Source organism: Bos javanicus, chromosome 15 (assembly GCF_032452875.1).
Source record: "Bos javanicus breed banteng chromosome 15, ARS-OSU_banteng_1.0, whole genome shotgun sequence".
NCBI lineage: Eukaryota > Metazoa > Chordata > Mammalia > Artiodactyla > Bovidae > Bos > Bos javanicus.
Window position 1 is genome coordinate 24,263,655 of NC_083882.1, and position 61,694 is coordinate 24,325,348.

At 49.3% G+C, this 61,694-nt stretch overlaps 1 protein-coding gene and 1 pseudogene across 2 annotated transcripts; one reads left to right on the top strand and one right to left on the bottom strand.

Moving 5' to 3' along the window:
* Positions 1–37,849: 37,849 nt before the first annotated feature.
* TMPRSS5 (transmembrane serine protease 5) lies at positions 37,850–51,308 on the bottom strand. 2 transcript variants are annotated; one of them, XM_061440341.1, is made up of 13 exons: positions 51,161–51,308; positions 48,636–48,747; positions 48,168–48,266; positions 47,563–47,682; positions 46,072–46,210; positions 45,616–45,729; positions 44,314–44,357; positions 43,522–43,684; positions 42,381–42,559; positions 40,483–40,581; positions 39,932–40,074; positions 39,505–39,660; positions 37,850–38,485 (listed from the first exon to the last, which is right to left on the bottom strand). In XM_061440341.1, the coding sequence occupies exons 1-13, from the start codon at positions 51,161–51,163 to the stop codon at positions 38,477–38,479; spliced, it is 1,380 nt and encodes a 459-aa protein (XP_061296325.1). In that variant the 5' UTR covers positions 51,164–51,308; the 3' UTR covers positions 37,850–38,476. The 2 variants fall into 2 exon arrangements, with proteins under 2 accessions (XP_061296325.1, XP_061296326.1); XM_061440342.1 differs by lacking the exon at positions 48,168–48,266.
* A 2,536-nt stretch (positions 51,309–53,844) lies between these two features.
* LOC133261608 (lysosomal-associated transmembrane protein 4A-like) lies at positions 53,845–57,538 on the top strand (annotated as a pseudogene).
* The last annotated feature ends 4,156 nt before the right edge of the window (positions 57,539–61,694 follow it).

Genomic DNA, 61,694 nt, shown 5'->3' on the forward strand with positions numbered 1-61,694 from the left:
AGATGGCTGGATGGCACCTCCGACTCAATGGATGTGAGTCTGAGTGAACTCCGGGAGTTGATGATGGACAGAGAGGCCTGGCGTGCTGCAATTCATGGGGTCGCAAAGAATCGGACATGACTGAGCGACTGAACTGAACTGAACTGAGCAGCTATGTAACATCTGGCTACAGACTAGCAGGGGGGCACTCTTTTTGCCCCCTTTGGATGTCTATGTCAGAAGCTTTCTCTATCTCTTTTATACTTTAATAAAACTTTATTACACAAGGCTCTGAACAATCAAGCCTCGTCCCTGGCCCCAGATTGAATTCTTCTCCTCCGAAGGCCAAGAATCCCGACGTCTATCATGATTCAGCAACAACCCTTCAATAGGGGCATGACAGAGTCTGGACCTTTTCCTAAAGGGATCTGGAGAGTCTGAGGTGGGAAGATGACAAAATTGAGGAACAAATGATACGATCAGACCTGCAGTTTAGATCATTTCTCTTAGGAACATCACCTTGACCTTGGACCCTTTGTTATCTCTGACTTACAGCACTGGTATCATGGCAATTGATAAAATATAAAAATTTAAAAAAGAAAAAACCAAAGGTAAGAGACTGTAGACAGGAGAGTTCTTTCATTTTCTGAGTGTCATTATAGAAGCCAGCTGAAGTTCTTCAAGGCCCAAGGCTCCCTAAAATCCACATGTGAAGGGAATGCCCTCACCTCCTCCAATTCCAGGGTGAGGCCCAGCTTCCAAGCCCTCCCTGGGAAGAAGGGGCGACCTGCACACAGGCCAGGATCCCTCCTGCAGCCACCCCCGGGCTGAGCCTGTGTCAAACTGAACCCCATCAGCTAAGGTTGAGTTTGGGTTTACAAAAGATGACAAGATTCCCTCTCTCCACACTGCTCCACCACCATGGCCCCCATTTCCCAAGAAGCCAGCCCACCTCTCCTGCCCTCAGTTGGCACATGGCCATAGTAAGGGGGCCGGGGTGCTCTAGGCATCCCTGGGGAGCAAATGCATGAATTGCTGTCAATACCTTTCCTGCAGGACTTCTCTCCTGTCCACTCCGCCAACCAGGAAAGGCAAGGCCCTGCCACTGTGCCCAGAGGGGTTTCCACCCTGAGGCTAAGACATCTCAAGGAGCCAGCTCCAGGTCAGGTCCAACTTAGGGACTTCTGGTCAACCTCCAGCACATTTCAGCTCCTGTGGGCTGAGGCTGCCCACTCTCATGGCAAGAATGTGGAACTGAGGGGTTGGGATCATTGAGCCTGAAGGAGAGATGGAAGAGTTTGGAGGTGCCTACAGTGGTGAGACAAGAGGAGATTAAAACCCTACACATGAAGGCAAATGATCCACTTAACTAGAAATGATCCATGCCTCAGGTGCCAGGAGAAATCAAGAAGTAACCAGTGACCTTTGGCTCCCTCAGAGCAAAGGCATTTTCTTGTGCAATTCAGAAATTCTGGAGAATAAAAAGCTGTAAGACGTGCCTCATTTTAGACAAAAACAGATGCTAAATAAGGCTCGTTAGACTCATGTATCGGAGAAGGCAATGGCAGCCCACTCCAGTACTCTTGCCTGGGAAATCCCATGGATGGAGGAGCCTGGTAGGCTACAGTCCACGGGGCCCCTAAGAGTCAGACATGACTGAGCGACTTCACTTTCACTTTTCACTTTCATGCATTGGAGAAGGAAATGGCAACCCACTCCAGTGTTCTTGCCTGGAGAATCCCAGGGATGGGGGAGCCTGGTGGGCTTCCGTCTATGGGGTCTCACAGAGTCAGACACGACTAACGCGACTTAGCAGCAGCAGACTCGTGTAAAAGTATAGTAACTCATACTCACATAGAGCTTCATCTTTTACCAACTTCTGAATGAAGTTGGCTTCCTATCTAGGCCTACCAGAAAAGAGAAAAAAAAATACTGCCAATATAAATATCTGGGCTCAAGTTGTATTTCATATTCATATGTGTTAGTTTATAAGCAGCTGCTATAACAGATAAACCTGGACATTTCAATAATTTTATGCAACAAAAGATTTTCTTGTTCAAACACTACAGAAAAGCAAGAGGAAAATGATATGAGTGTTGTCCTCTAGAGATGCTGGGGTCCAGACCTTCTTCAAAGGGACTTTGAAGGCAATTTGGGGCATCAACACTCAGCCTGGAGATGATGGAAGAGAAGGAAGAGGATTGAGAGAGAAGTTTACTGGGCCAAGCCTGGAAGCGGGGCACCTTACTTCTGCCCACAGTTACATGCCACACGTAATAACTGCAACGAATTCTGGGAAAGACGGGCCCCCAGGGAAGGGAAAATGAGTGTGTAGACAGTGGCAGTCTCTGCTACAGAGGCTTCCTAGCACCATCTGGCTGCCTTCTCTGCTACCACTCAACTCCACCCTCTATCCCATTTGAATTGCCAAAGAGAGAAAAAAGAACAGGAGAGAGAATGGAACTCTGGAGAACAACAAAATTTAATCTGAGAGCCAAGGAGAAAAACAGCAATGAAGAAGACTGAGAAGGGAAATCAGAGAACAAAAGACAAAAGCCAGGAGTGTAGAGACATTGAGATCAAAGGAAGGAGGTCCAAAAAGGAGACAAGAACACCTAATTCATTTTTTTGTTTCATTGGATGGTGCTGGGGGTTGAACGAGCTGGGGAAAGTGGAAGCATTTTCACAATGGTAAGCCATGTAAGAGATGCCTGCCCATAATCTACCTGCAAGCCTAGTTTTGCCAGCAACATTTCACAGTCCCTGGAATTGCCAGGTCCCATCTTACTCCAAAATCACTGCAGATGGTGACTGCAGCCATGAAATTAAAAGACACTTACTCCTTGGAAGGAAAGTTATGACCAACCTAGACAGCATATTCAAAAGCAGAGACATTACTTTGCCAACAAAGGTTTGTCTAGTCAAGGCTACGGTTTTTCCTGTGGTCATGTATGGATGTGAGAGTTGGACTATGAAGAAAGCTGAGCGCTGAAGAATTGATGCTTTTGAACTGTGGTGTTGGAGAAGACTCTTGAGAGTCCCTTGGACTGCAAGGAGATCCAACCAGTCCATTCTGAAGGAGATCAGCCCTGGGATTTCTTTGGAAGGAATGATGCTAAAGCTGAAACTCCAGTACTTTGGCCACCTCATGTGAAGAGTTGACTCATTGGAAAAGACTCTGATGCTGGGAGGGATTGGGGGCAGAAGGAGAAGGGGATGACAGATGGCTGGATGGCATCACTGACTCGATGGATGTGAGTCTCAGTGAACTCCGGGAGTTGATGATGGACAGGGAGGCCTGGCATGCTGCGATTCATGGGGTTGCAAAGAGTCGGACACAACTGAGTGACTGAACTGAACTGAACTGATCTTACTCCCTCCTTTCCTGCACTTCCCACAGACGGAATAGAAAGGAGGGGCCTGAAAAAAAAATGCCCCCACCCACAACCTCAGGTAAACTTTCAACGTCAGGTACTATTCCTAAACCCCCATAAGGTCATGAAGGTTTGCACCCCCAGGATACCATGTCCCTGCACCCTCCTGGGGAATATCTATCCCTGTTTTATACCAGACTGGACTGGGCTGCACTTGTTCTTGAAGAAGAGAAATAAGAGAGAGAAAAAAGAATACAAGAAATCTTTGTACAGGAGGGTGGGGTGGGAGGGTAGGAGGAGGGTTTCAAAAGCTTTTCTAAATTTAATTGTATGTCATTTTCTAATTGTACTTCATAATTGTGTAATTATCCCCAAGTATTTTTCTTTAAGTAATAGAACTCATAATTACATACTAATTGAAATGTGTAATCTCATCATTAGGATATGTAAATATATAATAGTGTGAAGATAAGGTAATTAAAATTCCAGGGATAACTCTCATAAAAACTGGTGACATGTTCCTGCTTCTGTCCCAGGATTCTCTGCTCCAGGGGGCTTTGAAATTCCACCTGGACAGAGAAGATAAGCCCTGCCTTTACCAACAAACAGGCTACCTAAGAGTGGGATTGTCTGCCCCACCTCATCTACCCAAAATACCTCCTTGGGATTTCCCACTTTCACATTCTTCCCCGTCTGAAAGGAATTTCAAGTTGCTGGATGGCTGAATAAAGGCTGTATTGTAACTCTCTCCCTACCACCCTTGCTCAATGCAGGGCTCAAAGTGGATTGGACTGCCCTTGGCATCAGACCCAAAACATACACAAAAATATCTATCTTCTGCTTTAGTCAGAGTTCTCCAGAGGAACAGAACTAGTGGGAGATGATCAATACATAGATTGATAGATAGATAATAGATGACAGATAGATGTTGTTGTTATTCATTTGCTAAGTCGTGTCTGACTCTTTGCGACCTCAGGGACTGTAGCATGTTAGGTAGATATTGAGAAAGATTGAGATTTATTGAGCCATACTGAGGTTGGCTCACTCAATTATGGAGGCCAAGAAGTCCTACAATCTGCCATCTGTAAGCAGGAGAGCTAGGGAAGTTAGGGGTGCAATTCAGGCCACATCTGAAGGCCTGAGAACTGGGGGCATTGATACTGTAATCCTGCTCTGAGTCTGAAAGCCTGAGGAGCAGGAGCAGTGACGAAGGGAGGAGAAGACAGATGATCCAGTTCAAGCAGAGAGTGAATTTGCACTTTCACTGTCTTTTTGTTCCGTTCAGGCCCTCAACAGATTGGATGATGCTTACCTGCGTAGACGAGTGCAATCTTCTTTAGTCAATCTAAATTCAAAATCCAATCTCTTGGCATTCTCACAGACAGACCCAGAAAAAATGTTCTACCAGCTCTCTGGGTTTGTGCGTGCTTAGCCACTCAATTGTGTCCAACTCTTGGCCACCCCATGGACTGTAGCCCTTCAGGCTCCTCTGTCCATGGAATTTTCCAGGGAAGAATTCTGGAGAGGGTTGCCATTTCCTCCTCCAGGGGATCTTCCCAATCTAGGAATCGAATCTGCATCTCTTGCATCTCCTGCCATGGCAGGTGGATTCTTTATCACTGCACCATCTGACTCTCTGGGCTCCCTGGCCCAATCAAGTTGATACATAAAATTAATCATCACCCCTCCCCTTGCCCCTAATTCCCTAGCCCCTGTGATACCCAGGACCAACCTCAGATTAAAATCTGAGGGTCTCTTCATGACTAGAAGCTGCTTTTCTAGGGAGACCCCCCGATGAGGACCACTCTGTGAGGTTTAGTCACCTGGACGACCCCAAGGTGGAGGCCGAGAACCAGCCTCGGCCACATCTACCAGCTTCCTGCCGTTGGGCTAAAACCCAGAGACACAGACCATCAACAGATCTGTCCACCCTGAGATGACACGCATGACCTCCCCTAGAGGTGACAGGTGTCCTCATGGGGAAGCACAGATGAGGAGGGATATTTACGCAGATGTGAGCAATAGGGCAGATGGGAAGGAAGATTTCCTGGAAGAAGAGACATATGAACTTAAGTCTGAAGGGTAGAAAATGAGGTGGAGGGGACAAAATGTGCCATAGATGGGAGGTGAGATTGTGACCAGTTCAGTAGGGTGTAGAGACTGTGAGCAGAGAGTCAGGAGGGACAAGGTTGGAGGGTAGACAGGGGCCAGGCTGAAGAGCCCTGTAAACTTCATCAAAGTTTGGAATCTCCTGAAAAAGATGTTTTTGACTAACTTGGCAATAAGGCTGGAAAGATGGACACACTGATGGATTGATGGAGTGGTGATGGGTGGGTAGGTCTTGGACATCACAGCCAGATCTCCAGCAAAACTGCAATGCAGGCTCCACCAGAGTGATAAGGTTTTGTTCTACTTCTGATTCTCAAGTCCCGGAAAAGCAGGGCTGGCAAAGCAGAGACTTAATCCAAGACCCAGTGCTCTCCCCACTCCGTGTACCAATCCTGGGGACACAGAGAGGCTCTCCTTGTCCACGCCACACTTCTCACCTGGGCTAGTCACTTCGCACAGATACACACACCCCCAAAGTCCCCATGTCACACAACGGCACTAAAAACCATTGACCCCAAAACCCCAAGAGGAAGGACTTCTCCAAGCTACCATCCTCAAACAGAGAGTTTCTCAACATTGAATAGCACAGATTACTTTGCTCTCAGCATCATATTAAATGATGAGTATTCCAAACAAGCTGCTTTGAAATTCAGTTTGTGGCCCTCAGAAATCTCAGAAGCACACGGGGCTACAGCCTGGGTGTGACGAGGCACACATTTCCCCAGGAAGTGGGTCACAGGCCCTTGAAACTTACCTCCGGAGCAGGAGTGTTGAAGTGTGTCTTGAGTGACAGAGAGGATGACAGGGTGGCTTCCTGCAGGGAGCCCAGCGGAACCCCATGGTGGCGGCTTTGGTGTGGGAGGAAAGGGGAGGGGTGATTCATGTCAGAAACCAGAAGGGAGGTAAGCGGAGTCCCTATCTCAGTATATTTCAAGCATTTTCTTTGTATACCAGTCAGATGAGTGTTGAATTGTGACTTGACTCAATGTCCCCAGATGCTAGCAACCTGACTACGTCTGATCACTTAACCTGAAGAACATGTATTACAAATCCTTTTCCCTTTCTTCTGAGATGCCTTTTTATTCACGGGAAGCCTTCAGCTCACGTGGACACAAAAATCCTCATGCAGGTATTGGCAGCCTTGTTCCATCGTGATGGGCTGGGCATGGGTGGGTGGCATGGGGACAGCGGGACCCTCAGTCCGGGTCTCTGTGCCACTCTGCAGGGGATCAAGCCTGGGATTTCAAATACAGTTACTGAGGCCACAAATGTCAGTGCTTGGCCAGCTGGCTGAAACTCTGTCCCATTTGTTCAGAAAAGTAACAGTTGCCTCAGCTTATACATTCTCTTCTGTAAGTTTCTATAATTGGCTGCCTCAGAGACACACACACAATGGGGCTTACAGTGGTAAAATACAGTGGTGCATTAAGTTCAAATTACATTTTGAAAGCCATTATCTCCCTCAGAAGTCTCTCCTACTAGGTCTGGAAGTTGGGGCTGGACAGCTCCCAGCTGAGTCAAGGCCAGGGTCTCTGGCAAGAAATCAGCAATGGGGCAGGAGCAGAGTGCGCCCCTGGCAACCTGGAAAGGGGAGCTGAGATCCTCGGGCACAGCTTGGGGCCTGAGACCCGCCTGTCCTGCAGCGGTCCCTCTGCCTTGGACTCCCATCTCAGCACGCCTATGTCAGAGGTCACAGGCATGGCAGATGGAGCCTGGACTCCTGAGTCACCCAGATATGAATTCCAGTCCTGGCTTTGCAACCATGAGCTGAGGGACCTAGAGAAATTTACCTCTCTGAACTTCAGTTTATTTGAGCAAAATGGAAATAGAGACAAATTCATAGGATTTTGTCCTGAGGAAATTCAATCACTAAGTAGCTGTTATGTACTAGGCATGAAATATGGTCCTTCCTGGCCTCATCCTGACATAAGATATAATAAACTCTACCCTCAGGCTCTTTCTTCCCCTGAATAATTATCTCTACTTGACTGGCTTGTCTTCTTCCTCCTCACCCTAATAAGAAAATGGCAAAATTGGGCAATTACTAACAGGGAATCCATAAATGGTGAGTGATAAGCCTGGAGGGATTGGGTAGGGGGGTGTGTGGTCAGAGAATGAAGCCCTGGTGCTTCATAAATGGAACCACTCATCATCTAGCTGACGATGAGATGCAAAAGTTGAGTGACGGGGTGAGTGAGATTATTGAATCCAAGAGATCAAAGACTCCAGAAGCCACGCACTAACCACTATTCAATACTGCCCCTTAAAGTTTAGGGAAAACTGAAGAGAAGATACGTGTATATATACCAACTAGGTTTAGCCGCAAGATTATGAGGTTATGATTATCTAGGGACCATATAAGGCCATATGGAGGAGATGATGGTGAAGACGGGCATGAAAGAATATATGAGCAATATTTGGCAATGCAGAGATTAGAGGAAACAGGTTCAAGAAAATGATATGATGACTCAATCTTTGCAAAGTTCTTCTAACTTGGTACTGGTTCTCCCACAAATGAAAATGGAGTCAGAAATGTGGATTGTAATCCCATCTATTCTGCTTAAAAGCTGGTGACACTGGACACATCACAACCCTTTTGAGCCTCGATTTTCTCACCTGTAAAATATAGATGAGAATCTTGTTTTCAGTTGCAAGATTAAGTGAGAAAGTGACCTGTACACAGTATAGATCAATGATTCCCAGACCCAGTAGAACATTCGAGTTACCCGGGATGAATGCTAAAAATACAGATTTCTAGAGGGACACAGCTGGACCAGCAGGACAGAGCAGAGATGTTTTCTGACCTCTCTCTCTTCCCACACTTGGATCTATTGCCAGGGCCCCACTGACTAAGCCTAACAGAAGCTGGCCAGCAAGGGAGCTGGGTGATATAGCTTATGGGAATCCTTCTCCTGGTACATACAGATTAGGGAAGAAACAGAATAATTAGCAGTCTCCCCTCTCAAAACTTCCAGTGGCTCCCCACTGCCTGCTAAATAAAGCCTAATCTCCCCAAATGGCCATTCAAGTCCTCTACAATCTACAGCATATTTCCAGACTCTTCTTCATTCATGCTCACATGCGGAAGCCTGAAATGGCACCACTGGTTTCCCAGCCCATTGCATCTTCTCATGCCATTCCACTTCTTAACAGCCTCATCTCTGGCTTAGGAGATTCCACTTAGCCTCAATTCATGGTCTGTCTTAAACTCTGTCTCCTCCATACTCTCATTTCTGATTATCTCCAACTGGTGGGATGTCTTCCTTCCCTCTGCTTCCCTAACAACTTAATTTGGACCACCTGTCTGATTCATCACATACCATCTCACACTTGTCGTCCAATCCCACCAGTTGTGTGCTGATATTGTATCTGTGTACCACTTCTCCTATTACACTGAAGGTACCACAACAGAAACTGTCTTCGTGTGTTTGCATTCTCCAGTTCCCAACACTGTCCTATTCAGGATATCTCTCCCTTTCCCAGGCTCATGGACTCCTTTGAGATACAGGTCAGGGAATTCCCTGGCAGTCCAGTGGTTAGGACTCTGCACTCTCATTGCTGAGGTCCCAGGTTCAATCCCTATCGGGAAACTAAGATTTCAGAAGCCACCTGGCTGGGCCAAAATATCCAGATCAAATGCCAATGCCTCTGTTTCCTCCAGGCAGAGCCAATTCATCTTCTCTTTCTCCTGCATAAGATGTACAATATATATCTCACTCCACATGTATACCCCACCCAGGAGCCTGGGTTCAAACTCTGAAACTCCATCACTCAAAAGTTGTGTAACATTGAGAAATTGATTTAAATTCTCTATGCCTTTTTCTTCATGGTACCTAACACAGCAAATAAGATAGTATATGTAAATCATTCAGCACAGTGCTGGGCATATATAGTAAATGCTGAAAAAAATGTCAGCTATTAATATTCTTACTTGACTCTAAGCTCCCTGAAGGCAGGACCGTGTGTCTGGATCTTTGTTCCCCTAGTGTCTGCACAATGTCCAGTATATGGTGCATGTTCATTGTATGAACGAATAGGCATTCAATAAATATTGGTTTGGTGGTTGGCCGGTTTGTTGGTTGATGCGTAGGTAGATAGACGGCTGGTCAAACAGTAGGTCTAGTGTAGCCAACTGGTTACATAAAGAAGTGAATCAGTGGGTATTCAATATGTGTGGGCTGGTTAGTTCTTTGCTTAAAACAAATGAGTGAATGAGGAATGAATAATAGTATTTAATAAGAAGGTTGCCTATTTGCATGGTTGAATGAGCAAACAGATTTTCCACAAATAGCAGATGTTCCATAAATGCTGCCTGGGTAAGTGAGCGAACAAACATCCTAAAATATAACATTAGCTTAGAGTCAAAGCCAGAGAGGACACAGCTAGAGCAGTGGTTGGGGGTAGATGGGTGATGAAGCCAGCCACGCAGTGACTATCGCAGAAACTCTGCTTGTCTCTGCCATTTCTAGAGGCTTCCCCACTGCAGCTGCTCCTGCAGACTTCCTGGGCTGCAACATGGGTGACAGGGGAAGCTGGGGCTGGGTAGGGGCTGGAGATGGGCAAGCCGCCCCTCCTTCTCCCCACTCAGCTGAGGAGCAGCCTGCCCAGGCCCCCACCTAGAGCTGGCTTTCCTGTTCCACCCCCGAAAAGGAGCGACCTCCGCCTCCGAGCACATTAGGAACAAATTCTGTATTTCCTCCGTCCCAGGGGCAGAGATGTTAGCTCATCAGATCCTCAGCCCTATTCCTTGGCTTTTCCCCCAAGAAAGCCCCAGCAACTCACATCTCCCAGTTTATGAATTATTTTGCAACATGTCTGCAGATGTGTGAACTAGAAATCTTGTGCATGTTGGAGGATTTTGCCATTTCTATTAAATATGCCATTCATTTGGTAGGTAATTAAATGTGCAATAATGGGCTCTAATTTCCATCTTAAATGACTTCCTAGGAGCAGCAGAAAGAGAGATGCAGGGTGTAATTTTCTAGAAGAGGCTTTTTCCCCCTAAAGCTTTTTAGCACCTAGAAGAAGGGGGGAATTAAGTAAAATAAAGTTGGTTTTGACACTGCTCCACATGAGCGTCGTCAGCAATTACCCCCAACTTAGGGAAAGAGACTAGAGCCTGCCACGCAACACCAAAGCCCTGTGGCAGCCTGGGGACGGCGGTCCTGGCAGTCTGAGCTTGAGGAGGAGAAGAGCCGGTGGGCAGCAACAGGAGCTGGGTGGGGGGCAGGAAGGCATCTCTGCAGACCCCCATGGACACTACATTTGGGCAGAATCTGCAAATCTGAGAAGGATAAGCCTTCATCCTCTTCTCTGTACTTTCCACACCATCCACGTCCATATGTGAAGACACATGTGCACACACACACACACACACACACACACACACATTCACAGAAGCATGGAGTTCGCCTCCAACCCTAGAAGTGCCCATATGAGCCAACTGCAGGGAGGCAGCCAGGAAGCCTCAGATCCACCAATGGCTGTGAAAATATGGTTGAGTTACTTAGCCTCTCTGGGCCTCAGTTTCTTCATCTGTAAGATGGGAATTGTCAAACCCAACCCAGAAGATCATCGTAAGCGTCAAAGGCAAGACCATGCGGAAAGATACTAGCAAAGTCTGGGCTCCCGGGAGCAAGCTCTCAATGGATGTATTCCCTCTCGCCTTTCTCTCCCTCAGACGGCATTGAGGGCCAGCTTGTGATTCCAGGGCCCAAGAAGCCTGCTCACCCTCCGGGAGTTGCCTCAATTCTCCCCACTCTCCAGCATCATCCCTCGGGGCAGCCAGCCCTCTCCTTCCCTCCCCTGCCATCTCCGGGCAGCCCCTGCATTCCAGCGTGAGCGAGATCGTCAGCCTTTCCTGAGCCAGGGCTGACACTGCAGGGAGGCTGAGGGGCCCAAGGGACCAGGCTTCTGATAGGAACACAAAGGAAGCACAAGGGCTGAGCGAGGGCAGAGAACACCCCAGCCGGGCCCCAGGGCTCGTGGTGAGGTCAGACTTCTTGGCCAGCCCTCGGGGGCATTCCCCGCTCCCTGAATCTCCAGGGACTGACACCACAAATGTGGAGGCCAAGTGGCAGGGCTGTCACCAGCCGGTGACTCCCAGCCTCTGGGCATCTCTCAGCTCCGCAGTCTCTGAAAGTGGACGAGGGCGCTGAGGGCAATAAATCAGGCTGTCTCCTGGCTCCTCTGGCTGGTCTCCATCCTGGGCATCCAGGAAGGAGATAAGGGAAGAACCCTGAGAGCACATCCCAGGATATCTCGGGATCTCAGGCCAGGACTACATCACATAACAGCCCAGCTGAAAGTAGGCCTGGGCAGAAGTGGGAGTGAAGACAGCGTGGAAAGGAGTCATCTGAGGAACTCAGAGCACAGGCTACCCTCAAATGAAAACATAAATATAGGTGAGTGTGCGTTGGGAGTCAGGGTGGGTCCTTCACGAGGCAAGAGCGGATGAGAACTAAAAGGGACTCAGAGCCCATTCATTGGTGGCAGGGCCTGGGCCCCATTCACTGAAGTGGAGGGGGCGGCATGGAACACCCCAAGCTGCTCGGGCTGCACTGCAAAGCTTTCCACTTATTTGTTCTTCCAAGGTCCCATTCGTCTCTGATTAATCATCCAAGCAATATTTGTAGATTGTCAACTTCACACCAAGCAGACTGTTCATACAATAAATACCATGGGTTTTAGAGGCAGGCCACCTGATTGGAGCCCCTATGCTGTCATTACTGGTTCTACGACTTTGACTAGTTACTTGAAATCTCTGGGCCTCAGTTTCCACATCACTAGAATGGGAAAATAACTACATAGTGCTTAGCATGGTGGCTAGCGAATATTTTTGCAACCAAAAAAAAGTTAGTCACTGCTGTTATTATGAGGTCAGCATGCTGAGACTTTAAGATGTTCAAAACGTACAATTATCCTCTTAGATAATCAATGAATAGCATATACTACATGTCCCCCAAAAAGAGACTGTTCTGTGCTTTTCGTTGCCTACAGCATCAATGATTTTGCACATGATAGGAGGTCAGTAGCTTTTTGAAAAATGGAGGTAAGTTCCTTAATGACCAAGGATAAACTATTTCAGCAATAACTGATATTGGAGACTATTACCTTATACTATGGTTTTGGGGCTTGGAGAGGTGATAATTTAAGCTTGGAAATGACAAAGACACAAATTTAGACTAGTCATAAAATTTACAATCAGACAGTCTCCAGAGCTCACCTCTATGGTGTTCCCTTTTCATTCTTTTTAAGGGAGGACATACCACATTACATGTGGGCTGCTGGGTAGGGTATTCATATTGCAACACTCATCTCTGATCTGTGTATAATACTGAGTCCCTTCTGGTGGGATGCTGATGTGCACTGAAATACCATAAGCTTGTGAAGAGGAGAAAGGTACTGCAGAGAGGCAGATAGAAGTTATAAAATCAGAGGGCATGAAACAAGCTTGGAGGTTCCTCCTAAAATCCCAGACTATGAAAGCAGCAAGGGCCTTTAGGGGTCACCCCCATCCTTCCCACCCATCCGACAGAAGAGAACTCAAGGCACAAGGAGGCTCTGTGACTAGACCAAGGCCACCGGCTAGTTAGTGACAGGGCTGGGACCAAGAGCATTCTCCTGACTCCACTTTAATGATCTTCCCACTACACCTGGCTGTCACCTTCTCTGAACATGAATTCATCAGAGGCAAGCAGATGACTGCCTTTCATCCCAAGCAGGCCAGAGGGGCCCCAAGAGCGTCACATTAGTGAGAGAGGCCCAGATATGGCTCCTTATTAGAAGCCAACCTTGGGGGCACGTTTTTTATCCCACACCCACCCCTGCGGTGAGGATAAGCATGTTTATGTCTGCAGTTGAGTCAGTTGTACAGAGGAATCAGTCCTCAAGGCAATTAGAACTGACACCTGCTTTTGATATTGAAAACAATCTGAGAAATAATTACATGAGTTACAGTTCAGCTGTCATATTTAAAAAAAGGTAGGGGTCTGATGGATAGCCCTGAGGGAGGGATCATGGCCTGTGAGGCAAGGCTCTCCAAAGGGGCCTCTTGCAGATGAAGCCCAACTCAGAGGAATCCACAGAGACCCACCTCCTCTCCACTCCTTGGCCCAGCCCACTGGGAAGACACAGGGCGGCCACATCCTATAGCAAAACTGAGGACTGCACTGGGACCCTTAGGGGCAGAAAGAAAGGAAGGTGAAGGTCTTAGGGAGCTGCCTGTGAACTGGTACCATTTCAACTGGTCCCTGCCAGCCTGTCAGGGTCCTAGTCCTCCTATTCCTCCCTCCTGCCCTCACACACAGTGTCTGCCCACTTGTTCGAAGAGCTATCCTGCAATCCCACTCCTGGGCATATGTCAGGAGAAAACGGTAATTCGAAAAGATACCTGCACCTCAGTGTTCACGGCAGCACTATTCACAAGAGTGGGCATATATCAGGAGAAAACAGTAATTCGAAAAGATACCTGCACCTCAGTGTTCACGGCAGCACTATTCACAACAGCCAAGACACGGAAGCAGCCTAAGTGTTCACTTCAGATGCGTGGACAAAGAAGATATGGTGTGTATACACAGAGGAACATTGCTCAGCCATAAAATGGAATGAAATAATGCCATTTGCAGCAACATGGATGAACCTAGAGATTATCATGCAAAGTGAAGTAAGTCACGGGCTTCCCCAGTGGCTCAGCGGTAAAGAATCTGCCTCCAATACAGGAGAAGCAGGAGACTTGGCTTTGATCCCTGGATCAGGAGGGTCCCCTGGAGGAGGGTATGGCAGCCCACTCCAGTATTCTCACCTGGCAAATCCCATGGACACAGGGGCCTGGTGGTCACAGTCCATAATAGTTGGACTACTGGTTGGGTTGCAGAGTCAAACATGACTGAAGTACCTGAGGACATACACACACGCACGAAGTACAGACAGAGAAAGGAAAGTATTATATCCTATCACTTATATGTGGAATTAAAAAAAAAATACAAATGAACTTATTTACAAAACAGAAATAGACCTACAGACCTAGAAAATAAACTTCTGGTTACCAAAGGGGAAGAGGGGGGACAGGGAAGAATAGGAGATTGGGATTAACATATATACACTGCTATATATAAAGTAGATAAACAGCAAGGATCTTCTGTATAGCACAGGGAACTATACTCAATATTTTGTAATACCTATAAAGGAAAAAACTCAGAAAAGTATGTATTTTATATAAATATATGTAGGTATCTGAATCACTGTGCTGTACGCCTGAACACAACATTGTAAGTCAAATGAAAGAGAAAGTCACTCAGTCATGTCTGACTCTTTGCAACCCCATGAACTATACAGTCGATGGGATTCTCTAGGCCAGAATGCAGGAGTGGGTAGCCTTTTTCTTCTCCAGGGGATCTTCCTAACCCAGGGATCGAACCCAGGTCTCCCGCATTGCAGGGGGTTTCTTAACCAGCTGAGCCACCAGGGAAGACTATAAGTCAACTGTACTTCAATTTTTAAAATAGCTAAATTCTAATTACACTGCAAATAATTAATTTATAAGAGCTATCTAGCTGTTCCTTGTTCTCCCTGATAATCGTTTCAAAGTCTCAAGTGATAATTAAGGGAGATCTTTCACCATGCTACATCCAGGACCTGACGCAGGTCCTAACGGGTAGTAAACATTTTATACGTAGTTAATAAACAACTGATAACTCTTTCCAGTATTAGCACTCATTTCTTTGGTAGTTTTATAGTTTCATTCTTCCATATCCATTCTTTCCTTAGGTATTTATGACCCTTTGGATGTGGGTGGCTGTGGGCATCATGTCAAAGATGAGAAAACTGAAGCCAGAATGAATGAGGAGGGCTTGCCCAGGATTATGCAGCTGGAAGAGCCAGGAATCCAGCAGGTCTTTAGCCCTGGGCTCTTTCAGCCACAGGAGGTGTCTGCCTCGGGATGTGAATGTGCCACATTCACATGAAATGTAAAAGTGAAAGTTGCTCAGTCATGTCTAACTCTTTGCCACCCCATGGACTATACAGTCCATGGAATTCTCCAGGCTAGAATACTGGAATGGGTAGCCATTCCCTTCTCCAGGGGATCTTCCCGACCCAGGGATCGAACCCAGGTCTCCCACATTGCAGGTGGATTCTTTACCAGCTGAGCCACCAGGGAAGTTCAAGAAATACTGAAGTGGGTAGCCTATCCCTTCTCCCGTGGGTCTTCTGGACCCAGGAATCAAACCGGGGTCTCCTGCATTGCAGGCAGATTCTTTACCGGCCTAGCTATGAGGGAACTCCCTCCAACAGTCCAGGTTCTACCTTGGGGGCTTGCATGTAGTAGGAGCACATTAACAAAGACAAACCAATTTAGAGGTATTTGACTTTGGAGGCTCTTCTCTCCCAGGAGCCCTGGGTGGGAGGGGCAGTGATTTAAGTCTGTTGGTGGAGGCAAGGGCTGAGGCCTAGGTGGTGATGACAGGAAGCAGCAAGAAAGCAGAATAATAAAGCAATTTCAGACAGTGATTAGGGCTGCACAGATGGTCACAAATGGAGAATCTTAGGAGAAAAATACAGGACAAAATGCATCAGCGGAATCAAGGTTTATACTGTATGAGTCAGACTCTAAGTGCTCAGAGATTCAGGGAAGGGAGAAACTAGGGAAACTAGAGATGTCTGAAATGCTCCGTGAAAATGGAACCCAGCATCAGGCTTTGAAAAAAAGGTTAGAATTTGATTGGATGAAAGGCACAGGAGATGGATCCTCCAAATGTGTGACAAGTAAAAAAGGTGCACAACAAGAGAGCTGTGAGTAAAGTTTTATTTGGGGCAAAATCAGGACTGCAGCCCAGGAGACAGCGCCTAGGATCACTCTGAGACTGCTCCCAAGCAGCAGTGGGGGAAGGTCAGTACATAAGATTCTGGTGAAGGGGGAGCTCAATGCAATCAAGCACTCGTTTTACAAAAGTCTCGTGCTAATCACAAGGAGGTGACATCACTATGAAGGAAGTTAGTGCTTTTCTAGAAGGAATTTAGTGCTTTTCTAGATATGAGGAGATGCAAGGATTGGAATCATGAAATCAGTTCCTGAAAATACCTAATTGTCTAAAGACTGGTTCCACTTGGAACCAGTTTCCACCTGGAACTGTTTCCCTGGAACACAGAGTGCCTCACTCTCCACCCTGAATCCCCCTCAGGGGGTATTGAAGGTCAGGAGCTGTAGCAGCACCGGGTTCAATCTCTGTAGAGGCAGATGGCAAAAGCCCTTGGCAAGTGCCAATTTTAGCTGACGTGTGAAATCCAGAACAAAGGAATGGAAGCAAGGTCACATTTATAAAACGACTACTATGTGTCAGACACCATGCCAGAGGACGTCACACCATGTGGAAGAGGGAATAAGCACCATGTGGGGCCCAGGGACAAGAAAGAGGGCAGATGACAGTGAAGAGGAAAAGTTAAAATTTTACATAACCTCCTCCTTCTGCCTCTGTAACTCACCTTGCCCCTTGCAAAGTCTAGATCACGTAGCCACATAGTCTCAGAAAGTGGGGACTTGCAATACTAGGAACTGAAGTTTATCTCACTCACCCTTGTCCTGCTCTTTGCAGTCACCCAGCCCCTGCAAACCTGCTTAATCATTCCTATCCAGGCCAGGCATCCCCCTCCCCATCTTGACTGCAGTTCCTGCAAGCGTGAAACCCCTTAGTTTAAACCAGCCTATTAACAGCTAGTGTTGCCCACTACAGTCTGTTCAGGGCTCAGAGCTTGGAGTGTTAACGCCTCTGAGCCTGCCGGCGTAATAAACCTGGTTCTCCAACTCTGAGTGTGGTGCTTGGTTTCTTGAGTATCGGTTTCTACAACAATAGCAGAGGGCCCAAGCAGGAAGGGAAAGATAAGGAGCAAGAGGGAGGGCCAGAGGAGCTCAGGCTAAGGCAGACCTTAAATGCAGGGCCCGGAAACCTCCCCAGACCTCTCTCTGTGCTTGCTATGGGACTGTTTCATGATTGCCTAATAATTTAAGCTGGGCGATGAGCAACTTGAGAATGGAGACTGTTTCATCCACCATCACAACATTTCCTGGATTTTACTGTGCTTTAGAATCATTGGGAGTGCTTATTAAAACATCATTTGGGGACTTCTCTGGTGATCCAGTGGTTAAGATTTCACCTTCCAATGCAGGGGAAGGTTCAGTCTCTGGTCGGGGAGCTAGGATCCCACATGCCTCAAGGCAAAAAACAAAACAAAACATAAAAACAGAAGCAATGTTGTAACAAATTCAATAAAGACTTTAAAGAAAATAGTCCACATCAAAAAAATCTTAAAAAAAAAACAACCCACCAGTTATAGGTCCCTCTTCCAGGGGTGTCTGATTCCATAGGTCTTAGGTTAGGCCTGATAATTTGCACTCTTTTTTATTTAATATTTATTTCTTATTTATTTGGCTGCACCAGGTCTTAGTAGCACCATCCAAACTGCTACAGCGTGTGGGGCGTGTGGGATCTAGTTCCCCAATCAAGGATCAAACTCGGGCCCACTGCATTGGGACCTCAGAGGCTTAGCCACTGGACCACAGGGAAGCCTGAGAATTTGCATTTCTAACAAGTTTCCAGTCTCACAACTGACACTTGAGATTCTTGCTTCCTGAGAAACCTGCATGGCGTTTCCTCCCACATTGAATAGAGTTGACTTGTGTGATGCAAGAGCATCTTGTGGAAGCAATGGTGTGTGACTTCTAAGATGAGGTTACAATCATCCCACTCTCTCTTAATGTCTGTGTCTCCTTGGCTGCCCTGCATATAGGATCATGGGTACTATCTTCCTAGATTCTGTACGTATGCATTAATATATGATATTCGCTTTTCTCTTTCTGACTTACTTCACTTTGTATAATACACTCTAGGTTCATCCACCTCATTAGAACTGACTCAATTGTGTTCCTTTTTATAGCTGAGTAATATTCCATTGTGTATATGTACCACAACTTTCTTATCCAAAGATATACATTACTATATGTAATATAGATATCTAGTGGGAGTTTGATGTATGATGCAGGGAACCCAAAACCGGTGCTCTGTAATAACCTGGAAGGATAGGGTGGGGAGGGTGGTGGGAGGGGTCTTCAGGACTGGGGGACACATGTATGCCTATGGCCAATTCATGTTGATGTATGGCAGAGGCCATCACAATATTGTCAAGTAACTATCCTCCAATTAAAATAAATTCAGTTCAGTTCAGTCTTTCAGTCGTGTCTGACTTTTGCGACCCCATGGACTACAGCACACCAGGCTTCGCTGTCCATCACCAACTCCCGGAGCTTGCTCAAACTCATGTCCTTCAAGTTGGTGATGCCATCCAACCATCTCATCAAATTAACTAACTTAAAAAAAAATGAGGTTACAGAAAACATTGCAACTTGCTGCTCACTGTCTTGTATTGTCCAGGGGATGCCAGCCACCATGCTCTGAGGACACTCAGGTAGCCTTGTGGAAAGGGTCACAGGGTTTGGAACTGAAGCCTCCAACCAAAAATCAACACCAACTTACCAGTCATGTGAATGAGTCACCGTGGGAGCCGATCCTCCAGTCCTGGTCAAGCCTTCAGATGACTGCAGCCTCAGCCAATATTTTGACTGCTACTTCACAATAAATCCTAAGTCAGAACCTACAGAAGATATGAGGGACAGCAAATTGTTATTGTTGTTTTAGGCCACTAAGTCTTGAGGGACTCGTCAGGCAGCCACAGATAACTAGTACACCAGACGATGCTGATGAGGCTGGTCCAGGATCTACACTTCGGGAATGATTGCACTATTTTAACCCTTGTGCCCAGTGTGTACCTGGCATAAAGGAGGCACTCAATAAGTATTTTTGAATTAATTAATGAATAAATGGATAGGAGATGAGGCATAAAGGTGAGACTTAAAGCTGCAAGCATTGGGGAGCCACTGAGTTGATAAATGACATGACAATGATATTTGGGGATATTTTCTGAGAAAGGGCACTAGAACCACGGTTTGCTCAGTGGTCTTGCTGGCAAAGTGGCCCACTTAGCATACAGTCTCTGCTCTAGTTTCCAAGGCCTCCATCCAAGGACTTGGATGGAGCCTAGGCAAAGGAGCTCCTAGGCCTGGGAACTGCTATGTCTCCTTCCTCTGGCCTGTAGAAATCCTGCCAAGACCTCCATCTGTCCCTGCATTTTGATCTCCATCAGCAATCTTTCATCTCTTCCTTTACTCTCCTTTGTCAGCCCTTATCCCCTCATTCTGTCTGTCCTCCTCTCTCCCCTTAATTCCTCTAATAGCCTCATCTTGCACAACAAGTCCTCCGGGGAGATTCTGGCCTCCTCCACTGCTGGCTCCGTGGAGACTCTTCCTCCTCCCAGGCTGGAGTGTTTCATCCCCTCCACTTTATTCCCATAAAGCAGTTCACAGCATAATGCCTCAAATATTTACCAAGTACTAGCTGCCTGCACCAGCCAGCATTAAGCTGAGTATATGGAGACAAACAAGACCCATTTACACACCAAAGATTTCCATTAAGGACATCTAAGTGCCCATAGACCAGCATATCTGCTTCAGCTATGATCCCTCCACTGTTGCTTAGTCACTAAGTCATGACTAATTCTTTGAGACCCCATTGACTATAGCCTGCCAGGTTCCCCTGTCCATGGGAATTTCCAGGCAAGAATACTGGCAGGGATTGCCATTTCCTTTTCCAGGGAATCTTCCCAACCCAGGGATCAAACCCACGTCTCCTGAGTCTCCTGCATTGGCAGGCAGATTCTTTACTGCTGAGCCACCTCAGAAGCCACACTCCAAGCTCACTCCCATCCCCGACTCCACCCCTACATCACTGCCCTCTCTTTGGGGCTGGTTTGGGCTTGGGGAGTTTGACCACTGGCCTAAGCTAGACACCACCTCACCGAGCATCAGAAACATTGGAAAAGGGTTAAATAAGAGCACATGTATCAGTGGGAAACTCCCATCACAACCTCAGCCCAGGACAAATTCTCTGCTTCTCCAGATACTTGATTACTGCCTTTGGAACAATCTTTGAGTTGCAGAAGAAAACTGGCTTTACTTTGATGTTTTGCCAGCTCTGTCTCTCCTGCTCTAATGGTCTCAGCTGTTCTGCCAAAGCTTTAGACTTATTTGTCTTTCCTTGAATTTTGGCTCAGGGTGTTTGAGCAGTAATACTCAAGCTTTGGTTGGGATTTCTGAAAAACACTGTATCTGATATGAAAAACAGGAGATTTGGGAGGTGGGGTGGGATCTATCTCACTTCTAAGCAGAGTCTAGGGTGCTGAGTCATTTGTTTTTAGCATTGTGATGGTTAGATGAAATGGGTCTATCCAAGCTCCCTTCTCCCCTCTGAGTCCTTCCAGGATGCCCAGAACCTCCGAAGGGGTATAGTCAGCCTGGGGGGAGGGAGTTGAGCTCACTCCCTACTGCCAAACCCTCCCCAGCCTTCCCCATAGAATCTCTGGAGTCACTGGATGATACAAACAAACTTTTGGAGAAACTCTTAATACACACAAGGAAGCAGCCCCCATAGTCCTGCAAAGAGTACAGACCACTAAGGTCTACTCAGGGAGTGCAACCCCACACCAGAAACATTTCAGCCTTACCTACTTGGGCTCCCAGAGTCTGATTTCCAGCTACTCCACCAAGGCTGTTTCCTATAAATGAAAACACCTCACCCCTAGCAAGTCCAAATCAGAATGTGCCAATTTCCCTTCCAAACTCCTCTTCTCGTGGTCTTCCCAACTTAAGAATGATGTTCCCATTCTCCAAGTGCTCAAGTTAGAAACTCAGCATATCTCAGAGTTTGTATACATTGCCACCCATCCTTCTACATCCTTCCCCCTCATCAATTCTTTCACCAAGCCTAGAATATTCTATCTCCAAAATATATTTCTCTGAAAAAAACAAAAACACTAATTTGAAAAGATACGTGCACCCTAATGTTCATAGCACCGTTATTATTTACAACAGCCGACACACAGAAGCAACTCAAGCGTCCATCAACAGATGAATGGATAAAGAAGATGTGGTGTGCATGTCTGTGTTAAGTCACTTCAGTTGTGTCCAACTCTCTGAAGCCCTATGGACTATAGCCTGCCAGACTCCTCTGTCCATGGGATTGTCCAGGCAAGAATACTGGAGTGTGTTGCCATGCCCTTCTACTGGGGATCTTCCCGACTCAGGAGTGGAACTTGAGTCTCTTACATCTCCTGCATTGGCAGGTGAGTTCTTTACCTTTAGTGCCACCTGGGAAGGCCAAAGAATATGTGATACGTATATTCCATGGAATACCATTCAGCCATGAAAAGAATGAAATTTTTCCCATTTGCACCAATCTGGATGGACTTGGAGGGCATCATGCTACTTGAAGTCAGACAACGACAAACGCTATACAATATCACTTGTATGTGGAATCTAAAAAATACAACAAACTAGTGTATATAACCAAAAAGCAGCACACACACAGAGAACAAACTAGTGGTTACCAATGGGGCAAGCGAAGGGGGAGGGGCAATACAGGGATAGCGGAGTCAGAGGCACAAACTGTAGGTCTAAGGTATGACTATAAGGTTATAAACTAAGGTATAATGATAAGATACAGCTACAAGCTCCAAGGACATATTGTACAGAACGAGTAATATACTTTATGTGTGCTCAGTTGCTTCAGTCATTTCCAACTGTTTGAGACTACATGGACTGTAGCCTGCCAGGTTCCTCTGTCCATGGGATTCTCCAGGCAAGAATATTGGAGTGAGCTGCCATGCTCTTCTCCAGGGAATCTTCCTGACTCAGGGATCAAACCCAAGTCTCCTGCATCTCCTGCATTGCAGGCGGATTCTTTACTTCTGAGCCACTGGGGAAGCCCAATATATTTTACTGGGCTTTCTATTTAACTCTAAATAGATTATAGCCTTTTAAAAATGTGAATCACTATATTATGCACCTGTAACTTATATTCTACAGCAACTATACTTTTATACTTATACATGTGTCTATATATATATCTCATCTATAGTGTCCCAGGTAGGCTGGTAGGCTGCAGTCCATGGGGTCGCACAGAGTCGGACACGACTGAGGCAATTTAGCAGCAGCAGCATAGTGTTCCAAGTGACCCCTCCAGAGTCAGCGAGGCCCAGAGGTTAAAACACCAGAAAATGAAAAGGTATGATTAATACAAGTGCCAATTTATTTATCCACATCCTGGGTGCCTGGCACAGAGCAGTAGTTCAGTGGATGCTCACAGAAAATAAAGAAGAACAGCACAATAAAAGCCCTTATGTCTCTGGAGGATCAATACTGGGAGTGGGAGGTGTTGATCAGATTGTGTCTGTTCTGGACAGTCTGCAAAGCATAAGCTGAGGGACAGGTGGCAAGAAAGGGAGTGGTCTGGGAAGGGCTGAAGTCTCTTTAGGGACAGTGTTTTAAGAGAGGGGCAATTTCAGTGGACAACTTCAATTTCAGGTGGGACAGTGGTAAAGACTGTGCTTGCCGATGCAGGAGACACGAGAGAAGCAGGTTCAATCCCTGGGGCGGGACGATCCCCTGGAGAAGGAATGGCAACCCACTCCAGTAAACTTGTCTGGGAAATTCCATGGACAGAGGAGCCTGGCAGACAGCAGTCCATGGGGTTGCAAAGAGGCAGATGCAACCGGGCACACACGCTCGCAGCTTAGGGACCTTAAGTTCCTTAGGGACCTCACCACTAGGAAATAAATGGGAAAGCCAGGGACCCAGGAGGGCTCCTTCACAACAGCAGGGAGCCAAACCCACTGAGCAGAGCCACAGGGCATCCCAAGGTCCCCATGGACCCTTCATCTCCTCCTGCATTTACCAACACCACCTCCCTCCTCCTCCTGAGATTCTGGCTGGAGCTGCTCCCCTCACCCCAGAGAACTGACCCATGGCCTCCCCTCCTCTTGAGCCAGAGCACCTTCCATTGTTACCTGGAGCTTGGCGGGCTTCCCAGGCCTTCAGTCGAAAAATTACTTCTTTTCTTGTGCTGGCACAGAAGTTTTGCCTCTTAGATGGATTTTTCCCCACTCTTTCCCACAACGACCAGAGCAGACTTTGAAAAGAACTGTCAATGACTTTCTTCTTGGTTGAATAGTGAGATCTTCATCGTTCAAGCCTAGGATGTCTACACATCACCAACATTCTCCCCAAGATCCCCAGGGGTGCAAGTTCCAGAAGAGAGGAAGGACCGCACTGGGCAGTTTAATGCTGATAATTCTGTCATCCTAAAGATCCATGTGCAAACCTGTCCCTGACAGTGACAAAGGGCTTCCGTACATCTGTTCTCATTTTATATGCACGGTCCTGCAAGGGAACGGGGAGTGCCATGCGGGAAACTGAGGCCCAGACAGTCAAAAGACTTGTCCAAGGTCAGAGCAAGGACTGAGAGCATCTGAGCCCTGAGGGGACCACTCTGGCTCAGGCCCTGCTGGGAGGCACTGTGCCACCTGCTCCCAAGCTTCGGGAAAGAGGTGAGCTTCTGGCCTTCTTCTCAGGAGGCAGGGGTAATGCAAAGAACACATTGCATTTGGGGGTTTGGGACCCCCCACACACACACAAAATGTGTACTTGAACCCTGTCCCTACGCCTCACCAGCTGTGTGATCTTGGATGTATTGCTTGGCCTCTCTGAATCTATTTCCCATTTACACAAAAAAGAACAGACAGTCCCCTGGCAGGGTTTTTGTAAGGATTCAGTGAACCAATGTAGTTAACATGTTCCCAAAGCTCTGGTTCCCTCCTTGCTCTTCTGGGCCAGGGGTGATGATCTGGCCCCAGGGTAAGGGGGCCACACACTCAGTTCACAGAGCCATGGTTAGGTTGGAACCAGTTCTTTGCTTGTAGAGAAGCCTGCACTCAGCGTGACTTAGGGAACTGCCCCCTTGAGTTTTCTGGGCTCTGAGTCAGAGGTGCTCCGACTAAGCCCAGGAGTGGGTACCGCATGTAGGAAACTGTGCAGAAGCCCTCAAGGGTCACTGGGCATCGTGACTTGCATCCACTCGGGTGCACAGGGGCACCAGGGGGTGGAGGGGCTGCTGGCCCTCCACGGCGACAATCCTAGGAGCTCAGTCAGCTTCCCCGCACCTTCTTGACCCGCCTTAACAGCTCTTTCCCCCTCCATTCCCCAAGAACTCATTAAGCCCTTCCTTAATGCTATTCTCCTCCTCTGGTGTGAACACGAGAGCTAACAAGCTCCATAACATTGCTCCCAGCAGGAGATTCCTTTCGCTAATCCTGAAATAAACTCTTTCCAACTTCAAGGTGTGGTGGCCACTCTGAGACCTTGGCGGACAGGTCAGCTGCCACCTGGACTGTGACCTGATTCCAGAAAGCGCTGGTCCTGCTGATTGGTGCAGTTCTCTGTTTACTTGGTGTCTTCATTTACTCAGTCTGCTCAGCTTAGCTTTCATTCTCGAGAAAATCCAGCCTGGCCTCGTGGGATCTTCCCATAACAGACTGAGCTTGCAATGGCTGCCCCCACCCCCCAACACACACACACACACACACACACGTTCTGCTGCTTCCTATCAATTTAGTTGCTTTGTCCATTCACTTTCATTCCAGGCTCTTCTAGAGCTTTTCAACTCCCTATCTTTGGTGGAAGCTTAATGGGCTGTTTCTCACTACTTGGAAGGACCAAGACCAGGAGAAAAAAAGGCAGTGCAGAGGATCCAGGAGCCAGGACCACGTTGCACCCACAGCCTCAGGATCCCACCAGTTCTCTGCACCGAGTCTGTCCCATCCTTTTGTATCTTGGATCATGCAATTAAAAGACAAATGGAGACTTCCTGGCTCACAGACCCACTAGGAGAGTTTACTGACTTCATGATCCATAATACTTTCTGATAGTCTCGTGAATCCAGACCAGGGAGGGCTCAAGCCCAGCTCCAAAAAAGCACACTGGAAAAAAGTTCAGGGCTTCCCTGGTGGCTCAGTGGTAGAGAAAATGCCTGCGAATGCAGGAGACACAGGTTCGATCCCTGATTTGGGAAGATCCCACATGCCGGGGAGCAACTAAGCCTGTGTGCCACAACTACTAAGCCTGTGCTCTAGAGCCGGTGAGTCACAACTCCTGAGCCTGAGTGCCTAGAGCCCGCGCTCCACAACAGAGAAGCCTCTGCAATGAGAAGCCTGCGCCCCGCAACTATAGGGTGGCCCCCACTCGCCACAACTAAAGAAAAGCCTGCACAGCATGGAAGACTCAGCACAGCCAAAAAAAAAAAAATCTTATTCCATAATAAAAAATAATATTATACCTTAAAAAAAGTTCACACATATGTTGAATCCTTCTCTCCAGTAGTAAGGCATGTTGCAAATCATCAGAGAAACACACTTTCTATGACTAACACTGAGGGTATAGTAGGGAAAATTAAGAAGTGCTATATTGATTCCCCATGATAAGATAGTTGACCTCAGAGGTCTCATGTGAATTCTTATCCTCAAGAGACATTAAGGGGCATGGTGATTCAAATCCCAGCCCCATCACTTACTAGCTGTGTGATTTTGGGCAAGAAGATGCTAAACCTCCTGCTGCCTCAATATTCTCATCTGTAAAATGGTGATAATAATAGCAGTCATCTCACAGGGTCGTTGCAAAGATTTTAAATGTCAGTGCATATAAAGTGCATCAACCTGTGCCCAGCACACAGTAGGTACTCAGTAACTGGAGCTGCTGCCAGTCACCTGCTGGTGGGCTTTTTGTAGTCCATGGAATCTCCAGGAGTGTGCACGGGATGGATACAAGGTCTCTCAATAGCCTGACAGTTTGCTGGGCTCTCCCAAAGCCCGCAGATCAGACAGAGACCAAGGTTACACAAATGCTACATGCTGTCCATGGGAAAGACAGACCCTGTGTAGCCACCCCTGCACACGCACGCACACGCACACACACACACACACTCCTGCCAGTTTTGAGAGAAGTCTCTCTATGCCCACCCTGAAGACCTGGGTGTTAGTGCAACCCTAAGTGTTCAACTTTGGCCATGGTGAGGGTCTCCTTGTGTCCCCCAGGGAATGACCAACACACACGTCAAGCAACACCCTTCACTCTCAAGGGAGGAATAATCTCATGTCTCTTCAGTTTCCATATGTGGCTCAAGATTTCTTAAATAACCAATTTAAATTTCATTTGCATGAATGCCTGCTCAGTCACTGCAGTCATATCTGACTCTTTTTGACCCCATGGACCATAGCCCACCAGGCTCCTCTGTCCATGAGATTCTCCAGGCAAGGATACTAGAGTGGGTTGCCATGTTCTCCTCCAGGGAATGTCCTCAACCCAGGGATCAAACCGGCGCCTCCTGCACTGCAGGCGGATTCTTTACTCACTGAGCCACCTGGGAAGCCCTAGATTTCATTTAAAATCTATTAAAACCATATAAAGCACAGTGAGAATGTGATATGCCCAGCTGGGGTACATGGAGAACACCAGCCCATTTACTTAGGATGCCAAAATTTCTCCTTGCTACACGGGCCGTTGAGTTAAGTTTTCCCTTCTTAATTAGAGACTGTCCTGAGACTAAAAGTCAAGCTGTGGAAAACCTATTGCTATTTACAACCACTGAACTGTGAAAATCAAGATTTCTTGGTGCTATAAGACTGTTATGGACTAAATGTTTGTGTTCCCTCAAAACTTACATGTTGAAGGCCTAATTCCTAATGCGATGGCCTTTGGGAGGTGTTTAGGTTTAGACAAGGTAACAAGGATAGGGCCTCATGATGTAACTGGTGTCCTTGCTGTTAAGTGGCTAAGTCTTATATGACTCTTTGCAACCCCATGGATTGCAGCACATCAGGCTCCTCTGTCCTCCATTGTCTCCTGGGGTTTTTTCAAATTCATGTCCATTGAGTCAGTGATGCTATCTAATCATCTCATCCTCTGCTGCCCCCTTCTCCTTTTGCCTTCAGCGAGAGGCATGCAAACTCTTAATTGCAGCCTGTGGGATCTAGTTCCTTGACCAGGGATCAAACCCAGACCCCCTGCATTGGAATCACGGAGCCTTAGCCTTCTTAAAGCCAGGGAAGTCCCTTGGTGTCCTCAGAAGAAGAGAAACTAGAGCTTTCTCTCTCTCTCCATCATGTGAGGACACAGTGAGAAGATGAGCATTTGCAAGCCCGGATGAGAGGTCTCACTGGAAACCAAACCCTTCCAGGCCTCAATCTTGGGACTTTCCAGCCAGAAGTGTGAGAAAATTAATTTATGTCATTTAAGCCACCTAGTCTATAGTATTTTATTATGGTAGCCTAAGTGAACACATTTTAATGAATTAAATCATAATTAAAGTATGTTTTATACCATTTTAGGCACTTGGAGACCATCAGCCTATTAACTTAGAATACAAAATTAACACATTTTTATGCAAGTCTCTGAGTAAAGTTTTCCCCTTTTAATTAAAGAGTCTACTGAGACTAAAAGTCAAGTTGTGAAAAACCCATTGCTATTATCCAGTACTTAAATGTGTAAGTCTGAAGAAGGAAATGGTAACCCACTCCAGTATTCTTGTCTGATGAATCCCATGGACAGGGGAGCCTGGTGGGCTACAGTCCAAAGGGTTGCAAAGAGTCATACACGACTGAGCAACTAAGCACGCACACAAATGTGTAAGCCAGGACTTCCCGGTGCTTTGCAACTGAACCAAACCCTGGGAGCAAACTGAGTCTGGAAACTGATATTACTCTGCAATCTGACACACGGTCCCCGACTAAAAATTCCTATGCTCATCAAAATGATGTTATCGGTCACGCTGATTTTAAACTAAGGAGGTATCACCAATTTGGGACTATAAACACATACTAACAAAACACTGCTTTTGCCTCATATATTTAAGGGTTCCAAATAAAGATTTTATCTTTGGAAGAAGTTTGGAGTCCAACTCAGTTGGTTATAATGGGGTGCCAGTGCCCCCTCAGAGCCCCCATGCATGCCTCTTCCAGAGCAACCTCTCCATTATACATTCACAGGTTCTCACGAGATTTGACTACAAGTCGCCCCAGCTTTAACACTTTCAGGCTCCTCCCCATTTCCCATAGAACAAAGTGAAGACTCCTTGGCTCATCCCCATGTAGTGTTCACTGGCATCAGACCTGCTCCCGCTCCATCACCGTAGAACCACTTGCAGAGAACTACTTGGCATTGCCCAGAAACATCAGGCATTTCACACACTTCCCTTGTCCCAAGATGCCCTCATTCTCTCTTCCCTTCCCAGTCACATCCCCTTGGTCCTGCCCCAGTTCAGCTAACATCTCTTCAGTCCAGGTCCAACTCAAGTGGAATCCCCTACCCAACCCCATGCCCAATCCAGGCTCCTTATTCCTGACCCTGTCCTGAAAGGACTGGTGCACATCTCCAAGTACCCACATGACTTCGAGCTTCTATTGGAATAGTGAGATATTTATCTTTATTACATCCAGCACACAACAGATATTCAATAACAGTGAAGGAAAGGAAGACATGGAGGGAAGAGGAAAGGGGAGAGCTGAGAAGGGAGGAGAGAAGGGAGAGAGGAAGGCATGGTCAGAAGCCAGCAGGGGAGATGCTGTGACAAGCCAGGCACAGAACTAAAAGCAGGCGTCAAACTCCAGGCAGCCTCCAGAGCCTTGCTGGCCTGGCTCCTACAGGCATGGGAAAGCCCTTCCATGCTGAGCTGTGTTCTGGACTGCTACCTGTGTGACTACAATGCTACTTACTCTTTCAAGATAATAATACCTTTGATATCATTTCAGGTATAAGACAATCAATCTTTTAAGGCAGTATTATTCCTATTATACAGACGAGGAAACTGAGACTCAGGGACATAAAGTGATGGGCCAGGGTTAGCATCCAGGATTCCAAGAAGAGCCTGATCTGGCCCCCCAGCTGCTGCTAAGTCGCTTCAGTTGTGTCCGACCCTGTGCAACCCCATAGATGGCAGCCCACCAGGCTCCCCAGTTTCTGGGATTCTCCAGGCAAGAACACTGGAGTGGGTTGCCATTTCCTCCTCCAATGCATGAAAGTGAAAAGTGAAAGTGAAGTCACTCAGTCGTGTCCGACTCTTAGCGACCCCATGGACTGCAGCCCACCAGGCTCCTCCGTCCATGGATTTTCCAGGCAGGAGTACTGGAGTGGGGTGCCATTGCCTTCTCCGGAGACCCCCCTTTACTCACCATTGTGTTTATGTGTACATTGGGAGCACACACCCTACGGCCAGGCACGGGCATCGGGGGTGAGGGAGACAGGGAGACAGCTCACCTTTTCTACTGAAAATATGACTCAGCCAAGGCGAGCTAGCCATACTGTGGTTTCTGAGGCAGTATTTTGTCTTGAGCTTTTCACTCTTACAAATATGTTGGCATGGAAACCACACTTCTGTGGTTACAATCAAAACACTGTTAGCCTCCATTGGTTTTCTTAAAACCTTACATGCTAATATAATAGGTGGAAAATTTCTACATTTACCATATCATTTCTTTCTTGGCAATAAGCATCTATCTATAAAGGTTGTAAGGTAGTTTTAGCAAATTCTTTCCAAATATTCCATATTTGTGTTGTTTAGCAGATAATAATCATGACCTGTTTTTAGTGACTGTCTCCAACTAGATCACAAACCCCTTGAAAGTAGTGCTTCTTTATTCAGTTCTGGGTACTCTAGGCTTAGAGGGGACATAGTACCAAGATGACCTTCAATAAACGGAGTTTGACTGAATGGATGTGACTTCTGGCAGGTTTGCCACTACAGGTTGGGAACAGTAACCTTTCACATTTGCCTCGCTCTTCACAATCTCCAGAGCATTCTCATTATTTCGTTTTACTGGTATTCCCATTTGCCCTGTGAGTTTCACAAGACACATATTATTAGTCCCATTACTTAGAGGAGAAAATAGAAACTCAGTAAGGACCAGTGACAGCTGGGCCTGGTTAACAAACCACAGATTAAGACCCAGACTTCAGGGCTCCGGGGCCAGCACGCTTCTCCCCTCCCGCCCAGCTTCTTCTAAATGCTTCCCACGTGCGGTAAGAGGAATGCCAGGGCCACAGGCTCCACGGCAGGCTAGAACACCCCGGGCTGCTCTGGTGTTGATTACATTGGTCTATGAGTGTGTCCCGTGGTGATTTAGTTTTCTATTAGTCTGCCTGTGCTCCTGCTCAGTCGTGTCCGACTCTTTGCAACCCCATGGACCACAGCCCATCAGGCTCCTCCATCCCCGGGAGTTTCCAGGCAAGAATACTGGAGTGGGTTGCCATCCCCTTCTCCAGGGGGATCTTCCTGACCCAGAGATCAAATTCATGTCTCCTGCATTGGCAGACAGATTCTTTAACTGCTGAGCCACCCGGGCTCCCCATGAGTCTGCTGGGTGCCATAACAGAAAACCAAGACTGGGTGGCTCAAAGAACAAATCTATTTCTCACAGTCCTGGAGCCTGGAAGTTCAAGATCAAGATGCCATCATCAGGGTGGGTTTCTGGTGGGAACTCCCCTCCTGGAGGGCAGATGGCAGCCTTCTCTCCGTGTCCGCACATGGCCTCTTCTCCACGTGAATAAGAAAAGCAGAGAGAGCTCCCGTGTCTCTTCCTCTTCTTCTAAGGACACCAATCCTATGGGATCAGGGCCCCACCCTTAAGACCTCATTTAACCTAAATTACCTTCCTAAAGGCCCTTCTCCAAATACAGTCACACAGAGGCTTAGGGCTTCAACACATTGGGAACAGGGAAATGACACAATTCAGTCCAGCGCTGGTTTAATTCAGATCTCTCCAAAGCACATGCAGATCCATATCCCCATTCCTCTCCCACTGCCTTTCCTTGACCCTATACATCTATTTTTCCTAATTAGCTTTGACTTGCCTCAGTTTTTACTGAATTCTGTAAGAGAGTTCTGGAGCACAAGCTATTTTTACACTAGTCTTTTTCTCCACGTTTATCTCAATTAATTTCTGAGAGACCTCATGAATGGGAATCCTGAAGAATCACTCTGGCTATTTTTCCACCAGGTAGGAGGAGCCCAGGGACCACCGTGGGGGCCAGGCTGATGAAAGTGGGGCTCCCTGAAATGTGGCTGGGGCGCCCTGCGTCAGTACTTCTGAGGAGTGGGGGTCCACAGGGAGGCCATCCCCTTCTGGTATCTTTTTTCTGCCTCGATTAATGAACAGGCATGATTTTCAACTCCCATGGAGACTGGACCAGAGAAGTCCTCTCTGACATTGACCATGGAGGGGGCAATAAAGGAGGTGGGGGCTCTTCATTAGGAAACTGCCCAGAATCAGATCTGCTTCTTCAGGGTTATGGGATTTATCCAGCCAAGGCTTCCCCAGACTCCTCACATTTCTCCTCTTCCCTCTTCTCCTCTCAAGTCTCTCCAAGTACACCCAGACACACACAGATACATTCATAGATGCACACATGCACACACTCAGAGAAAGAAATAAAGGCACACAGACCTCCAGACATACCACCTCCCAGGGGCCACCCCCAGTCACTCCGACTTTCCTCTCTGTTCCCTCCCAACGCCAGAGTGACCCATTAAAAGTGACTTGCTTCCAAAAGTGACCCATCTTTTGATGGCCCCAGGAAAGGACAGTGTCATCAAGACACTTGTATAGCCATGGACATACATGCAAAGGGCTTCCCTGGTGGCTGAGATGGTAAAGAATCTGCTTGCAATGCAGGAGACCCAGGTTCAATCCCTGGATTGGGAAGATCCCCTGGCAAAGGGAATGGCTACCCTCTCCCGTATTCTTGCCCGGAGAATCCCATGGACAGAGGAGCCCGGCGGGCTACAGACCATGGGGTCACAAAGAGTCAGACACGACTGACACACACTCACACACAGAGGTGGCAGTGGACCCTGTCCACAGGCACTTTCAGCCGAAAGGTTCTGGATCCCAGTGCCAGGCCAGGCAAGGCCATGAGGAAAGTCATTTCCTGACTGTGTCCATTCCCAGACACAATGTGTGACAGACGAGCCCAGCCTCAGGCCCTTTCCTTCAGGGTCCCCACTTGCAGAAGCCCATCAGGTCCAGCACATGCACCCGGACTGAGAGACTCAGGACGCAAGCTGTCTGCTCTGGGTTCCTGCAGGGGGAAGGCTGCAGAGTAGGCGGAGGGGACTCTCCGGGCCCTGGTGGTTGGAGAGTTGGTCCAAGGAGACCCCTCCCAGCCTCACCCCAGGGTGCTGGCAGAAAGCCTGACAAGGCTCTGGCTGTCTCAGAGTGCCAGCCTCACCCCCACCCGCTCCCGCCTCAGATCCCCTGTACAAATACAGGGCTACTGCCAAGCGGTGGGAACAGTAAATCTTCCTCATTCTTTTATTCATGCCCTCATCTCTGCAGACAGCGTGGAGGAAAAACAAACCCCACCAAATCCCCGCGGGCTCCCGCAGTCTGGCAGTCTCTTCTCTGCTCCTCCCCAATCCCCTCCGGGAGCCACAGGCCAGCAGCAGAGAGCCACCGTCTCGGATGGGGGTGCCAGCCCCCTCCCTTGACAGCCAGCTCCTGTCACAGGCGGAGCGCCAGCACAGGCTCTGTAGACCAGACATCACTGAGACCAAGGGAAACCCGGCCATCAGTGTCCCTGGCTTCTGGGAGCAGTCCTGCTTCTGCCTCACTTTCCCCGCCTCCCCCAGACTGCAGGGCTTCTGGGCCTGGAGGAGCCAGGCTATTTATTCCTAACACTAAGCCAGATGAGGTGTGGCTGCCCTGGGTGCCAGCTGAGAGACCACCAAGAGAAAGGAGGGGCAGTCAATTGAGCTACAGACCCCACAGAAGGAGGGACTCTCGGGCCGATAGCCTCTGGGCCAACGCAGCATTGGCTAATGTGATTGGCTTTATAAAAGAGTCCAGATCTCGAGAACTCCAAGGAGCCTTCTCCTCCCTGGCTTCTTTTAAGCTCAAACAGACCAAAGAGGGATGGGAGGAGGCTGAGGGGCGCTAGATCTTGCCTTTTATACAGAGAAGAGGTGATGAACTTGGTGTGACTGTCCTGCTTTGCCCAGAAACTGCAGGTTTCTGGAGACACGAAGCATTAAAACTGGGACAGTCCTGGGCAATCTGGGAAGATGGGGTCCCCTAACTGAGGGGCCGTGGGAAAGACTCTGCCCTCGGTGTGCCTGGCACATGGCACTGGAAAGAGGATGGCTCGGACCCAGGCTTCCTGGTCATGGTTCTGCAGGCCGAGAACTTTCTTCGCTACTGGGCCACAGGGAGGAGGAAAGGCTGGATAGCAGGGCATCCTGTGGGCAGCTCAAGAGATGCCAAGGGAAAGCAGGCAGAAAGAAAGTGTCCACGGTCTTCAGGGCAGGGAAGAAATTCTCTCACTGTCTCTAGGGAGCTGGCACCATGGAACCCCACCCAGAGCCTGGGGTGTTGGGGAGTAAGCTGGGGAGCCCTTGAGAAAATGTGCCCTTGAGCCCTTCACCAGGGCACATGGGACAAGGGGAAAGATGGCTTTAAAATCTTCTGCCTGGGGCCTCAGCCTCCCAGGGACCCAGAGGGCAGTCGGAGCACAGCCCTGGCGTGAGCCTAAGAAGCCAGAGCAAGCTTGTTCCTTTAGATCTGTCCCAGGCAGAGGGCCCTTCTCCATGCGGGTCCCAAGTGGACACTGTGGACAGATAGATGTCTCCAGAGGTTTGTGTTATAGCCGGCCTGACAAGGCAGATCCCACGGAGACCCCCTTGCCCAGACCCCTTATTTGACAGATGGGAGACCAAACCCCAGGGAGGCTGAGTCACGAGCTCAGGAGAGCACATTCTCAAGGGGTTAGAGATTTAGACAGGACTGTCTGCCATCAGATGCCAGAGCTTCCTCAGAAGAGAAGACACTCAGAAGATAAGCCTAGGTCTGTGGAAGCCCTGGCCTTCCAATCACATTAGTGGAAGATGGCCCCTTCTGGAATCACAACTCCTCTCTCCATTCTGTTTGAGTCCCCAGTGTGGTCCATCCCAGTACCAACCCCAGGAGAAGACCCTCAGCAGATTTCCCTACATTGCTCAGCCCTGGGGCTTCTACAGCACTGGAAAACCTACAGAGAGTGCCTGCAGGTTCCACGTCTCCCTTTCCTGGCCTTGGAATGTGTAAGAAACGCCAGCCTCACCTCTCAGTAGGAAGCGGCTCCCTACTTACTATGAGGAGCCTTCCTAGGGGTGGAGGTATTTAAGACACAGCTTAGAGGGCCATCAACCACACTGGGCTCCAGTGAGTTTAGCAGGAAGCAGGGCCCCGGGGTGCCGCAAACCCAAAGACACATTCTGGTGTGTCTAAGGAGGGAGGTGGAGAGGGTCCAGACCCAGGATGCCGAGGGAGGTGAAAGAGTGGGAGCAGGCATAGGTAGGTTCTCTTTTGAGCAGCCAGGAGGGACCTAAGTGTGTGGTCAGGAGAAGGCAGAGAAGGGAGACAAGAGGAAACAAGGAAGAGACTCGGGAAGAGCATCTCCTGACAGCCGATACACCAGCTTTTAGCATTTATAACATTTCCAGTTTCCTCCTATTGCGGGTGAACCCAACAATTCCAAAAATAAAATGGAGGAAACAGCCTGAGAAATGTTCCCAAGGAATGACAGGGCTGCCCCCTTGTTCACGGCAAGTCTTCCTAGGAGAAGCAGGACTCCACAGAAAGTCTAACAAGAAGAGAGCCTGCACCCCGCAGTACCCTCCAGACCCCCAAAGCACAGAGAAGGAGTAGATAAGAGCAGAGCTCTGCCCAGGCAGCTAGGAGCCCCCCTTCCTGGGAAGCCTCAGGAAGCTGCAAGCTCTCCCCAGGCAGGTGGGAAGCTGAATCCCTGGGGAGAGAGACAGGTTTCCTGCACACAGAACTGCCCTGACTTAGTCAACAACAGGCTCTTGGAGCTCCCTCAGCAATTACTGCCTTACCACTCAGCTTCGTGGCTGGCCACTAATAATTTATTGCAAATGTCTCATTGCTCCAATAAGGCAGCCACTTCTCTACCTCTGAATTCCCTGCAGAGCATAACACAGCTGGGCACCCCAGCTGGTCCTCATTAAAACCCTTCCAGCCCTGAATCTTCCCACCCTCCCTTCACTCCCATCTCCAGCCCTGCTTTCTAGCAGCCGGCCCAGGACATTCACTTCTCCTCATTTTTAAGGGCTGGATTGCCAGGTGCCAGTGCCGGAAGGGCAGATGAGAGCCTCTGAGTCTGTAGATCTGACTGGTAGCCTGGTGAAATCTACCAGGGCCATCTATAGGCAAAGAGGGAATTGCTATTAGCAAATTCTCTAACTAGCATTCTCTTTATTGTCCTCCTGTGGAAGATACTCATTTGTAACATTTTGAGTCAGATCATGCAGAACTGACTGTAAGAATATTGCTCAGGAAGGGACTCTAGCAGGAGCCACTCAGCTTCTCTGGTTTTGATTTCCTCCCGAATAAAAAGTAGAGATAGCTATGCATTACTGTGGACAGGTGACTAAACCAGCCCTCCATTCTACATTTCTTTGCAATATTGGACCATCTCGTTCATCTGTGTGCAAAACAGTGAAAGACTCAAGGTTCCCATCCTGGCTTTGGCACTTATTAGCTGGTTGGTGCTGGGAAGTCACTTAAATCTTTCTGAACTAATATTCTCACCTGTGAAACGGGCAAAATAATATCTTCACCACATAGATGGTGTGAGATTTAAATGAGATACCACGTGTGAGCAGGATTGCTAAACCGTAAAGTTTAGTTCAGTCGCTCAGTCGTGTCCGACTCTTTGCGACCCCATGAATCGCAGCACGCCAGGCCTCCCTGTCCATCACCAACTCCCAGAGTTCACCCAGACTCACATCCATCGAGTCAGTGATGCCATCCAGCCATCTCATCCTCTGTCGTCCCCTTTTCCTCCTGCCCCCAATCCCTCCCAGCATCAGAGTCTTTTCCAATGAGTCAACTCTTCACATGAGGTGGCCAAAGTACTGGAGTTTCAGCTTTAGCATCATTCCTTCCAAAGAACACCCAGGGCTGATCTCCTTCAGAATGGACTGGTTGGATCTCCTTGCAGTCCAAGGGACTCTCAAGAGTCTTCTCCAACACCACAGTTCAAAGCATCAATTCTTCGGCACTCAGCTTTCTTCACAGTCCAACTCTCACATCCATACATGACCACTGGAAAAACCATAGTCTTGACTAGATGGACCTTTGTTGGCAAAGTAATGTCTCTGCTTTTCAATATGCTATCTAGGTTGGTCATAACTTTCCTTCCAAGGAGTAAGTGTCTTTTAATTTCATGGCTGCAGTCACCATTGCTAAACTGTAAAGTAGTATCCAAATGTTACTGATTTTTAACAGATCATAATGACTGTGGTAAATAAAAACCTTCTAAATAAGCAAATATAGGGGATAACAGAAACACAAAAAAGACCATTGCTAATGGATTTGCTGGTAACTCTTGCCTGCCCGGGGAGATAGGCTGCCCTGGAATTGCCTCTTGAAGTGGAGACTTAGAGCAGAGGAGTAAATGCTGATCTCAGGATGGAGGCTGGAGATTAGGGCTCTCAGAACACAGGGTGAGACCGCCTCCCACCCGCTGGGGCCCCTCCCACATTGCTTCTGCAATTTGGCAGCAGACTCCCAGCAACCACTTCCCCAGGTGATGATACCACAGTAAATCGTGGCCCATACTTTTTAAGCACTTCCTGCAAAGGAAGCAGACCCTCCAGAAATGAATCTTCATTTGTACTACCCCTCAAAAAATGCTAATAAACTCATGAAAAAAAGTTGTGTTATTGCTAAATGCTAATTGCATTTCCTTGGGTAAGCAACATAAAAAATTCATTGTAGTTTTTAGAAACAAGATGCCAACTGCATTTTAATTGCTAGAGAGGAGAAAGTCAGGAAGAAGCTTAACCAGGAAAATGCTAACTGGGCAGAAACTCAGAAAGACGTCTCCCTAAGCCAGAAAACCCAGTCCTGAAACAAGAGCTGAGGAGAGATAGGTCCTGTGGGCCACCAGACCCTCCCTGAGGGAGCACTGACTCGGTGGCTCTCAGACATGCAGCATCAGAGCACCTGGATATCTGGAGCATTCTGTTTGTTGCCAATCATGACATGTAGATTTAACAAATGTAGTCGCTCAGTCGTATCCAGCTCTTTGTGACCCCATGGACTGTAGCCCTCCAGGCTCCTCTGTTCATGGAATATTCCAGGCAAGAATACTGGAGTGGATTGCCATTCTCTTCTCCAGGGGATCTTCCCAACCCAAGGACCGAACCTGGGTCTCCTGCATTGGGGCCAGATTCTTTACCTTCGAAGCTACTGGGGAAGTCCTGACAAATGTAAAGAAGTACATAAATAAGCACTAGAGAGAACGAGCTCCAGAGGTTTAAGAAACATGCATGGGAGGAAATTATTCTACTACCACCTTCCCGTGGGCGTGTGAGAGAGAGAAGGCAGGAATGCAACGAGGAGACAGAGACCGTATTTTGCTTTAATACCGGAAGTTCCGGACCAGTTCACAGAACTGTAATTTTATAACCTCCCCACCATTCCAATGCCGACCAGAGTATTCTTACAGTGGTCTCCTGCCCTACCGCAGCAGAGCCAGCCAGAGCCAAGTGAGAGCAGGGAGCAGGTGAGATCCACAGGGAGTGGAGAGGATCCTGACTCCATGGGCTGAACCTGGGCTGACCCAGTCTTGACCCCATCTGCCCAGGAGCTTCCCAGTCTGGGTCTCTGGGGAGCCACTTCCCCGACCTGAGAGTTGGGAGAAGGCAGGCCCAGGGCAGGCTTGAGCGTCCTCCCAAAGATGTGCACAGGACCACAGAGGGGATGGGGCAGAAGGGCAGGCTCCTCGCTGCCACTGACAGCCTCTTCCTCTCCAGCTGCTCCCCGTGCCCCAGCCCTCTGCTCCCCCATCTTCCCAGCCCTGTCCCAGCTTCTCTCCCGTCCTTGAGGCACTCCGCTGAGACAGACTGGAAATCAGGGCCCACAGAGACAGGCACAGTGGCCTGGAGGCCGGCCGGTGGGTGGTGACTGTCTCCTGTGCACTGAAAAGAGATTCATGCCTCCTGCATCTGGGGCTGCTTCTCCTCCATCTAGTGGACCTGCCAGAGAGCCCAGGAAACATGAAGCTGGTGTGTAGTGAGATGGAGAAAACCAATCAATACGACTGGGGAAGGGAGTCCTGGGCTGAAGGAGAAAGGAGCTGATCCACAGCGTGGTTCCTCCCTCCATGAGCCAAGCAGCTAGCATTTTAATAGATCACTTATTTTATATATAGCTGTGTGTATATGTCCGAAAGAATCTTAAAAAGAGTGAATATATATATCTGTATAACAGATTCACTTTGTTGTACACTTGAAACCAACACATTACTGTAAATAACTATACTCCAAAAACATTTTTTTTTAAACATCACTTAACCACTCAGCTTCTTCATTTACACTTCTGTCAAACAGGACTAGCATATCTGTTTCTCTAGGGTTTTTGTAAGGTTTGAATGAGAAGATGGATACATAGGTGTCCTGTAAACTCTACAAAATGTATTATCCACTACCTGCCCTGAGCCCAGCTTTGCAGAAAGACGCACGCCCTGCATTTGTAAAGGACTTTATACAAATCACATGCTCTTGTTCTCTCACTTGCCTCTCCCACTGAAAGGATGAAGTGGAGAGGTTGGCTCAGGACCACACAAAATGAATTAGTTGCTGAAACCAGACTGCTAGATGCTGGGCTCTCTCCCTAGTACAGGGAGGGCAGGCAGGACCAGGGAAGAGTAATGAACATAGATAAACGCATCATAACACTTGGGTCACTCACTCCAAGCCTAGAGCTGGGCAGGCCTTACTTCATGTAATCTTCATGTATCACAGCATATAAGACAGACTGGATGGTTATAACCAGGACACTGAAGTTTACCAAGCTTAGGAATCCGGGCTACAAACTCGGGTCGATTCTTCCCGAGTGAATGCTTAAACTGATAGAATGGATTCAGCTGTCACAAGCATCACTTCCTCTGAAACCTTCCCCCGCCCCCAGCAGGGCCCAGGCCTAAGGGGCGAGAATCACGGTTTCAAGGGTTGGGTCTTTCACAAACTGGTCTTCTCCACTTGCCCCCACTCACCTGCGCTGCCGTGTCCTGAATCCAGTCCAGGAACTCGGCAACCTTGGCGTAGACTCCGGGGTGGCTGGGTTCTGCACAGCCGTGTCCCCAGCTGACCACCCCCACCAGGCGCCACGTGCCCTCGTCCAGGCACACCAGGGGACCCCCGCTGTCCCCCTGAGGGATCCAGCCACCAGACACAGAGAAGCGGGCAGTTAAGTCCCTTCTGGTGGAGAGGCGCCAGCGTGCTCCCCGCCCCCACCCCAGGCTGGGCGCGCACCCTGCCCTCCAAGCCGTCCTGCTTCCAGGATGAATCCCGTCTCGCCTCACCCATCCTTGACCCTCACTGCGCTGCCCACTTGCCTGGGCTCTTCCTCTGCTACCAGAGAAGACGTCAGCCAGGCGCCCAGCCCGCAGCCCCCGCCCCGCACCAGGCCCTCGGCCGCACCTGGCACGCATCCGCCCTCCCATCGAGATAGCCGGCACACAGCATGCGGGGCGTCAGGGCTCCGCTGTACACGCAAGAGCTGTTGCAGAGCTGGGTGCTGAGCAGAGGGACCACGGAGTCCTGGAGCACGTCGGAGCTGCGGGCTGCAGGGAGGTAGATGGGAGGGTCACAGACGGAGGCGGGAGAGGCAGAGGCGCTAGAGGGCCGACCCCAGGGACATGGAAGCCCAGGACTCTGGCCAGGAGGGTCCATCAGACTTGGAGGGGAGGGGTATGCATCACACATACACCCTGATGCTGAGGCCCTGGCACTCCTGGGAGGCGGGGAGGGAGAAGAAAGGGCCTGGGTTTCAGGGAAAATACCAGTTTGTTCTCCCAGAAGGACCCTGGGGCCCCCATCTAACCGAGGGTGATGCCAGAGGAGAAGGGGGCTTGTGCTGCCCTGTGGCCAGGGAGGAGGAGGCCGTGGTGCCTCACTTCTGGGGACAGATTCCTCCCCTCCCGCCCCCGACCCCCCATCCTGTGCACACAGGGCCCTGGGAGCTGACTCACTGTGGCCGGGGTCAGTGTGGCCCCAGCCAGACACCCAGCACTCCGAGCCCCTCGGAAAATCCCGCTCTTCAGCCGGCAGGCACACGGCACCCACGGTGTCTGCGGAGAGGCAGTGGTCCTGGGCCCCACTCAGGCTCCCCCTCTCTGCCCCCGAGCCTGGGCGCAAGGACCAAGGCCAGCCAGTCCTCCTCGCCCCTTTCTTCAAACAGTCCTAGTTCCAGCTTCCCGCGTGGTTGTGCGGGCCAGGCTCTGTACCACCTGGGGGTCACCATTCACGCAGAGGACCCTGTGGAAACTGCTGTGTACCTGGCATCCTAGGCTGGGCAGGGTACACATGATACCCCACCTGGGACCGATGAGGGAAACTCACGCTGGACGCTTGTACCTAGCCTCTCCTAATGAGGACCCTGTTTGGATTTTCCCCAGGGTGTCTAGATCCTCTTGGGACATGGTTCCAAAACCATGGGACCCGTTCTATGGGTGAGCGCGAACCTGATTTTACAGTGTATAGGCCTGCCCTTAGATAAACACCACTTCACTGGGAGAAAGTATTTCCTCTTCATTTCTCTTTCAGCCTCTCTGCAATGAGGAGAGAGACTGTCTGGGCTGCTCTGTGCCTCTCTGGACTTCCATCCTCCCCTTCTAAGCACACAGAGAGCAGCCTGAGTCAGTAGTTCTGCAGAGCACAGTGCCAAGCTGGGACTTGAGCACTGTTTTGCTTCCAGTCTGTACATTTTTGTGGTTGTTATATTCCCTCTAAGTCATAAGGTCTCCAGTCTGGTGGAAGCCTCAAATTTCCCTTTGAGTATATTTAAGTCAATTTAGAAGCATTAGCTGTTGAATAGCAGTGCAGAGAGCACTCGTATATGGCAGACTCTGTAAACAGTATACAGCAACATATGTTGCTGGGGATACCCCAACAGGAACCAATGGAAGGGAGGAGTGCTGAGTGTGTATGAGTGTGTGTGTGTGTGTGTGTGTGGTGTGAGAGTAAGCGTGCACAGGAGTAGGTGTGCCTGTGTACTCATGTGAGCCTTGCACGAGTGTGTGAGGGCATGCACAGGTGTGTGTGCATGCCTGGCACATGCATGCGGAAGAGAGAGCTGGCCTTCGAGGGCAGACACTGTGGAGGAGACGCCCTGCCCGGGAACTGTTTGCCTCCTGAACTGGAAGAGAGTCACTTCCCTCATCTGTACACACCTGCCTCAGCTCCCTGACAGGCTTGTTATGAGGATGGGGAGGTCAAAGGGTTGTTACAAGGATGGGGGGTTGGGTGAAAGGATATTTGGTAAAGTAAGTCTTATTAACCATAACATGGTGCTGCTTATTAACTGTTATCCTATTAACTACACGTGCTGTGTGCTAAGTCGCTTCAGTCGTGTCCAACTCTTTGCAACCCTATGGACTGTAGCCTACCAGGCTCCTCTGTCCATGGGATTCTCTGGGCAAGAATACTGGAGTGGGTAGCCATTCCCTCCTCCAGGGGATATTCCCTACCCAGGAATCAAACCTGTGTCTCTTACATCTCCTGCATTGGCAGGCGGGTTCTTTACTACTAGGGCCACATAAGAAGCCCAGTAACTATATAGTTAACTATTATCCCTCCTAACCCGGCTGGGACCTGGCACCAGCCTGGAAACTGGGTGGAGCAGCCTGCTGGAGAAGGAGTCACTGGGAAGCTCTTCTGGGGACCTCGAGGCAAATCCCACCTGCCACCCAGCTATGAAAAGGGCCAGACTCTTTGTCCCCAAAAGAGCATGTGGAAGAGTTGGTGCAATCCAAGGTCCCCAGAGTCCATGACGGTCCCCAAGTGAAGAGACCATTGTAAGATTCACAGCATGGGGGGCTTCTAGGAACCCTCGTGGCTCCCACCCTCCACCCCCTCACCGCAGCCTCACCTGAGAAGTGCAGTGGGGTGCGGAGCTGCAGGAGGGCCACGTCATAGTCATGGTTCTGGGCGCTGTACAGAGGGTGGGTGATGATCCGCTGCACCACAGCCCCCTGGTGTGGCCTGACCATGCTGTGGCTGACCAGCCCCGCATGGACCCGCCAGCTGGACAGGCGGGACAGCCTGAAACTGCACATGGAGGCCGCGCTGAGCCCGGGGGAAGGAGGGGCAGGAGACGCTGACATAGGTGAGGTGGCAGGTGGAAGAAGCCACCAGAAAGGCTATTAGTGGGGCCCCATCACCGGGCTGCAAGTTCCCAGGACCCAGGCCTTTTTGAATCTACCCCAGCATTTGGTAAGACACTGGGCATGCAGTAGGTGCTTAATAAATGCTCAGGCCCTGATGGATTGAGAAATGAGACGCTATGGTCATCGGCCACTACTGCCTCCCTCCAGTATAACCCCCTCCAGGTTTTGCAACAGATAAGGAAGAGCCTCATGTGGTATGAGAGCTCTAAGCTGACTCAGCAAGGCTGCGCTCAGCACCGTCTCCCCACTTCCTAGGTGTGGTCTCCCCACTTCCTAGGTGTGATCACAAGGGAGCCACTTCCCCTCTCCTGGCCTTGGCTTCCTCGCTATAACATGAGGGTTACACGACCTGCCCTGCCTTCTGTCAAAGAAGATGGGCAGAGAACCCTTCCTTCCTTCCAACCAGTATTAAGTACCTGCTGTATTTCAGGACTGTTCTAGGCCATGGGAACAAGGCAAGGGAAATCCACAAAGAGATTCAGTGATAAACAAGACTCTTGCCTGCCCCCATGGAGCTTCCAATCTCAAGGGGAGGAAGGACATAAAGAATCACATGGAAATGGATTTAACTACGGTGCTGATAAACATTAGTACAGAGGGCTATGAGTGGGAAAGCATTTTAAAACCTTAAAAACCAAATGAAGCCGAAGAACCAATGTTTGTATTATTATTGCCATTCCGGCAGGTCTTGAACAGGGAGAATTTCACAAACACTCCGGGGCCCACTCGCACCGGACGTGGCAGGCAGACAGTTGGACGTCTTATACAGAACGTACCAACGGCTGACTTTCAGAAAAGGCCCCAGAGGCGCCCCCCTCCCGTTTTGGGGGGCCCCAGACTTGCCTGTGCGTGCAGTGCGCCGCGGTCACCACCCAGCGCGGGCCCAGAACAGAGGCCCCACATGTGTGCCGGGAGCCCAGGGTCACACTGGCCTGCCAGGGCCAGCGCCCAGGAGCTGCTGCCTGCCCGCCCACGATCCGGGAAGCCAGGGGCCTGGCCCCACACTCTGCAAACAGAGAAGCACCCGTGAGATGGACACAGAGGTGGCTGTCAGCACGGTGCTGTCTGCCGGGGAGTGTGGACAGCTCCCGTTTATCATTCCTGGTCCTAAGCATGGAGCGGAAAGGCCATCTCACTAAGGGAGGGACTGTGACTGCATCGTCCATGGCGCCACAGGACTTAAGAAAACGCCTGGGCCATAGGAGAGGTCAAATGGGGGCCTGTCGTGTGGGAAGATGACACGTGAAGATGGCTAGATGACTGGGAAGACGGGAGAAAGGAACTCTACACACTGTCTCCCACTTGGCCCCTAGTTCCTTGCCCTCCTTAGATTCTAGAAGCTGCTGGTCCCCCTTTGGGGTGCTCTGGAAGAAGGGGAGGGGGTGTCAGAGGCCAGGGCGGGGAGTGAGGCAAGGAGGTTGCCTGCCCAGGTCAGCAGCTGGTGGGGAACAGAACAGAGGTGTCCATGGGGCTCTGTTCTGGCAAAACTGTGTCTGCAGGAAGGGCCCGGTGCGTGGGTGGGCAAGACATCCCCCTAGACCCAGGCGAGCCTCCCACTGGGGCTCTTCCACCCAGGGGCATGAGGGAGACCTCCTTCTCCCACCGCCTCCTTCCCAGACCCGTAAGGGGACTCACCGGAACACTTGAGGGAGACGATCTGACCAGAAGCACAGCGGTCCCTGCAAAACAGAGGCAGCGCCAGCAGGGAGCTGGACAGGGGCCCAGCCCAGCCCAACACCCCTTGGGGCCTGGAGGAGGGGGCATTGTTGTGGGACAGCAGACAGGGCCACTCTGTGGCCACAGATGTCTGCTTCCCGCCCCCACCCAAGCCTTCAGACCCCTCCTTGTAGCAGGTCTTTGGGGCAGTAAGCAGGCTCTGCCTGGCCATTCAGGGCGTCGATGTGGGCAGAGCCCAGAATTACAAATAGAGCACTGATGGATGTAAAAATTCAGTAGTTCCCACTGAAGCGCCCGGTACGCTCAGAGTGAATAGGTGAGTGAGTGAACAGACATGGTCCTTCACCTCCTGTTCCAACCCAAGCCGACTCCACTTAATCCAAGCCCTCTGCCCAGCGCTGTGTACTCACAGCCCCCCTCCTCTCCCCTCCTCTTTCTTAGCATAAACCTCCACTCCTTTTGGACCAAAGCTCTCTCCTCTGCTCACCTCTTGCCCCCAGCATCCAACGCCTGGATCCTCGGTTTCTACTGGTTTCCCAAACCCACAGCCCTCTGGCTCTCCTGGCCGAGTCTGTCCACTACTGTTACCTTTGCCTGTTCAGATATCTAAGGCAGGAGCATTGCGTGCCCCTGATGGAGCATGAGGGGGCAGGAGCTGGGCCAGAGGGGCCGAGGTTCAGAGGGGACAGAAACAGTGGCTGCAGAGGTGAGAAGGCTTCAGAGCAGGGTTGAGAGGACTGCTGGAAAGCTTGAGGACGCCCTCCCCCAGGATCGGGGGAAGGTCCGTTCCAGAACCCTCTCTTCTCTGGAGAGTCTCTGGGTTCCAAGCAGTCCACTATCTCTCTCCTGAGATACCAGAATCATCCAAATAAAGTGTGGCAGGGGTAAGGGGGACTAGTTTGGGGGCAAGAGCCTGGTTTCAAGACATGGTTTGGCCGATTATCAGTTCTGCGACCTTACACAAGGCCCTTTATCTCACTGAATCTCAGTTTCCCCATCTGTGAAATGGGAATAAGAGTACCATTTCAAATCCTCTGACAATAACACCCAATCCTGCCATTTTTGTGATGGGCAAATAAATTATGTATATAGGCAGAACTCGTATGAAATGAAAAATTCCTCTCTGTCGTCCTATCTTACGCCTCCAGTGTCCTCACCACTAAGCTCCCATGATAGGAAGGTTTTTGTTGGGTTGTTCATGGAAGCGAGGGGCACCACTCAGTCCCACCCCCAAGTCTACCCCTTCCAGAGAAGCCCTACCTAGGCTGCCACACCTCCTCCGGGAAGCCTTCCAGTCTAGGAGAGAGCTGAGCAAACTCCCTGGAACTGTTGAGCCTGACATCAGACAGGTTCACCGCCTTGTGGTGAGTGAGTCTTGATAAGAAAGGGGAATAAAATGGGAAGAAATTGGCTTTAAATGGCAATATGAGAGAAGAGGGGTTAGTATAACAGAATGTACAGGAAATACTGCACCAGGGTAATGACTGAGCAAGACTTTGACAATGAATGACTTCTGCTGGGATTTATATTTTGTTGAAAAGCAAGGATGCCCAAAGGAGAGAAACAGGCTGCCATCATGCCCAGAGGCCAGGAGACGACAAAATGACCTCTTGTCATTTCCTGAGTACTCTGAGGGTAGCAGGCAGGGTCTCCAAAGCCCCTCCCCGACCCACCCACCCTCCACCTTCCCCAGGCCCCAGGTCCAGCCCCAGTTACCTAAGATGTCCGAGGCTCCTGCAGACACGTGCCCCCAGGGCAGAGCTCCAGCCCTCATGGCACACCAGCAGCCAGTCTTGCCGGGCCCTCAGCTGTACTTCCAGCAAGAAGTCCTCAGAAGTGTTTATTCTGAAAGATACTGAGACCACGGCATGAAAGCCACTTCCCATCTGCAGCAGGATGGAGGAGCTGGACCCCTCAACCGTGGGGCCTGAAAAGGCCTTCATGATCGCCTGGGTCACCCAATGTCGGGCTCACTGTTCCCCCGGGAGCCAGCCAGTGCTGAGAACAAAAGAACCCCTCTCTCTGTGCTGCCCCTTCAGGTTTGTGTTTAACCAAGCGCTTTTACACGTGCTCCATCACCAAGGGTCACAGCCTCGCAATGGCATGAGAATGCCCATCCTCCCCATTCTGCAGCAGGAAGTAAGGCACAAAGATCAAGAGACCTGCCCTAGGTCACAGGATCTGCAAGTGATGGAGCCAGGTCATCCGATTTGTGGAGAAGGCAATGGCAACCCACTCCACTATTCTTGCCTGGAAAATCCCATGGATGGAGGAGCCTGGTAGGCTGCAGTCCATGGGGTTGCTAAGAGTAGGACACGACTGAGCGACTTCACTTTCACTTTTTACTTTCATGCTTTGGAGAAGGAAATGGCAACCCACTCCAGTGTTCTTGCCTGGAGAATCCCAGGGACCGGGGAGCCTGGTGGGCTGCCGTCTCTGTGGTCACACAGAGTCAGACACAACTGAAGCGACTTAGCAGCAGTAGCAGCAGCAGCACCCAATTTCAAATCTTGTGACAGTACTGGTGATGGTGCCCACTTATTGAGCATCTGCTTTTTCCGGGCTCTATGGTAAGCTCCTTTACTTTATGCTCTTATTATGCTTACAGCTTCACGCGGTAAATATTTTTATCTCCACTTCATGGAGAAGGACATGGAAGCTCAAAGAAGTAATGTATTCAGAGGCACACACAGCTAGCAAAGGCAGGCAAGCCGATCCTAAATAATTTCTGTAACTGATTCTAACCCCAGGCTTTGCAGCACCGTATCTTCTGACCCTCCACCCTTACCTGTAGGGGAGGTGAGAAAATTCACGGGGGGAGGATGGGGAGATAGTGTGGTGTGATGTTTCCAGCCTCTACACTTTGCCGCTGGGTCAAGACCCATGTCCACCACGCACTGGCCCCCAACACACACCTGGCTCCTCTTGCCCCACATGGCAGGCTCCCTTTGTCCAAATGGCAAGTCGCCACCTCTCCTGGCAGCCTGGGTTTTTAGCTGTGCCTCCGCTAGGGATCAAAACAGTCCCCGGGGAGTGCTGAAAGCCCTGAATCAGAGATCAGCTCCTGGAGGCTGCACGAGGGCCTCACCTTCACAGCACAGGAGATGCAGGTGGATGACAGTAAACTGGAAGGATCCCAGTGCTGTGCAGGGGCCCTGGGCCTGGGGTTGGGGAGGGAAGTCTCCCCACCTTGGGGGTGTGGCTCACCTGTTCTGGGAATCGAGGGGAGCAGGGCTTCCTCACTGCTGGCCTCGGAGCAGTTCAAAGTCATCTCATCCTGCAGGGTTTCAGGAGTGGGCTGAGAGGCAGCTGGCCACAGATACAGCACTTCAGAAGACAAAGACAAGGAGAAGAGGCTGGGAAAGGAAGGGATTCCCCCAGGAGGGAGCCCAGGTGCAGAACAAGACATCTGCTGCAGAGGGTGGCAAGGCAGCCTCCGGGGACTCCTTGTTACCACCCTGCTTTAGGCAGGTCCCTCCCAATACGCAGAGGCATCGCGCTCTCTGTCTTGTCTGTGTTTGTCTGTCTCTCTCTCTCGCACTGGGAAAGATGTCCAGGTGCAGCTTGACCAGGGCCTCCCTGGATCACCTGCTCAAGCACATTTCTCACTACAGGACAAAAACGTTCCTCTACATAGAGCCCGAGGCCCTCCAGCTTGACCTGCATCCCGTCTCCATTTGCTGTCAGAGTAGATGGAAAAGGCAGTCATCCCACCTGCCCTAGACACCCACTCACTTCCTGCTCCTCTCTCCCAGCACCCCCAGAGTCCATTCTTTGTCCCTCCCCCAGCCACTGAAGGTCCCAGCACTGACCTAGAAGCCAGGAGCCAACGCCCACACCAGCCAGCAGCCCCAGGGCTCCCAGTACCGCCCAGCAGCGCCGCCCGGCACACCAGCGCCCTGCCCCAGACACTGTGGGGAGGGCAGAGGAGTGTCTGAGGGCCCTGCCCCTGCCCACCAGCCCACTGCACCCCGAGGTCGAGACAGCCACCAAGCGGTGGCAGGAGTTTGCCCCACTGCACCTGCCCACCTGCCCCTGACCCATTATCACGGGATGGGTGAGGGGCAGAGCTCCGATCACTGGAGCCTCAGAGCCCACTCAAGCCCCCATATGGGAAACAGAGAGAAAGCAGGTCCAGGACGGATAGTGAGAAAGCCTCTGGCCATCAGACACTTAAGGCTGACCGAGGAAGATCTGGGGAGAAGGAAGCTGGGGGGTGTGGGAAGATCGTTCCTTCACTGCCCCACCCTGTCATTCCCCCGTGGCCCAGTCTGGCCTACTGGGTTGCTGCTGGGTCTCAGGCCTCCGTAGCAAGTCTCCTGGCTCTGCAGATCCTGGCCCCTCCTCTGCATCCTGAGCCTCTGTGGGAGCTTGGCCATCCAGCATCGGGCTCTGTGGGAACAGCTGTCAGTCACTCACCAAGAAGAAAATCTCCGCCCAGCACAAGTCCCCACTGTCTAACTCCTGCCACTCCCTCGCTGCCACTTGCAAGTCTTTTTCCACCCTGGGGACTCGGTGTGCGTCCCCATAGAGGCCCCTCGGGCCTCCCAGCTCTCCTGGAACCCCTTGCCCTACCCACCCTACTCTCACCCACCCAGTAAGTGGCACAGCAGACACCCGAGCTTCGACTGGGCTGACTCCGAAGCCCACACTTTTCACCGCCCCCTCACCAGCATGGAGGGCATCCACTGAACCCCTCAACATCCCTCATCAGACCCTAAGATCCCACCTTCATCATTCCCTCCCATCTCAGAGGAAGAAGAGCCCCTCCCCAGTGAACCATGCAGTCACTCACCCAGTAGATAGTATTTAGCCCAAGTGGACAGGCCACGATGGGGGTGCTGTAAGGACTTCAAGATAAATGAATGTGGACCTCCACCACCACCAACCCAGAGAATCTGTGTGTGAGTCCTTGAAGGTAAGTTGTGTTCAGTGACAAAAGGGAAGTTCCGTTCAGCTACCACTGGGATTTAAAAGGACAGCTTTCTTCTTATTGGGAAGATCAAGAAAGGCTCCCTGGAAGAGGCAGCCTTTGAGACAGGCCCTCATAGATGAATAGGGTTTGAAATGACATATATGGGCATCGGGTGTTCCAGGAAAAGGGTACTGAGGAGGCAAAGGAATGGGAGTAAGAAAGCTTAGAGGAGGGTAGGTCAGACATTTGTCTGAAATTCCTAGTTCAAAGCCAGGTCTACAGCCTACTGTGTGAACATGGTGACTCATCAGCCCTCCAAATTTTCATTTTCTCATTTGTGAAATAAGAGTGATAAATCCTGCTTCCTGTTGAGTAGCCTCCCCTCTCTAGCCTTGTCTCCATTCCTTCTCCAAGCCAGAGTGATCTTTCTAATGCAAACATGAGCAAGCTAACCTCGTCTTCACAGCACCCAGTAGGTCTCTGTAGCCTTCAGGAGAAGCACCCTGGCACGACTCGCAGCATTTTCTGTGATCTCACCCTCCTCAGCTCTCCATCCTCACCTGCCAGTGCTTACTCCTCCACAGCAGGACTCGGGGTCATGTTAACACACATGCCCATCCTCATGCCTTCACACACTCTCACTCCACAAAGGCATGGCGACTGCTCTCCCCTTCCACACACTGACCCCTAGGACCCTTCAAGACTCAGCTTAAGTGCCATCTTTTCCAGAAGCTTTCTTCAACCTGCAGGGCACCTATTGTGACCCTATATTATGCTCCTTTACTTGTCTTTCTCTCTCCCCTTTCTCTCTGGGTCTAGGATCCCAGGGTCTGGCTCAAGTCCTAGCACAAAGTGGGAATTCAGTTAATCCACATTGAATAGAAGGAAGGAAAGAAGAAAAGAAGGCAGAGAAAGAAAGAGGAAGGGAAGGAGGAAGGAAGAAACTAAACAGATTATGTGGCTGAAAGGGTTTTATAAAGTAAAACACAAATATTAAGTAGAATAATATATTAATAGTGTGTTAGTTGTTCAGTGATGTCTGACTCTTGTGACACCATGGACTGTAGCCCCCCAGGCTCCTCTGTCCGTGGAATTCTCCAGGCAAGAATACTGGAGTGGGTTGCCATTTCCTTCTCCAGGGGATCTTCCTGACCCAGGGATCGAATCCAGGTCTCCTGCATTGCAGGCAGATTCTTTACCGTCAGAGCCACCAGGGAAGCCCCATGTATTAATTAGAAATATGTAAAAGCTATGGATCCTTTCTTCAATGAAATTATACTCCACCCATGTCAACAGTCTTGGTCTGGAGAGAATTCCAGGGCACGCTCAGCCTTTTTTCCTGTCTCGGATCAAGGGAGCCTGGCTTGACATTCAGCCTCTGCACAAACTGGCCTCACCTGGGACGCTGCCCCAAATCAGCACTCACCTGTCCAGGCTCCTGTGGTAGCCTGCAAAAACGGTCTTTAATGACACAGGCCCTCCTTTTGAGTAATAATGATTTACTAAGAGTCACCTATGGGCAAAGCGCCTGGCTTAGCCCTGTGGGGGATGAGAGAGGGAACTAGATGTCAGCCCCCAGGGAAAATGAAACCAGAAGGCTGGCCACACGGGCCCCCTCTAGGATCCAGCCTGTGCACCAGAGCTGCCAGAGGCAAAAGGAAAGGAGGGTGGCAGCGGATGAGATGGTTGGATGGCATCACTGATTCGACAGACATGAAACTAGGCAAACTCTGGGAGATGGTGAGGGACAGGGAGGCCTGGCGTGCTGCAGTCCATGGGGCTGCAAGAAGTTAGACTCGACTTGGCCACTGAACAACAACAAAGAAGCCCAAGGGTGGGGTCAAGGGTGGGGTTGAAAGAGAGAGAGGCCAGAACAGGGCTTGGCCTTACCATGTGGGTCAGTGGCACCGATGGAAGCCTGGGGGTCTGCTAGGCAATGTCCTGGCTCTGTTCTTGGATCAGCATTGATTAAATAGCCTGGCCAGCTTGGTTGGAGGCTGAGGTCTCCCTGCTTCACACATGGCTCCTCCCTTCATCTCCCTACACACACACACAAGAGAGACAATGAACTCTGCTCAGAAACCATGAATAGACCCCTTGTTGCAGGAAAAGGGGGCCAAGGGCTAGTCTGGGCTGGGCAGCCCCAGCCCCTCCCATCTGCTAACTGAAAGCTTAGAAACAGAGAAAAAGGTTACAAGGAGGAGGGGAAGCCAGCTCCTGTTGCTTAGCAACCAGGCCCCTTGTGCCAAAAAGTGTGCCCCATGCATGCTGGCATAATACACCCCCCACCCCCTTCCTGCTGACAGGGCTGTATTCAGGAGAATGACATCAGCATTTGCTGAAATGTTTCTGAGCCCTGCAGATGAGATCTCACCTCTGTGTGGGTTGGCTTTCCCAGCAGTCTGGGGCTGTCTCCGTGCTGCAGTTGGGATGATGACGGGGAATCTGCCACCTCTCTTCTCCGGGCTGCACTTGTCACCCCAATGCCAGGGAAATGGGCCCTCTCCGCCTCACTGCCCTGGGAACCAGCTGCTAGGGGAGACTTCAGTGCCATGTTGCTTCAAAGCACAAGGATGGGCTAAACACACCTGGCAGCCACATCTGTTTAGCCAAGGAGGCAGAAGAGGTCCCAGGGAAGGGAAACGCTAGTGTGGCTCCTCCTCCTCCAACGCCTCTCAAAGAGCCCTCAGATGGGACAGCTAAGAAGATGGGGTTACAGTCAGCCTTCATCCAACCCCAGTTCTGCTCCTTCCCTTACCCAGCCTCGCCTGGGAAGTTATGATCTTAGTACCTGCCTTAATCCCAGGGACGGGGGAGCCTGGTGGGCTGCCGTCTATGGGGTCATACAGAGTCGGACACGACTGATGCGACTTAGCAGCAGCAGCAGCAGCAGCAGCAGCAGCATAGAGCTGATGCTGGAATTAAAGGAGTTACTGGGTATCAAACTCTTAGCTATTGAAGATAAAACTTTAAACAGACTTCTCTGGTGGTACAGTGGATGAGAATCCGATCTGCCAATGCAGGGGATATGGGTTCAATCCCTGGACAGGGAAGATCCCACGTGCCGTGGAATAACTAAGCCCATGTGCCTCAACTACTGAAGCCTTGCAGCCAGAGCCTGTGCCCCACAACAGGAGAAGCCACCCCACAATGAGAAGCCTGTGCACCAAAATCACTGCAATGAGAAAGCCCAGGAGTAGCAAGGAAGACCCAGTACAACCAAAATACATAAATACTTGATCCTTTAAATACATTTTTTAAAATCTTGTAGCTTTATATCTAGTGTCTAACATAGACTCTGTGTAAATATTACGTGCTATTATGGTATCATCATTCTCATCATCACACAGAAATCTCCACACACAATACAACGAAGAGACAGAGGTCAGCTATGAGTCAGTCCCAGAAGCAGGAGGAGAACACGATGGCTGGAGCTGAGAAGCCCTTGGCCAGGCACTGATACTTCAGCCTACATACATGAATACTTACTGTGTGTCAGGAACGAACCTGGGCCTGGGGAATGATAAGCCACAGTTAGGAGTGTGCACGCTGGGAGGAGAGATGGGAACAGATATAAAGAATTGTTTTTGTAAAAAGTGAAATAATGGAGGCATCAACACAGAGGTACAGGAGAATGAAGGGCTAGCTTACTCCTTACCCATAGGACCCAGAGAGAGCTTCACAATGGAGGAGATATTTGAGCTGAATTTCTGAGAAATGAGAAGGCTGCTGCTGCTAAGTCGCTTCAGTCGTGTCTGACTCTGTGCGACCCCATAGGTGGAAGCCCACCAGGCTCCCCCGTCCCTAGGATTCTCCAGGCAAGAACACTGGAGTGGGTTGCCATTTCCTTCTCCAATGCATGAAAGTGAAAGTGAAGTTGCTCAGTCGTGCCCGACTCTTAGCAACCCCATGGACTGCAGCCTACCAGGCTCCTCCATCCATGGGATTCTCCAGGCAAGAGTACTGGAGTGGGTTGCCATTGCCTTCTCCAATGCATGAAAGTGAAAAGTGAAAGTGAAGTTGCTCAGTTGTGTCCGACTCTTAGCAACCCCATGGACTGCAGCCCACCAGGCTCCTCCATCCATGGGATTCTCCAGGCAAGAGTACTGGAGTGGGGTGCCATTGCCTGATTCTTGTATTTGACACCCAAACTAAAGGCAACAAAAGCAAAAAGGAAAAAATGGGACTACATAAAAGACTGCATGACAAAATAAAGCCATCAGTAAAGTAAAAAGGCAACATGTAGAATGGGAGAAAATTTTGCAAATCATATATTTGATATACAATAAAATATACAAAGAACTTGTACAACTCAATGGCAAAAAAAAAAAAAAAAAGGCAGCTTAAAAATAGGCAGAGGAAATGGCCTCCTTCTGGCCATTCTCTCTGCCTGGCTGTCCAAGAAGTCTCTCTTCTCTATCTCTCTGATACTCCTTCCATCCAAGATGAGCCACTCTGGGTCGCTCTGGCTGGTTTGGACAGGATACCTACCTCTAGAGCGAAGCAGTGGGAGTGTAGGGTTCAGAATTTAAGACGGCACTCACTGGCAGATCGAGTGTCAGCACCTGAATAACATGAACGATGCCATCTTAAATCAGGTGCCCTAGTGTGCTGTATCCGAAACCCACTGAAGCATAACCCCACTGTAATTTCACCCTGAAGATTCAGATGTATCTCACCCTAGTCCTGGCCCTGCCCCCTGGCCTCCCCGCACTGATATTCCCTGACTCCACGGACCACTTCTAAAGATTAGCCTCCTCTTGAGACTTGCTTTCTTGCTTTCTCTCCTCCATCAGTTTCTACTCTCAAAAAAAAAAGAAAAAAAGAAAAAAACAAGGGCCTTTTGCAACCGCCCTTCAGCTGGGACCTGGTACCTCCAGAGAGATAACACTGTGATCTTTCTCCCCCACCCAAATGGAAATATCCAAGTTCAAGTTATATGGAATTCTCATATATATAAAGTTTTTTAAAAGAGACCACTGAATCTACCATCTCTCTTATCAAGGGAGAAAGCTGATGCTCTGAAAGGCGAGTAAGTCAGCACATTGGAGGCCATGGGCGCTTGGAAGCCCAGGTCTCCTGACATCTGGCCCAGGGTCTTCCCCACTCCCAAATATGCCCCACAAGCCACATATTCACTGCATGGGCAGGCTCCAAGAGAAGAAATCCCGCCTGTGACTGCAGCTCCAGCCAGTGCCTATGGAGCTCCAGCTTGATCATTATCTCCCCTTTGCGTCTGCCAGGGAATGACAGCTTCAGCCTTTGTGGATTTAAGCCTGCCCATGATCTTCTCTGACTGCATCCCTTGTGGATTTCCAACTTGCTTAGACAGCCTCCATAATTGCTCTCATTTTATCCTCTGGAGAGGGAAAGGTTGGTGCTCTAGGAGGAAAACATGTCTGGCGTAATGCCAGCTTGAGATTCTGGAACACTCTGAATATCCCCCTTAGTCCCATCTATCCCCCCTCTTTAGCTTCATCTATCAGCAATGAGTCCATCAACCTCACGGAGTCTCCATCTGTAGCATGGTCCACCTACACCCACAGTATCCCTGCATCCCCTCAAATAGCCCCACCTCTTTCAAGTTCTGTTTGGATCATCCCACTGAGGTTAGTTCAAGCCACCAGACCCTCTACTGCCATCCCACAGTCTAATGAGCCCCAAGCACATCCCCTTCCATCCAACCCTCTGTAGAGTGTTTATCTCGATGAAGAAATTAAATGAATGACTCCTAAGTCTAATAAGAAGGACGCTTTAATGAGTGAAAATTGGGAAAATGCTAGATTCAGTTAAGTTATTCCAGACCATTATTGCATATTAATAAATAGTGAAGAAACCCCAAGTGTCTGTTGCCGTATTGCTTGCTTTGAATACAAAGAAATGGATAAACATGTATTTAGAAGGAAAAGAAATCTATGTGGTCTTATACGATAATGAGCTGCTTTCTTTCATCAGCATATTGTCTCGGAGCACTCCCTTCTGTCTTGTTATTTTGCCTGAAGTCTAGAATAGGGGGTGCCCAAGCATTTCCAAGAGGGCAGGGCAGCCCCTCCTGCAGGGCCTGGGCTCGTGTGTGCTAAGTCTCTTCAGTCGTGTCCAGCTTTGTGCGACACTATGGACTGCAGCCTTCGAGGCTCCTCCTGGGATTCTCCAGGCGAGAATCCTGGAGAGGGAGGTGACTCCTACTCACTAGCCCCTCACTAATCTTCTCCCCTCACTAGCCCCTTTTCTCCCCAGCCAGAAATTTGACTTTTCTTTGGCAAATGGAAATCAGGAATATCTTGGGATCATCTTTGCCTGCTCCCAACTCCTTACCTTCCATCCATCATTCAAGTTTGTCATCTCTCAAGTCCACCCCTTCTTCCAACTACCCACAGCTACCCCCCTGACCATCCACAGCATCTTCCCCTGAATGACTCTAACACCCGCCCAGTTTGTCTCCTGCTTCTCGTCTATTCCATTCTAATCAGTCTGCACCTTTACTTCTTCCTTTTCAGGAAATCTAGATGCGCAAGTATCAACATGAAAGGATAAAATAAATGAAAATGTACCCTTCTTTTTTCTACCATGCTGCTGAAGCAGCATTTCCTAGAGCAAATCTAAACAGATTAAAAACCTACCATGGCTCTCAAGCTCCCATGATAAAAAGCATTCATTCATTTACTCACTCATTCATTCAGCAAGTTTTTGTTGCTTCCTACTAAGTACCAGATATACCATTCTAGATTCTGGAGTTACATTAACAAACGAGTCAGACAGAGCCCCTGCCCTCAAGGAGTTTATAGTCTAGTTGGGTCAAGCCAACAATTAGAGGGCCGTCTCTGACAGGGAGGAACAGGATGTAATGGGAGCACCTAATGTGAATCCAGGGTGTTCTTAGCAGGGCACAGACGGTTTATTCCAAGTATATCAAACATACTTTTCTAGCCTAATTTTTTCTTCGCTTAACCCCTTTCGCATAAGCCAGTCTCCAGTCCTTCCTACACTAAACCACAGCACCTGTGTTCCTGCTGTCCTCTATTCCTGAAAGACCATCCCCCTTATACTAATTATTTTAGTCCACCAGTCAGCCAATATATATTTGTTGAGAATGTACTATGTGCCAAGCACTGTGTAAGCACCAAAGATACAATGCTGAGCAAAAATCGCACTCAATCCCTGCTCCAAAGATCTTGCCCTGGTTAATGGGAAGAAACACACACGAACCAAAGGACCACAGAAGGTCCTCAGTTCCATCTGTGAGGAAGTGCTCTGAGAAGTACCAGGTGCAAAAGAGAGCGTGAAACAGACGAAAGACGGAGTCTGAACCTGTGTCCTCTGCATTGGCAAGTGGATTCCCATTAGACCACCAGTGAAATCCTAGGCAGAGCCTTTAGAGCCAAGGTAAAGACTGGGCCTTATCCCTAGAGCAATGGCAATCATTTTTTAAGTGCAGCCCAGGAAGACTCGTCGTTTGGCTTGTACACAGAGACGGAGCTATCGATATTCAACCGCGGGGTGGAAGGCGTTTGTGAGGGGCCAAGAAAGAGGCCCTCAAGATTCCCAGTGGTGTCCGTGACTTTGGAGCAGAGCCTCAGTGACCAGTCCTACAGCACCTGGTGCTTCGACTATTGCGATGTCCGCACCTGACGATCATCCTGGGGACGGAATGCATGGTGCTCAACCTGTTGATGGCAATTCTGCTGGCCGAGGAGGTAACACACCCAAACTCAAGGCTAGCTGTATGAAGTCACTGGCAATTACTGTTCGTCCCGGAGAATGACTGATAATGCCTGTTTTCTTTTTTGCTGTCTCTGTTCTTATGTTTACCATCAGTTTAATGCTGGTATACGGAGGAATTTCTTATCAGTTGGGTTGGTTGATTCTGCTCGTCTGCTCCTGGCTTTTTGACTTTTTTCTCAGCTGCCTGGTTGCTTTCAGTTCTCTCACTTATTTGCCAAGAATCAAAGACTACATGGATCAATTATCTGATTTTCCCTATAAAGGTGACCTCCTGGCATCGGACTCCAGCTACCTCCTGTTCATTGTTCTTGTGTTCTTCGCCTTGTTCATCACTTTAAGGCTTATCTGATCAACTGTGTTTGGGACTGTTATGAATACATCAGCAGCAACATGCTATAGATTGCTGTGTATCCGGCCTTTGAAGCACCTCCCCAGTATGTTTTGCCAACCTATGAAATGGCAGTGAAGATGCCTGGGAAAGAACCAACGCCTCCTTATATACCTGCCTGAAGAAATTCTGCCTTTGTCAATAAACCCTGTACCACCTTTTTGTCCTGATACATGTTTGATACAAAGTACATTTTCCTTTGTTCAAGTATTTATTTTCAAACACTGACAAGCTATTTGGATATCAGATTGTGTTGTTGCTGTTGTTAAGAATATTACATTTTAGTCATTTTTGAAGATTATCTAGGTTAAGCAAGAGCAAAATGCCATTGTTTGCCTTTGATGGGGGTTGGTGGAAAGGGGGTATTCTCTACAAGTATTCTTTTTTAACTTTGCACTTTCTTTTTATAATAGTTTGCGTTTCGGTTATTTGCTGTCCTGGATACTTTCAGAAAGAATGAATTCAATATTCAGGGTGAATGAGTTCAGTGTAAGATCTGACGTTTTCAGCTATGAGAACAGAAAAAATATGTCACATTTTATTTGACTGTGGAAGATGATGGTTGCATGTTTCTAATGTGTATGTGCTTCCATCTTTGAGATAAGATGCTTTAATAAATCTCTTAAATATACATTTTTTTAAAGCAGCCCAGGGATGTGATCAGCTTGCACCATCCTTTAAGACCCAAGTCAAATGTCCCTCTGTCTTCCCAATACCCCAGACAGTCCCCGTCCTGGAGCGCTCCCTCCAGCAGCCCAGGCACCCTGCACAGGGGTGACGAGCGAGGTGACAGGTAGGTCCTCAGCAGCGGTGGCACACAGTGTGGCACATGGTAAGTGCCCAGTAAAGAGTTTTCCAGCCGCCACTCACTCAATCAACACTTGCAGCTGTCAGCTTTGCTTCCTCTCCACCACCCTGACCAGTCAGGAAAGGTCCACCTTGCTGGGTTGGTTCAGACTCCTATCACGTCTTGGCTTCTAAGCAATCCCTCTGCCTCCCTTCTTTTTTTCTAAATTTATTTTTAATTGGAAGATAATTGCTTTACAATATTGTGTTGGTTTCTGCCATATACCAACATGAATCAGTCATAGGTATACAGATGTCCCCTCCCTCTTGGACCTCCCACCCATCCCACCCTATCCCACCCCTCTAGGGTGTCACAGAGCACCAGCTTTGAGTTCCCTGCATCATACAGCAAATTTCCCCTGGCCATCTAATTGTACATACAGTAGTGTGTGTACGTTTCCATGCGACTCTCTCAATGCGTCCCGCCCTCTCCTTCCCCCACTGCGTCCACAAGTCTCTGTCTTCTCTGTGTCTTCATCTCCACTGCTGCCCTGCAAATAGGCTCATCAGTCCCATCTTTCTAGATTCCATATTGTGCCTCCCTTCTTTCCCCTCATAACCCATGCTCCACGTGCCTGCCAGGGTTCCTTTCTCAACGAAGGTCCGACCAGGGCACTCTGCTACTTACATAAGCTTTCACCTACTCCCCAAAGCCTGCAGGATCAAACGCACATTCTTCAGGCTAATTATTCAATGCCCTTCAAAATCCAATCTCAAACTAATCTTTCTGGCCTCGGGTTTCACTGGATCCTTCCTTCCCTGGACCCTTTATTCCATCTACAGTCAACGCCCTAGAATATTCCTCAAGCAGACCCCCACTGCCACCCCCACGCCTCTACCGAGGCTGCGCTTCCCTCGTGTTTTCACAATTGGAAGACTTCTGGTGCTTCAAAATATAGCTCAATTGCTAACCCATCTCCTCTCAGCCCCCAAATCCAAAATTAGTAACGTCTTTTCTTTGTATTAATACATAGTCATTCCTAGCACCTTGCCCAGTAGCCAGCACGCCTAGGCCCATCCCGTCCCTGCCCTGCGCTGTCCCTCATCAGCCACTGAGGCAGCCATGAAAAGAAGAAACCAGCACAACATTGTAAGGCAATTACCCTCCAATTAAAAAATTAATTAATTAATAAAAAAAAAAGAGTAGGAGGGACAGGAAAGCAGCTCCCTCTCCCCACGTGGGAGCCTGCATTCCCAGGGGGAAAGGGAAACCAAGCCACGCTTGTTCAAATCTTTAGACAAAGTAACGACCTGACCCGTATTCTAGGAAACGGCTTCTAAGCCTGCAAAGAAGCAGCCATTGTTTCTGGACGATTTCTTAAGCTCAAAAATAAAATATCAAGTCTGTGATTTACGTACTATAAATAAAAGTGACCTCCCCAGATGGCTCATTTTGTTCATCAAAGACCTCTTTTTCACTGTGCTTAAAAGCCATTTGCTTTGGGAGCCGTTCAGATTTTTATCTCAAGACGTGACCATAGGGAATGCTCAGTGGAGTATGAACTCCAGGATGAATTCCCCACATGCGGAGTCAGCGGTGTCTCTGTTGGACACAAAGGGCGTTTCTCAGCTGCCTTAATCAAGACACAACGGAGTAGAAAAATCAATCAATCATGTGTTTGATTAAAAGCATCTTCCTAAACATCTGCTCCAGGTCAGCAATAGCAAACACCTTAAATCAATGTTAAATGGCTGATGTGACTGTAAAAGCTTTGTCACTCAGAGAAAGTCAGTCAGTCTCTCCATGTACAAATTTTTTTGATATCCACTTTGGCACTCCCTGGGCTTTCCTGGTAGCTCAAACAGTGAAGAATCTGCCTGCAATGCTGGAGACCCGAGTTCAGTTTCTGGGTCGGGAGGATCCCCTGGAGAACGAAATGGCAACCCGCTCCAGTATTCTTGCCTGGAGAATTCCATGGATAAAGAAGCCTGGCAGGCTACAGTCCATGGGGTCGCAAACAGTCAGACACGACTGAGCAACTAAATTTCACTTTTTTGGTCACTTACTGGTCTCTTCTTTCTTCTCCGAGACCGGCTTTCATCAGTTATCCAAAGCACATCAGTGGCTGATTGCGAATGGTGGGATTGGGGCACTGCACAAAGTCCCCTGCTGTCTTGGAATTCATAGTCCAACGTACACACACATACACGCAAAACAGAGGCAGCAAAATGGTCCCAGTAATATGTTGCGTGGTACATGCAACATAAGCAAAATCAGATTTCTCTCCATGTTCACGTCATCCTGGGTGGGGACAGCTCCTTTGAAGTTTACTCTGTTTTCATGCCCACCCTGGGAGGGACGCGAGGCAGGAGACGTCTATCTCCATTTGATTAATGATCACACCGAGCGCAGAGGGGCTAAACGCTATGCCCAGGTTCATGCTGGTGAGTTCAGTGACAAGGGCAAAACATGCATCTGAATCTTCTGACTTTAAATCCAGAGCTTGCTCCCCTTCTCCAGGGCTGCCTCCCACAGGCCTGAGAAGATCAGAGAAGGACGGACAACGTTGGTGCCCTTGGAGGAAGAGAGAGATCTAGAGCTAGTGTTTAGGTTGGGGAGACAGGAGGAGGCTTGAGGAACTAAGCCAGGTTGAACAGGTGGGACACGAGAAGCTGACAAATCCAGCCGAGGGAGATCTTTGGAAACCTTTTTTTTCTTTTAATGGCCGTGCTGGGTCCTTGTTTCCGTGTGGGCTTTTGCTCTAGTTGCTGCCGGTGGGGTCTCCTCTCCAGTTGCAGTGTGTGGACTTGTCATTGCAGCGGCTTCTCTTGTGGTGCAGCACAGGCTCTAGAGTGTGCTGCCTTCACTAGCTGCGGCACATGGGCTCAGCAGTGGCAGTTCCCAGGCTCTAGAGCACAGGCTAGAAGTTGGCACACGCGTTTAGATGCTCTACAGCGTGTGGGATCTCCCCAGACCAGGGATCAAACCTGGGTCTCCTGCATTGGCAGGCACCAATGCAGGGAACACTGAGCCAGCAGGGAACCTTTTAAAATTATGGGAGAGAACTGACTTGATTTGTGGCAAGATGAGAAAAGAGGTAGGTGAAAATGCGGGGGTTTGACTTTTACGGTAGTTCCCATATACTTTTTTTTTTTTTTTTTGCCTACAGGAATTTTTTTAATTTTTTATTGAAGGATAATTGCTTTACAGAATTTTTCTGTTTTCTGTCAAACCTCAACATGAATCAGCCATAGGTATACAGATATCCCCTCTTGAAGCTCCCTCCCATATCCCTCCCCATCGCACCCCTCTAGGTTGATACAGACCCCTGTTTGAGTTTCCTGAGCCATAGAACAAATTCCTGTTGGCTATCTATTTTACATATGGTAATGTAAGTTTCCATGTTACTCTTTCTATATATCTCACCCTCTTCTCGGAGAAGGCAATGGCACCCCACTCCAGTACTCTTGCCTGGAAAATCCCATGGATGGAGGAGCCTGGTGGGCCCCAGTCCATGGGGTCGCTAA

What these genes read in the sequence shown, in the direction of transcription:
- TMPRSS5 (XM_061440341.1), bottom strand. An exon ending in CCCCTCGATTCCCAGAACAG is followed by an intron (nt 46,211 to 47,562) that starts GTGAGCCACACC and finishes CCGTGGTCTCAG; the next exon opens with TATCTTTCAGAATAAACACT. An exon ending in GAGGAGGTGTGGCAGCCTAG is followed by an intron (nt 44,358 to 45,615) that starts GTAGGGCTTCTC and finishes TCTGTTTTGCAG; the next exon opens with GGACCGCTGTGCTTCTGGTC.